The sequence below is a fragment of the Pinus tabuliformis genome, chromosome 8, assembly GCF_031772625.1.
Source record: "Pinus tabuliformis cultivar Carrire ecotype Pingquan chromosome 8, CPIR1, whole genome shotgun sequence".
Classification (NCBI taxonomy): Eukaryota; Viridiplantae; Streptophyta; class Pinopsida; order Pinales; family Pinaceae; genus Pinus; species Pinus tabuliformis.
The window spans coordinates 729,003,927-729,076,015 of NC_142294.1; positions in this window are offsets into that span (position 1 = coordinate 729,003,927).

Genomic DNA, 72,089 nt, shown 5'->3' on the forward strand with positions numbered 1-72,089 from the left:
CAATGAAGCATTCAAGAAAGGGTTCCCTAACCATGGACTGAGAGCCTCATTATCTCTATTTTTAAAAGTGGGGGTACAAATAACCCCTCTAATTATCAGACAATTATGATCAACCCTCTCTTAGCCAAGTTATATGGTATTATTTTGGAAAAGAAGTTGAGCATATGGCTTGAAAGTGAAGGTAAGTGGGCTAAAGGCCAAGCGGGTTTTAGAAGGCATCACTCAACAATAGATCACCTCGTAACACTTAGGATCATTGTGGAGGAATGTCGTAATGATAAATCCGATCCCTTTTGTTGCTTTGTGGACTTCAAAAAGGCTTTCGATACGGTTCCTAGAAACAATCTTTGGAATAGATTAGAAGAGCTAAAGATTCCTTTCAACTTGAGTGCTGCCGCTATAAGGCTATATGAGAATGTAATTGCCAAGCTAAAAAGAAAAGAGGGGTGGTCGAAAGATATTATATGTAATATCGGAGTTAAACAAGGTTGTCCCCTCTCCCCTACCCTATTTGGAATTTACATGGACAAGCTTGAAGGTTATTTAGAGAAAGCAAGATGTGCTGGCACGATCTTAGCTGGGATAGTCATCATCCTTCTTCTTTATGCTGACGATATTGTTCTTCTCGCAAGGTGCCCATCTGGTCTTGATAAGCAACTTAGGCTTCTTAAGGATTTATGCTCTACCATGGGTATCACTGTTAACACTGACAAAACAAAAATTATGATTATCAAATCCAAGAAGGACACTTACGCTAATTTTATGTATGACAATAATAACTTGGAGGAAGTGCATTCTTATAAGTACCTAGGAATTGATATTCATCATAAGCTCAACTGGAACTATAGCATTGAGAAAAGGATTAATGGGGGTGGAAAGCTTATTTTGGTCTTGAAAATAATTGTAAAACGGAAAACCTCGTAATGTGGGATAAAAATAAGTTCCTCTTTAAAACTTTAGTCACTCTTGTTATCTTATATGGATGTGAGGTCTGGGGTTGCAGCATCTCTAGAGAATCCTAGAGAAATATTGAGCAAATCCAGAAGCATTTTATAACGTATAACCTGAAAATTAAAAGCAATACACCCTATCCTATTCTCCTTATATAAGTAGGTCTTTCCCCTATCGAGAGCCTAGCTATGACTAGGCTTCTGGTGTACAAGCACAAACTCAATCATATAGGGGATCATAGACTTCCTAATCTAGCTTTAAATTCCATCCAAAACCACCTAAGGCTCAAGCGGGGGTGGTATAAAGACATGATGGCCTGGTTAAGCCATTGGGAGATCAACGAGAATGATGCATTGCAAAACATTAATAACATTAAAAATATTGTTACTTCTAAGTTCAAAGAAAAAATGTGTTGTGAAAAAGATTTAGCAGCTAAAAGAAAAATAAGTTATTATAAGAAGGTCATCAACCCCAAGCTAGAAGATCAAAAGTATCTCTCTATTTTAACTAGCTCAAAGAAGAAAATTAATATAGCGAAGATTAGAACGAACTCTCATGAGCTCCATAGTGAAACAAGTCGTTGGGCAGCTCCTAAAACACCATGGATGGAAAGGATTTTCCATCTCTGTGAGAATAGGAACATCGAGGATGAAAACCACTTTCTCTTAGACTGCCCCACATACAACCTCATTAGATCTCAGTTTCATAATCTCTATCGCAATATTGACCTTCCTAGCCTCTTACGATGTCAAAATTATAGTGAGCTCAGGAGGCTCCTCTCCAAGCTTTTTGAGCATAGGAATAAAATCTTAAATCAAACTAAATAATTTGTTTCTTTAGGTCCGATAGACCAAAGTTTGGTCTCAGTGGACGTTAACCATCATCATCATCATCATCATATAATATGTGTTTTTATTTTATTTTTTTATGTTTTTTTAATATAATTGTAATTTTTTTTAATGATTTTGTTTTTAATTTTATGTTTAATTTTATTTTTAACAATTGTTTTTGTTATTTTTACTTAAAATTTTATCTGGATATTTTTTTTGGAAAAGAAACTTTAAATGTCATCATTGTTAGATATAAAATTCAATAAAGTACATATTTTTTTTCCAAAGAAAAAATCGAACTTTTTATAACCAAATAAAAAGTTACATAGTATATGCTGAGGCATTCAGTATTTTGTATGGTTTGAAAAACATAGAGCTCCATAGGATGTGACTACTAGTCCTGTCCAAAACCATGAGAAAAAAAACCACTGATCTGAAAACATGGACCTCCTCATATCGAGGAAAACAACCCCAGTCTCCAGCTCAAGATAAATAGTATATAACAGTTTTAAAACTAAGTCTGACTGACCCCATGAGAGGATGAAAACAATGCAACCACTTCATGGGTCTCCTCATTTATATCAAGGAAAACAACCCAAATAGGAAGTGGAGCATAAGTCAACCTTCTGAAACCAGTTTATTAAAAAAGTGACAAAAAAGAGATAAATATCATAATAGCAGCTGAAAACAAATTCAGGCTGTGCAAAAGCCTGAAGAGTCCATGGAGTAAAACGGCTATGAATATGGTGGCTGATCTGACACACGGATCTCTCCCTGGTTTTCCTCCGCTATTCTCCAACTGCCCATATCTTGTTGCAGACCCTCTTTAGAAAGCCTATCTGCTGTAACATTGTGATCCCTGTAGATGTGGAAAAGAGAAAAAACATTAAAGGAGTGCTTTAACTATTTTGTCTCTTATAATAAAGGTAATAAGATATAGTTTTGACATCTACTTTTCCCATTGAACCATTTAATAACATTCAGAGAATCCCTGAAGATCTGAATTGTGAAGATGTTCCTATGAATAAGCTAGCATAAAAGCAGTTTTAGAGCAGACAACTCTGCGAAATTATTTGTACCAGTTCCTATGCCCACAGAGGCCTTAAGACACCAATTTTGATTTAAGTGAATTACCAGCCCTACTCCTGCTCTGTTGTTCTGGGATGCCCCATCGAAATATGCCCATGGAATGCCTTCCTTAATTTGTTCATCAATAACTTGTCTGGGCATATTCTCTATATCAGGCTCAGGGATATTTGTATATATCGAAGTACATTGAATTGCAATAGCCTCAACAGGTGTGTCCTTATCCAAAAAAATGCTCCTATTTCTGGCTATCCAAATGCCCCATGCTATGATGAGGGGTAAATTCCACAAGTTCCCTTCTGGATAAAGGTGCCACCATTTTTGCCAATCATCTGAAAATGTTTCCCCTTCCCAGAGTACATTCTTTTGGATGAGCTTCCCAACCTCCAACCACACTTTTTTAACAACCGGAAACTCTATAAATAGATTCCTTATTGTTTCAGAATCATTTTTTCATAGCGAGCATCTCCCCTATCCTGACTTAAATCTGGCTTGAAGGATATCCCATGTTGGAACCTTTCACTTAAGAATGCACCAAAAGAAAACTCTTGCTTTAGCAGGCTTCCACAGGTGTTTGGCCCACCATTTCGGATTCCCCCATCCTTTCTTTGACATAAGGAATTTATATCCAAATTTTGGGGAGTAGGACCCAGATTCTGCATGGGCCCACACCAGCTGATTCAGTATATCTTTCAATCTCACATTAGACCTGGAGAGTTCTTGGGTAAAAGTCTTCTTGTCCTCCCACCATTGGGGCAACAGATCCAATTCCTCCCTTGATAGCCATGCTTGTCCCCAAATAGTTGAGTGACCTTGTTTCTCAATATGATTGAGGTAATAAACTCCTTTAGAGTCAAGATGCCTGATGAGGTCCGAGGATAATGAAAAATTTTCATTACATCCTACCCATGGGTCTTTCCCTATTCGAAGGTTCTCCCTGTTTCCAACCTGCCAAGACAAACCTTGCTCAATGATCTTGAAAGCATCCAATGTAGCCTTCCATAAAACAGAGACATTCCCTTTTTTCTTAATTGGTCTTCTTATCCAGTCTTCTAAAGGGACAGGGTTAATGTATTTCCTTTTCACCACCTTTTTCCATAGGTTCCTCATATTAATTATTCCCCAACCTAATTTTGCTGTTAATGAAGGTCCAAAAGTTGTGATATCTTTTATCCCCCATCATCCCCATTCCCTTGGCCTTGCCACCTTCTCCCATGCTACCCAAGGTAGGATTGATTCCTCCTTTGATCCTGTCCAGAAAAATCTAGTACAAATCCTTCTTATCTTCTCCAGAATGCCTTTAGGAACCCATGTTAAGGCTGCCCAATAGAGCAATATTGCTAGGAGGATAGATTTGATAAGGGTCAACCTTCCGGCCCTTGAAAGCCACTTGAAACTCCAATGAGTAATTCTGGCTTCTATTTTTGCTATTAGCCAGTTCCATTCCTGTTTCTGATAAGCATTTGGCTTCAACCAAAACCCCAGATATTTGAATGGATCATCGAGTTTATGAACATCAAAGGGTAATACTGTTGAAATTTGGGTCGTCTCCTGCCTGTTAAAACCTTCCAAAATCAGCTGTGATTTCCATTGGTTCACTTGCATTCTTGTGGCTTTCATGAAAAGATATAAAATCCTCTTGAGTTCCTTTATTTCATTTATGTTCCCATTGCTGAAGAGTAAAATGTCATCTACAAAAAGTAGATGAGAAATAAACATATTGATCGCCACTTCTAGTCCTATTATAGCTCCATCCCTTTTTCCTTCTGTACTAATTGGCTCAAACCTTCAACAACTAGAAGAAAGAGCAGGGGCGAAAGATGGAATCCCTGTCTCAAGCCTCTTTGCCCTGTGAAAAAAGGGGAAGCTGCTCGATTAATCAATACCACAAAGCTAACACTTGTGATGCATCCCATGATCTAGTTAATAAAACCGACTTTGAAACCCAGATGTGTTGATAACATCCGGATGTAGGTCCAACTTATTCTATCATAAGCTTTTGATAGATCTATTTTAATGACTGCCCCTTTCCTTTTCATCTGTTTGACGCTATGGATTGTTTCCTGTGCAACCCCGATGGCCTCATGGATCTGTCTGCCATCCAAAAACCCAAACTGTTCATTTGATATACATCTTGACAAAATGGGCTTCACTTGGATCACTATCACTTTTGCAATGATTTTGTAAATGCAATTACAAAGTGAGATTGGCTTGAAGTCTTCAAAGGAACCCGGATATTCTTTTTTTGGGATTAGTGCTATAAAGGTTGAGTTGAAAGGGGGGTAAATAACACCTTTCCTCCTGGATTCTTCAACTACCTCCGTCAATTCCTGTCCAATTTGATCGAAAAAGTGTTGGAATAGTTCAATTGTCCACCCATCCAGGCCTAGACTCTTGTCCTTTGCCATTGATTTAATGATACTCTCGACCTCCTCCTTAGTGACTTCTCCCATCAGCTCCTCCGATTCTTCCTCCTCCACATAGGGAGGAAAATATTGGGCTGTTCTGATAACTTCTACCAGCGTAACTTCACCTTGATCTGTGAACATCTTTTGAAAGTGGCTTCTCCCCAGGTGAGATAGAGTTTCAAATGAGTTTGCTTCTCTACCTTCTTCATCCTTTAGCTTCAAGATGGTATTCGAGTTCTTCCTTCCTTTGGCATAATTGTGGAAAATTTTTGTATTTTCATCTCCTGCCTTCAGCCAAACAGCTCTACTTTTCAACCTCCATTCCTCCTCTCTTGCTAGCAGTATTTTACTTCGTTGACCTTCCAACAATAAGATTCTGTCCTTTTTCTCCTGGGTTTCGTAGCCATCTGATTCAGGACTTTCCAATTCTTGGAGTTCAAGACCAATTTTATTTAGATCTTCATTCTGCTTTTGTTTCCTAGCCTTTGACCACTCCATTGTTTCCTTCTTCAATCTCTTAAGATTTTCCATGAATAGAAAACCCTTTTCTTCAGTGGAGTTTATGCTTGGGGATCTCAAGATTTCTCTAAAAAGCTTATTGAAAGAGTCCTCCTGCAACCATGAGGAGTTGAATTTAAAAGGGGCTGTTGGCTTTTTTGGAGGCTTGGAAAGCTCGAGAAGAATTGGAAGATGATCCAAATTTCCTCCCTCTCCTACCCATTAACGGAAGGCAGGGATCCTTGATGCTACATCCTCACAAAGGAGGAATTGATCCAATCTTTTTGCAATTCTGGCTTCCTCGGTTCGTGGATTCCTCCATGTGGGCCTTAGTTTCAACAAGTTGATATCCATCAAATTATGAGTGTTAAGCAGATTAAGGAAAAAAATATAAAAGTGAGTCTTCTCTAGCTGTTGGACCCCAAGTTTCAGCAGTTCTAATAGAGAAATTGAGGTCACCACCTACCATCAGGTTTCGATTCCTCATCACTGATTTAGAGAATAAAGAATTCCAAAACGAAGCTCTCCCTTGACATGGACCATAAATATTGACTATCACCAGGGGTACACCTAGTTCGGAGGATAGGACTTCCATACCCAAAACATGCTTCATCCCCCAAATATTCCTCAATTTCAAACATCCTTCCCTGATGCCCATGGCTATGCCTCCCGAGTGTCCTAGGGAATCCAAAACCTAAAAGTTCCACCCTAGGAGAAGAGAGTTTAATAATTTCGATACTTCTTCACCCCTGCCTAAAGTTTCTTGCAACATAAGGACATCAGGGTTGTATCGATGGGCGATTTCTTTAAGAACTAGTTTTTTAGGTTTACTAGCTAAACCCCTACAATTCCAGGAGAGAAATATCATTTTACAACCTCCATACAGGGTTTCACTTCTCTAAGAACCCCAGAAATAGACGTTTGTTTCCCGTCAGCCACATCCATCTTAGCTTTCAGCTGAGCTTTTGACAAATCAGATTTCCTACCTCTTGTTTTCCACTTGTTACTCAAGGACAAATCCATTCCTAAACCCCCTATTGGTTCTGAAGGAGGTAGTTTTTTGTCATGAGAACAGAGGTTATAATGATTTGAACCTGGAAGGGGACCTCTCCTATCTCCCTCCCTCGCAATCGGAAGCCCCTCATAGTTCAGATCTAACTTGGGGATGGATGTTATGATGCTATCAACATGAGAAAATTTAGGAGATATAGGACAATTACTAATTTGAGCACAAGAAAGAAAACTAGCATCCTTTCTTGATAAAGATGGATAAATGGATGGAATACTTGAGTCCAGTCACATACCCTTTGTGTCTTCATAGAGGGGTGCTGCAGGTGCTTCTAGGGTATCCTGAACATACTTCTTGGGCTCTTGCGACGATGTAGGAGTGGCCTCCTGAACTGGGATCTCCTGTTGAACTGGATCCTCTATCTTCTCCTCCTGACGCATGTCCAGTCCCATGGAATCTGGCTCTTGTTCCTTCTCTAATTGTGAGGTCCTTTCCTTCTCCGCTTCCAAGGGATCCACCTCGGCCTTCCGCCTACGTCAGTATCCCAGAGGGCAGTCCCTTGCCAAATGACTATAAACATGGCATCTGTGGCATCTAAATGGCAGATGTTCATAGTCCAGAGGTTGATCATAAATGAAGTCTTTGTATTGAATTTTTATATTTTCCACAAGTCCTTCCCTAGGATTTAATCTCACCAGTATTCGAGCCATTGCCTTGTCCCTCGTTTGAATGAAGGACATGTCTGTTTCCAAGTAGGTGTCGAGATGGTTCCCGATGGATTTGAAGACTGATTCCATCCAAAGGAAAGGTGGTAGCCCAGGCACGTGCACCCAAACAGGAATGTCCTCCACCTTCTCTCGCTGTGCATCGAACAGAGGAGTCCAGCGCTTGAACATAACTGGGTGGCTGCCGAAAGCCCAGTTCTTCCCCAGAACCCAATCCGCTGCCTCTTTCTTTTCAAATTTTACCATGAACCATCCTTTCGCCAAGGATGTTACCTGGAAACCCTTATCTAGAGCCGAATGCCATTGTTGCAAGGCCCAATTTTGGATAAATTGAGTGGATTTTTTCTTTCCCCTTACTGTACCCACTAGGGTAAGCTCAGCCACTTCCATGGCATCTTCTATCTGAACGTCCATACCTAAGACTAGGTTTTTTGTAGGTTCTTTCTTCTTTATGAACTTCTACTTTTTCCCTTTTTCCCCCTGTCTGCCTCTTGCCTGACCCCTCCTCCCTGATTCGGGTATCTGCTACACCATTTGTTATTCCTTCCTACTGTGAAATAGAAATCTTCTCTGTGCCAGAGGTAAGGGTTTCTCGTTCTTCTCTTTCTGCTATTATCCCGCTTCCTAAACCTCCCACTATCCCTTCTTAACTCCCCAAGATCCATAAAGTTTCGGGAAAAACCACTCCACCTTCATTTTCACGAGCCTCCTTCTTGAGGGCCAAACCCCAACCAGGCCCTAAATCCACCTTCCCATAATGCAATATAAGTTTTGATAGGTCCCGGCCTAAAAGGATTTTTCTAGCATCCAACAACTGCTCCGTCTCTTTAGACCCTAGATCTACTTTAAAACCACAACCTGGGCTATTCCCCAACAATTTCTGCAGACCACAACTATAAACAATGTCCTCAAGACCTCCAGAGAGAAAATGTTCAAGCGGGATAGATTTCTCAGTACTTACCTGTTGAGTCTGTTGAGATTCCACTTGTTTGAAATCTACCGCCTGGGTTTTGGTTTCTTGCGGTGAAGAAAACGTTGTTACTCTCTAGTTGCTCAGAAAAGCCAGTCCCAGACTTTCCTCCAGAAGACCTATCGTTTTCCTATGATTCCATGTCACCTCCGAACCTGATTTAGAGTTCCCAGGGCGTCTAACTGGCCCGATGTATCATTCAAGGTTCTATGCAGTAATATCCACCCCCCATACCGACAGAATGTCTTCTGGCTCGGGATCGAGATCGACGGCTTCTCTAGGTTTGACCATGATTAAACAAATAACAACAGGTAAACACAAAAAACCTGTCCGCAAACGGTTTGTTCCCCCCCCCCCCCCCCCCTTCATTGTCAAGGTGCAGCTGTGAGAAATTCGGGGACAGTGACAGCAAGGAGGTTACCGTGAAACAAACCCTCGACAGACTTTCGGTAGCCATTTTCAGTGGGGGATCATCTCCAGCCCACATTCCTAGGTACCCTGCCTACGAACCTTCCAGCTGTCCCCGTCTGTTGCCGCTTCTTGCCACCTGCGTACCTGCTCTCACTGTTGTCCGCCTCCCGTACGCTTGCCTGTTAGTGTCGCAGTCTCCTATCCCTCCACCTGCAGAGCCCTAGGCCCTCGGCCCTACCATCCTTGGCCAAGCCCTAGCTCCCTCGACCAAACCCTAGCTCCCCACCGCTTAGAATCAAGTACATATTTTTTTAATTATATCTATATGCAAAATGTTTATTGTTTGTCGAGTGTTTAAAATTATTATTTCTTTTTGTGACAATTATTTTATGTGTTTTGAAGTATTAATTAATGATATATAAATATATAAAATTTCATAACCTCAAAATATTAATGTTATTAGTTTTTAAAACCTTGAAAAAGAAATTAAAATTTTCATTATAAAAAAATTATTGCAAAGAAAAAAAACACATGTTTGGAAAACCATTAAAAAACAAATATATTAGGATTAAAAACAAGAAGATGAATAAAACAACTTGAAAAATGGTTAAATAATAATCATTTAAAAAAAATTGTATACTTAGGCCATAAAGAAAAATTAAAGTGTTAAAAATATTTCTTAAAAAAAATGTTGATGCTTTTCAAAATCTGCATGAAAATCACCAACATTTAAAAAAAAAGATCCACACTTAATACATTAAAATTTTAAAGTGTTAAATATAAGCCCTCTAAAAAAAGGGGTTGATGTTGCATAAACACTTTTCAAAATCAACATGAAAATCGCTAACATTTAAAAAAAATGTTCATACTTGATACATAAAAAAATTTGAAGTGTAAAAAATATGCTAAGAAAAAAAGTGTATTCTGAATCAACACTTTTCAAAATCAGATGATCTTTTACTACCTCAAAAACGCTGGTGTTCGGTACAGTTCCCATTTCAAAGTTTATAATGTTAATAATTGACAACAAAGGATTCATGACATATATCTATGGCTTGAAAGGGGTGAGGTGCCTGGGTGGTAGATTCAGGGGCCTCATTTCATGCCACACCTGATAGGAAACATTTTCATGATTATGTTTAGGGATATTTTGGACAGGTTCGATTGGGTGATGATTAACCCTGTAAAATCATTGGAATGGGTACAATTTTCGTAAAATAGCAGAAGGGAAATCAATGGCTATTGAAGTAGGTAAGGCATGTTCTAGATCTGAAGAAAAATATAATTTCAATAGGGCAGTTGGGAAGGGAAGGCTATGTGACTACTTTCACAGATAAAACCTGGAAGGTCACTAAAGGAGCCTTGGTAATAGAAAAAGGAGAAAAGGTTGGTACATTGTATTTATGCAATGGTATTTCTAATTCTGTTAATGCTTTAACCTCTATAGGAGAAGATACAACATTGTGGCATCATAGGCTTGGGCACATGAGTCAGAAGGGGATGCAGATTATTCACTCAAGAAATTTGTTGCCAGGTTTCAAGCATGTTGATTTAAAATTATGTGAGAATTGTGTTTATGGAAAACAGAAGCGAGTCAGATTCCTCAGAGTTGGGAAAGAAAAGAAGAACGAAAAATTATAACTTGTGCATACAGATGTATGGGGACTAGATCAGGTATCATCTCTTGGTGGCTCCCATTATTATGTTACTTTTATTTATGATGCAACCAGAAAAACCTAGATTTATTGTATTCGAAATAAATCTGATGCATTTGATACTTTCAAGAAATGGAAAGCTTTGGTTGAAAATGAGACAGGAAAAAGGTTGAAGTGTCTTTGCTCCCACATCTGCACATTTATCATAAGTTGAGTCTTAGTTTATACTTTTATAAAAATCATAAAACTTGAAAAAAATCCAGAAAACAAGTTTTTACTTGCATCATTCCACTATTTGCCTAGTGGTAGAGGTAGATATGGATCCCACCTGAAATCTGTGCCAGCATAAGTGTAGTCATCTACCACAAGTAGTTTGCGTTCAAGCTAAATGAATAATTATGGTGGATAATGCATATATTGACCCATGCCTCCTCGAGGCATGAGCTGGCTCCATCTCACGAGTCTTGGATCTCAGGGGGTAGGATGTGGTACTTATTCCCACTAATACCAGAAGATGGGTACTCGCTCCAAAAATGGTCACCAGTATAGAACCAAACTTGAATTTTTTCAGGTGTCCATGCTTACCCTTGGTTAGCTGTCACTTCATGTTTTCCAAAAGGCCTCCAAACCAGTTGAAGGTGGTGGGGGTCAAACTTGCAATAGCATACTAGAACTGAGACTTTGAAGCCTCATGTAAGGCTTACGTACCAGATACTCGTGCCATGGTGAACAAAATTGTTCTCAAGATGAGGTTGTTGGTGATTTTTGTTATCTTCACCTTACCTCCATTGGTTATTTCGACACCAAGACAATATCTATGGACTAGATCCCTGGTACTCTCACCTCCTTGGCAAGACCCAAAGAGTTGAGCTACTTCTCCTCGATGGGATAATCCCGTGATGAAATGGATGTCCATCTCCTCAAGTTCCAATTCTTGCATTTTTATGATTAAAATCTCTCGATCTACATCCAAAAGGTTGATCAGATAGGGCAGCAAATCCATCTGAGCCCTTAACCCTGTGGTCCTTAAGAATTGTAGCAGTCCATAATCCCTCAGAGAATTTATGCATGCCGGATCCTGAGCTGCTTGGAAATCTTCGGCCTCATGGCCTCTTTCTTTCCACCCCAAGACCATATTGTCTTGCAAAACAACATTTAAACACTTATTATTGTTTTTTATATGGATCAAAATCAACATTTTTTGCTTAAAGAAGTGAGGTGGACAATGTATATTAGGTATGAAATAAGGAGTGCGATTAATTGCGTTGAGCTACTTGATGGGTGGGCTGGTCCCCACCACTATGTTAATGTGGGCTCACCTTATTTGATATTGGGTTCCAAAGGTGCTGTGCCAAAACCATCTTGCAGAGGGATTGATATCTAGTTTTGAAAACCACGGTGGAAAGTTGGATGTCTTAGTGGGTTCAAGTTGGTTATTCGAATGTTAGTAAGATGTATTGAAGGATTATCAATGTTTTTTTTGGATTGTCGATGTGTAAGCGATGGCCAGCCACATTAATTTCATAACAAAACTTGTAATGTCAAGTAAATTTGGGATTCTATGTATATTAATAGTAACTAGTAAATTTTATAGGTTTAGAATGACTACTAAACACCAGAATGAGGTTTTCATTAATATGTTAGCCCAAATATGTAACAAATACCCATCCACCTAATACCCCGTACGAAGGGTGGATGAAGATGTTGTTATCATTAACCTGACCTCCAATGTCTTGTTATGGAATGGGGCTTAAAAATTTTGTCATTTTTCAAATTCCTCAAAGCTTAAAATAAACATTGACATTGCATCTTGCTCATCAAGATATTTCCGATCATATAAAACTTTCCTTGATCTAACTCTCGGATCAAAAGATATGACCATTTAAAGGTTTGACCAATAACCAAGATCTTCCATGTCGCACCCATGTGGTGCACCTGTGGTACTCCACCCCATTTCTATATCATCCCCAAATGGGTCCACATCAATGCACTTCTCGTAACACATGCCATCATGGTATGAGCCACATCACCCTAGCTAGGGCCCACCTCACTGACCCCTTAGCTTGTTTGGCAAACATTTACCATTACAAGAAATTCAGTCTAGACCCCCTGCCATATAACGCATACCACTTACCAGCTTGAGGTCTCGATACCCTGAGGCCCCAAGACGAATAACTCTTCATGTCAAATGCTAGACTTCTATTCCCATCTTAGTTTGTAAACAACCTGAGCCCCATGCATTGAATGTTGTCGTCCTAATGCTTGAGACCTCAAGACATCAACTTTACCATTACATGATGGATAATTTTTTGGTCAACCTTGGTCATCAGTATTGGACCTAACCCTCACATGCACACGCCATGACCACACCAAGTTCTGTGTTGGCTTGATGGGGCCTGACCCAAGTTCAATGTTATCTGCACCAACCAAGAAAACCCTAATTGCTGGCCCTTTCGGCAACAACCTGCATAGCATAGTCTGCAGTCTCACTCGAATTAGTATTGGGGGATGCTAGAACCAGGTTTCTGCATTGAGAGGCCTGTGTGATGGTTTCCTGAAGTCTCTATGGCTTAGATCTACCTTCGTGCAGCTCTAATCCTTTCAAACATGTAATTACTACAGATATATCTAAACAACTTCCAGATCTTTGTGAAGGTACATAATTGTACTTATCATGCCTAAAGATTACAGATATACCACTTTCGCACAGTAAACAAGCATTAATTCATATAAAATATATCACAGAGCGAAGATACATGAACTTAGCAGAAGTAAATAATAAGACATAGATGCATCAATTTCAACCCAAAATAGTCTTTATTAAGTATAAGTGTTCAATTATAGACTTCTTATCCCTGTGCACTCAGTGGCAGGGGCTCGCACACTCAGCTGCAGGAGACTTCCCCTTTTGCCTAAGTATAAGAAACAAACTTTTCCTACCTTAGCACCTTGCCCTTACAATGATTCTTCACTATATGATATCTTCTTAGATTCATTATGACTCAACTATATATAGCATTTTCTTTATAATACCATGGTCCATGGACCATGGCCAGGTCTCAAAAAAACTCTATCACCTACCCAACTAAGGTACTAAATCCCCTTTGAGTTCTACTAGCTTCATGCTCTGCTTCCCCATTTCATCGTAGAATTTACATTCACTACAAAAATATATTACAAAATTTGCTCCAAATTGACTCAAAAGTTGACCTAATTGACCCTAGGGACCCCTTCCCGATAGGTCCCTAACACAAATTGGGTGACTCGCCCTTGAGTCACTCAGTTGGTGCAACAATCTTGGCTTGGAGTTCACTGAACTCCACCTTCAAAACTTGCAAGTCAGTAGTACCTTGCACTGCGACATGATGCACTTCCTCGAACAACTTTTTTGTTGTAGGAACTTCCACCACAAGGCCCATTACCTGTTCTATTTGCTGACTTGTCTTCAATTTTTCCTGTACTGACAGAGTAAGCTGGCTTGCTTCCTCTATGCATGGATGCATCATGGCCTTCAAGATGGCATATTTTCTCTGAAGATCCTCAATTTGTACTTGTATTTGATTCCCCTTGGTTAAGTGAGCAAAGTGCTAGACTGGTGCCAAAATGCGTGCAGTCACCCTAAGTTCATCGAATTGTTGTTGCTTCTCCTAGATATCTATTCCAATTTTCAGCAGAGTTGGGTCCTCCTGTAGAGTCGTCCATAGTTCCATTGCCTATTCAAAAATATCAGTGCAGCCTTTAACCGATGTATCTAACATTGTTATTCCCTCTTTGATGGTTGCTCTGTGCTGCTTCTAGACCTCTGGCAGAGTGGTTGGCTGTAATTTCAACTGTAGCTTCGATATCTGCATCTATAAGTTAAATCCGACTTAGCTGACTTCCTCCTTTGATTCTGAAAGGATTTCTCTTCTCCTCGCCACCACCTCCTTCCTCCTCAAACCCTTCCTTGACCGTAGTATGTTGAGAAGCAAACTTGTCAACTTCCACGGTGGTCTTCTTCGCGACACACTCCCTTTCAGCAGTTGCCTTAGCAGTAACTTCCTTCTTTTTCTGTGCGGCTTTTTGTCGGGCTTCTACCTACTCAACTTCTTTCTTTTTCTATGCTTTTTTCATCTGTGCAGAGGAGCTCTCTCCACCCTTGCTTGTTCCCGTGTCGAGATCTATGGGCTACAACCACTCCCCTAACCATTTCCCCATAGTTTCCTTCACATCGACCTCATTGACTAGGTACGATAACTTGTACAAGACCTTTTTGGATCTCGTCGTGCATGGATAAACATGTTGTGAAAATCTGCCTTCAATTCCCATATGCCTCCAACTTCTCAAACAGGGTTGGTGACAGCCTTGACCTCTGGCTGATCACCGTGCAGAGGTCCATATCAACCAACACCAAGAATATCTTCATTTCCATGACCCTCTCCAAATCCATTGTTTCCCAGAGAGAATTGAACTTCACGGCCTCTGGTAAATCGAAATCATGTGGAGGGAGCTAACTATCTTTTAACAGCCTCCACGTAACTAGGGAAATTAACAATAATAGCCGGGCATAGTGGAATGCCTTACCATTGTCCTGTTCGTCACAACAATTCAACAAAAACTCTTTGCACAGATATTGTTCCCAGTTGTACTACACCCCCTTCACGCATTCTGCAGCCAATGAAATGAGTGGTGCCGACATCTCATTCATGCAACACTTTCTCATGACCTTGCAAGCCAAAATTTGGGTAGAAAACTACACCGCCTTGTCAGTGATGGAACAGCGAGAGTATCCACGCGACTTCTTCACTAAGCCAAACTCGCTCTTCATTCTTTCTGCAAGTAGCTTTTATTTATTCTTGCCTCCAAACTCCTTGGTTGGATCCACCCCTTGGTAGTGCAACATTGTGATGCGGTGGGTCAATATATCTATGATGGGGATGGGATCTCCCAACCAGAGACACCCATCATGAACCAATGTGATTAATTGGTGTGCACACACCATGTTGATAATCATTCTGCTGAAATGTGGTACCCATATCATATTTAGTAATCCGCCTTTCTCAACCCCCGTGATACACTTCATAGGCTCCAGTCGTGTGACTCTTGTCTCTTCATAATAGATCTTGGGCAAATAATTGTTTGGCGCCAACTACAGAAAATTTTTGTGATCAGCTAGATCCCAATCTTCCATTTTAAGTGCAAGAATGCACCCTAAGAGCCTACCATCAAATGCCACCTTTTGTGGCAACAATGGCATAAATACCATAAACTTGCCAGAATCGGGATCTTTTGGGACCTTCGCTTTGCCTTTCCACGGAGGGATATACTTCGGGAGCCTAGTGATAGGCTCACCCTCCTGCTCAATATCCAACTCTTCAACCCCTTTGTGAAGCTCCTCTTCATAAAGATCCAGGGGTCCATGTGGCTATTTGGATTTTTCTATCTTCCCTTTTTGCCGAATTTCCATAGGGTTCTTCCTCGGTGACTGCCTCACCAGAACAGACTGTGGTTCCTTTTTTTTTACCGTAGCAGAAGATGATTTAGGCCTAGGCGACCTCGGCGCCATAGGTACAGATGGTGTGACTTACATCGTCGACGTGATTTCGGGGGTTATGGATTCAAAGATAATGACTTTAGAACTCATGAATTTTGAGGGGTTAATGGTTGTCATGTTGTCTACAAAGACCTTTTGAAAGGTTTCAGATATTTTAGCTATCCCTAGTCGCTTAAAAATCTCTTCCCAGTATTCTCGGTTCATAGACATACAATAATTTTTCTGGCAGAAATTTATCTGAAAGAAAAGTGTTGTAATGCAAGCCAGCATGCCAGATTTATAGGTGATTTCAAATTCAAATATGACCATTCCCTCCAATTTTTTATCATAAATGCATCTTTGGTGGTATATTTCCAAAATATGTGCCATAAATGCAACCTACCCACTCCTCCTAATAGGATTTTCACCATCCAATCAACTACAGTGTACCTAACATCTATTTGTGGACTCTGCTGTGTGGCACCATCCTTCATGGCATAGCCCTCCTGGCACATCTCCCTCTGGCGCACTTCCTGCTTCCATCGCACGGCCTCCTTACTTCATTTTTTCACCTTTTGGGCACTGTAGTTTATAGTCTTGTACCTCCTTACAACTACCTGGAGTACTAAGATTGTCCCGTCATCATATAATCATTATGCAAGGGCATTATCCCCTTGATACAATTTCAATTGACTTCCATTGAATTTTCCCAGAAATAATTCCCCATTCAGCTTTACGAGCTGAACTACGCCACCATCTATAATTTGCTTGACTACATAGGGTCCCAGCCAATGCATTTGAAAATTCCTAGGAAATTTTGTAAATTTTCTATTGTAAAGTAGGACCAAGTCATTCACCTTGAAGGTGCGCAGCTTAATATGTCGATCATGCCAGGCCTTCTCGCGCTCCTTTTGCACCTGTTGGTGAAAACCTGCTAGAAATTGGTCTTATTATAATTCCAACAACTGCATGAAACGTTCCTCCATAGTCTCGCAATCCGCCATATCAGTCAATGTTACAATCTTTAGACTCAGAACAATAGACTCCATGGGCATCATAGCCTCTATCCCATAGACCAACCAGAACAGAGTCTGTCATGTCAACATTTTTCATGTCATCCTATATGCCCATAGGACCACTGGTATGCATACATCCCAATCGTTCCTCTTACAGATATTTGTCAATGTGTTCTCCACAATTTTATTGAATTCTTTGACCGTACCATTTTCTTGAGGATGATAGGGCATACTCTTTTGATGATATTCCTGGAGTTCTTTGAGCATCACAGAAATAGTTTCATTTAGAAAATTCATACCCCTATCACTCATAAATATCTTAGGACACCTAAACCTTGCCAAGACATATTCAAACAGGAACTTCGCAGTTGTAGCAACACTACAGTATTTCACCAGTTGTGCTTTCGGTCATCTTGTCAAATACTTAGATGCAGTAATAGTATACCGCGCACCCGTCTTTTCCCTGGTGGCTATATCAAGCCTGCAAATTCAACCACTGATTTATCAAAGACTTGTAATGAAATCTGAGGATTTAAGGGCAGTTTGTCCATTTGCGATGGCTTCCCCATCCTTTGACAAGCATCACATTCCATACAATATGCCTTAGAATCCTTATGCATTGTTGGCCACCATAATCTTATGTGCAAAATATTTTGTTTGGTTTCTCTGCCTGCACAGTGTCCTCTCGCTATTCTTCCATGTGCTTCGGCAAGGATGCTAGTTCGTTCAAACTCTGGAACATATCGGTGTACTATTTCCTTAGTTCACATCTTATACAAGTGTCCCACAATCACAGAATAGTCAGCCGCGTGAACCACTAATTCATTTTTCTTCTAGTTAGAAGATCCTTCCGAGGTTGTGCCAGTAGTAAAAACCTGGATTATATCAGCGAAATGATCATCTATGACACACACCACAAAGAGCTATGCATTCGGCAACCCATCTTCTAGACTAGTAGGTTCTTCACTTGTCTTGATCCTGGATAGATGATCTAGTCCCACGTTTAATCATCCAAGCTTCACAATTACCTCAAAATCATATTCCTGAAAAATCAACAACCACCTACAGATATCCCCCCCCCCCCCAACATAGCCTTATTGACCAGGTACTTGCGAGCAAAGTGATCTGTGTATATTTTGAAATGCACGCCTAATGGGTAATGTAAGAATTTCTACAGTGCGCAAACCATTGCCAGTCCTTCATGCTTTGTAGTTGAATAATTCTTCCTGTATTTTAACAATTTTCTTCTTGCGAAGTCTATAGGATGGTTAATTTTGTCTTCTCCTGGCTGGGTCAATACCTCACCCAATGCAATACAGGAGGCATCCATATGTACAAGAAATTATTTCTTCCAGTCTGGAAACACCAGATTGGGCGCAATCACCATATTTTCCTTTAACACATCCAGACTGTGTTGGCACTCCTCATCCCAGCAGAAAGTTGAGTCCTTCATCAGTAATTTCTCCATCGGTGCAGTTATCTATGCATAAGATTTGATAAACTTTCTATAGTAGCTAGTGTGCGCTAGCATTGCGCACAACTGCTTTGCATTCTTTAGAGCTTCTAAATTGAAAATCATAGTTATCTTCACAAGGTCTACCATTAATGCTTTCTTGTAGACTACATGGCCAAGAAACATCCCATAAGGCACACAAAATATACATTTCTTCATATTCAAGAAAATCTAGTATCTCTGACAAGTATCCAACATAAGGCGCAAACTTGTAATGTGGTGCTTTACCAATCCAAACAAAGTCCAGTCATTAAAATACACTTCTAAGAATTTATGGATGAACTCTTTAAATGCTGCAATTACAACCCTTGAGAAGATCGTGGGCGCATTCTTCAGTCCGAATGGCATTACTGTGTACTGGAAGCATCCCCACTTTGTTGTGAAGGTAATCTTGCTACGATCTTCTGGTGCGATATTAATCTTATGGTACCTTGAGAACCCATCAGTGAATGAATAAGCTTCCTTCCCTCCAACATTCTCCAAAATCTCATCTGTAAATGGGGTTGGAAATGGGTCATGAACGCACGCATTGTTAAGCTTTCTCAGATCCATGCATATCCTAATTTCACCTTGCTGCTTCTTTTCTTGGAAATCCATAGGGCTTACCCAATTAGAGTCTTCTACTGGCTCTATGATTCCAGTTTCCATGATTTTGTCTAACTATTTATGCACCTTCTCCTTATACTTAGGATTTAGATGGTAAGGTATTTGTTTCATGGGCTTCAAATCGGGCTTTAAGGTGATCTTCATTACTCCCAAATTCCCTACTATTCCTTGTAGGTCCGAGAACTTGGTGGGAAACAAGTCCTAGTATTCGCGTAGCAGTTCCTCCACTTTATCAACTGTATCTTCGTCCCAATAATCACCTATATTTGCAAACTTAGGCTACGCATTAGACCCAATGTTTACTTACCTAGTCTTCAATGGTTCTGTTATATCAGGGTTCGTTGCTTTGGGTCCTTCAACCTCATGTTTTCCTTCGGTCTTTGGAATGTTGATCTTTCGTGGATCCTCTTCTTCTTCTTCTACAGTCACATTGTAGCATTCCAACGCATGACGCAACTGTGTATTCCAGTTTGGTTGACACCATTCTATTGGCTCTTTAGGTGTTTTAAGGACAACGACCTTAATTTCCTGGAGTGCTTCATCAACACATTCAAATCCATCCTCAAAGCTAAAATTTAACAAGAAACTTTCCCTCAAGATATCCCATTCTGTCGTCCCATGGCGTAGCTCCGTTTCCAAGTACCAATTCATTGGAATATTATCTAAGCTGTGACAGAAGATATTCACCCATTCTGGTTGTGGCTCTTCTCCCCAAGCTTTAGTCCATCGCGCCAAATGTTTGCATGGATCATCCTTTCCACTATTTTTTTAAGTCATATGGGTATTAGCGTATCCAAACCTCAACTTTATCATTCACTTGTATTCCATCTAGTTAGTGAAGGTATCCTTTTGCGTACCCCACCAATGGGCAGGCGTAGTGTGTAGTGCTTGATCCATTGCCTAGAATCGATGTTCCTTGGTCACCTCCCTTTCAAACTTATCCAAAAAGAAATTAACATCATTTAAGTCATCATAATGTGGGAGATTCCTTACCTTCATTACTACGCATCGCATTTATTTTTTCATTATATTGCAATGTATCGTAGATACTTCATGCAATCTATTCTGCCAGCGTTTGAGCTCTTCATCTGAATCTGAGGTACAAGAGCTATCTCTATCCCATGAAATTCGCCCATCTATAGTAGGATTAATGCAATCTTCATATTTCATAGTAATCTTGTATATTTGATTCACGTCATCGTCCTCCACGTAGTCACGGACCAGTTCCATGTAGCGCGCTCCCTCTACAGGATCTAGTGGTAAAATAACCCACAACGCCTTCCTTTCAAATTTCATCCTTCACTTCTTCAAGTTAATTACAACATCCATGTCGAAGGCATAATAAATCCCTAATAGCATAGGGTAAGGATTGGTGTCATCCACTATTTTAATTACTTCAAAATCGGCCAGAGCACTTCCTCCTTAAATGTCAACTGTTACCCCATACAGGCACTCGATAGGAATGATCTTTTGCTAATTGTCCATGCGTAGTTGTATAGGAGACCATTGTAGTGCAGGTCTCCCCATCCTCTCCCATGTCTTCTTAGGTAGTACGTTCGCATCAGAACCCAAATCCAGGATGAGTTGATCCATTTCATACTCCCCGATCTACGCAGTCAGCCTCATCTCACACCCTGTCTGCTTGTTATGTTTACCCAATTTCCTCATAGTGCGCTACTCGGGATGAGTCTTGATTTTACCTATACAATTATCAATTAGCTCCTAGAGCCCTTTTATTGCCTTCTTATCCCCCAATAGCTTCATACAAGTTTTCAGAAAGGCAGCCAGTAGTGAGGGATCCACGTCTTGTAATTCACTATTTCCCACCAATTTTTCTTGACTCCTTGACGTAGAATCTTCAGTAAAATTATTCTTGGCCTCCATAAAAGTTTCTCTAGTCCAGTTGAGATCGAATCCAACTTTCCTTTCGGCAACCTTACGCACCCATCCTTCGGCTTCTAGCTTATTTCCCTTATCTTCCCCTATGGCCATACCATTGCGTGTTACGATATTGATGCTATGATCCTCTTTGTGAGGCTCTACCCTCATCATATGTATGTTTTTCATAGGTTGTTGCGTATTTTTATCTTGCATATTAACAATCAACACTGGGAAATATTCTATCACATGATCAAACTATCTGCAATATTGAAAAGATGGATGCATTGGGTTCTGACAGTCACACGAAAAATGTCCATGTTCACCACAGTTATAAAAAATAACTTTTCCGCGGCATCTGCCAGCCCCTCCTTCCCTTCCTCTTCCATGGCCTTGAAATCCTCCGTGCGTTGTACTTGTGCCCTAATCCTGAGGCTGATTTTCTGCTTGCATTTGATATGTAGGGGTCCGCTCCATCATCAATTCATAGCTTTGGCAGTTTCACTCATCATGTCCAACTGATTTATAGAAAGCACAAAACAATTGTTGTGATGTTTGAACAAACTTTTGCAAGAGGTGACAATTATCCGTCGTGTGCTTCCCAACTATCTAACAGATAGCACACCATAATGGTACTCCCGTGGTTGGTCACATAATTTTTTTAGGCCTAAGAGGCAGAGGACCTCCTCAAATCAAGTAATTCTAAAAAAAAAGGTAGTGATCCTTATCATGTGCCTTGTCTTTGCATTTTATACACCAGAATTTAGTGCGTATCTTTGGTTGGGCTTCCTTCCATATCTTTAAGATCTACAACTCCATGTGTAGACTTTCCAGCTACAATTGAATCTGTTGCACTCCTACATTCTTATCCTATATTGGTGAGGCTTCCAAGCTCACCACGATATCCACAGACTCCGCTTGCATTCCTATTTTTTGCTACGATAATGGTAATCTTAGATATCGTAGGAGGGACACGATGTACCAGTCCCTATGCCGAGAATCTGTGATTGACATGTTAGCCTGCCAGATCAGGCACTTTAACCTCTGATCAAAGTTCCACATGGACTCATTTACCATTTTCTATATCTCCTTAAACTTTGTTGCAGACAGTGCCTGAGACTTAGGCTTCTTAAACTCATTGTTCAACGCTTGTTGAGTCTCTGCCAACGTCGCGCTAGGTCTATCTTGACATAATTTAATATACCAAATCAGTACCCTATCCTATAGCACTCTGACTGACTGCTCTTTCTTTATATTATCATCAGTAATTTGTTGTGTTGTCCACATAACATTTGCAACAAACCATAATTGTTTGGGGTTTATGCTTCCTACCCCTTTAAAAATCGACATCTTCGTTGCACTCGCCATGTTGAATCATTGCTGCGGAGGTCAAGGTGGAGGGGAAGGTGTAGGTGTGTGCGGTAGAGGTGGAGTGGATGGGTGAGGTATCCTCGGAATACCATGACTTACTATCTGCAGCGTGCTTTGCGGTGTACTCATAATAGTTCCTTCATCGTCACTGGAAGAGGATCCTAACAACAGATTGTATTTAGAGCCTGATTCTTCATTCCTTCTGAAGGGCTTTCTACTTCATGTAGTCCCAAATATAAAGGTAATGGAATAAACCCTTTCTCACACAACAACATCTTAATCCAAGTTTTAAGAGATTTTAAATACTTACCTCATGGTCCCTTGAAGAGCCTGTGCTTTGATTCGCTATAGATGATGGTCATATCAATCACGAGCTCAGTGAAGAATTCTCCTAAGATACAATCAATCTAGTGATCAATAGCTTGCGTGATGTTATTTTCTAATTCTTCTAGGTGCTTCACCAAATCTGGATTCCACACAATAGCGTCATCAAGCCTCCATGTACCCTGACCATCTGCTAATATAGACAACCATTCGTACAATTTGCAAGGGAAGAAATAGAAAAGGGCTTCGGGTTCATCTATGTACAAGTATCTATTCAACCATTGTTCCTTGGATAAGTGCGGGTTTCAGTTCTCCTGAGCTGCAAACGCGTGCAACTTCTGATTGAGCCACTTCTTGATTTCTTTCTTAGTAGGGAACCACATATTCGACATCACACATTCCTCAGACAGATCTCGGTCCCAGCAATGGAACCATTTGTTGGCTTGATGGGGCCTGAACCAAGTTCAATGTTATGTGCGCCAACCAACCAAACCCTATCTATTGGACCTTTCAGCAACAACTTGCATAGCGCAAGTTGCAGTCTCACCCGAAGTAGTAGTGGGGGATGCTAGAACCAGGTTTCTCCATCCAGATGCCTGTGTGATGGTTTCCTAAAGTCTCTATGGCTTAGATATACCTTCATGCATCTCTAATCCTTTCGAACATGTAGCTACTACAAATCTATCTAAATTAATTCTAGATCTTCGCAAAGGTACTTAATTGTACTTATCATGCCTAAAGATTACAGATCTACCACTTTCGTGTAGTAAACAAGCATTAATTCATATAAAATATATCATAGAGCGAAGGTACATGAACTTAGCAGAAGTAAATAATAAGACACAGATGCATCAATTTCAGCCCAAAATAGTCTTTATTAGGTATAAGTGTTCAACTAAAAACTTCTTATCCCTGCACACTCTGTTGTAGGGGCCCGCACAGTCAGCTTGCGGACTTACCAAGGTCTCCGTGCACTCAGCTGCAATAGCTTTCCCCTTTCACCTAAGTACAAGAAATAGACTTTTCCTGCCTTAGCACCTTTCCCTTACAATGATTCTTCATTGTATGATATTTTCTTAGACTCTCTCTAACTCAACTATATATAGAATTTTCTTTACAATACCATGGTCCACAGACCATGGATAGGTCTTAAAACAAATCTATCACCTACCAACTAAGGGGCTAAATCCCCTTTGACTTCTACTAGCTTCGCGCTTCGCCTCCACATTTCGCAGCGACTTTACATTCGCTACAAACAGATATTACAAAATTTCCTCCAAGTTGACTCAAAACTTGACTTAAGTGACCCTCGGGATCCCTTCGCAATAGTTCGAGACCTTGGGATGACGTCATCCCGAGAAAAGAATTTTACCATTGATTGCCAAGGACATTTCTGTCTCCCTTAGTTGTGAACCTTGACCTTTCTCCTCGTGCATACGTCATGCCACCCGAAGATCTGAGACCCCAAGATGATGTCACACTAATGTTAGCTCAAGATGGCATCATGCTGAAATCACTTCGTTCACGAGTCCTCTCAGGCTTGGGTCCTATCGCCTTTTGAATCTTATGCAAAATTCAACTTTCCTTTATAGATAATTTTGGCATTCTCCCTAGCCCCAAGGCCTCCATATGAAGGCTATGGTAGTTTAGGGAAACCAATGGTCTAGATTGAAATGAGGTTCTGCCCATCAGGGTTCCACTCCAGCCCTCTGCACATTGTGTGTGTGCGTGTTTGTGTGTCTATATACACACACACACATAACTGTAATACAACAAAATGTATGCCCTCTGCATGCAACCTCATATATAGAGCCTATCATTACACTATCATTTTAGAGGTATGAATTTATCATACGGTATAGATTCAACCATTTTTGATACCAGGTATTTAGATTAAATTTAAGCTCAGATATTGCACACATAAGTTAGCCACTTCATTTATCACATAAGAATTAAGCCATCCCACATTGACATGCAATAAATTGACATTCCTAATTATTTATATAGGGAATCACATTCCTCATTATTACATAGGCAATAAAACATTCCTCAACAATCACTCAAGAAATCAACATTCCATATTATTCATACATAAAATAAATATTCCTCAACATTAACATAAACATTTTAACAATAAAATAAACATATACATAATAGTCAATGCACAGTAACTTAAGTAAGCACTTATCTTATGAGAGAAGTTTGGCAACTGATATTGGGACTTCAACTCTCCACTCAACCTTAGATTGGCTTGCACTACAACCTTTCTTGCATCCAATCACCGCCAAGAAAAATTTTAGAGCTTGAGAAAGAGAGCTTAATGGAATTAACCAATGCTACCAACTGAAACAAGGAATCCAAAGGTTAATCCACCTCCACCCACCAACTAATCAAGGGAATCTACAAACTACACTATCTCCACCCTTCAACCAAAACAGGGAATCCAAAGACTACACCACCTCCATCCACCAACTAATACAAGAAGTCAAGCTAAAACATGGAATCCAAAGGCTATACCACCTCCACCCACTAGCTAATACAATAAATCAAGTTGAAAAAGGGAATCTAAAGGCTATACCACCTCCACCCACCATCTAGTCAAGGGAATATGGTGGCTACACCACATCCACCCTTAGCGAATTGCTCTTAGTGGCTCCACCCTAAAACAGGAATCCAAAGCCCACTGAGAACAAAAGGAACCTAGACCACCAATAATTTGAGTGGCTCCACCCTAAACCAGGAATCTAGATCATATTAAAGTGATTGTTAGGCCTACAAACCAAGAAAAGGAAGGCTCCAAGGATACTCCTTGACCAAGAATTCAAAGATCATATTCTCCATCCAAACTGAGAATTCAGAGACGTTTTCCCTTCACCTGATATATTCCTAACTAGCTGTTCCAATGATCAATTAAATAATTCTTCTTTTTTCTTTATATTGTCTAGGCAATGGTGTGCAATCCCTCTCATCCTGAATATTCCTCAGCTCATAATATTTCTTCAAATGATCCTCCCTTTTGCTTTCATATCTTATTTTGTTCTTTCATTCTCACCACCTTCCATTACCATGTTTGAAACCAGATAATCTTAATCATGGTCATGTGTTCTCACCATGGAAAGTTTCCTCCCCCTCATTCTTAGTACTCCAATGGTTATGTGTCTAATTCCTTCTACATGATCCACAAGGCAAGGCAGAGGAGTGTTAGGCTTGTCCTCCACTCAAGGAGCCCCATACTCCACCTCATACCTACCATCCCCACCATTAATACTCAGTCATGTCAAATTAATTAAAATAGTTAGGGATATAGTGGTCATTAAGAACTCAACCACCCATTCTGAATTCCCAAGATCTGAAATATGTGTCCCAAATATCAACTAGTTAGTTGCAATAATATAATTATATTATTTACAATAGGGGGATAAATAAAAATGGTTGTCACAAACCCCACCCCATTAGAGGAAGATCGTCCTTGATGTTCTATAATTGAACACTTTTACAAACATGATTTAAACCAAACATATAACCACTATGATCTTTATATACACAACTATGTACAATCATTTAAAAAATTATTTACATTTCAAAACTGACAAAGACAAATAGATATGCTTCCCACACATGATCAACCATCTCCCATGTGGCTTCCTCGGGTCCAAGGTGCCTCCACTTCATCTTGACTTGTTCGATTACTCAATTATGGAGCACGAGTTGCCTTCAATATAGGATGCATAGAGGTTGTGGTTGGAACTCTTCCTTTGGTTCTAACTATAACACTAACCAATCAATCACATGATTAACATACTGTACCTACTTTTTGGGTAAATAAACATGAAAAACATTATAAACTTGTTGACAGTGCTGGAAATCCATTAACCAAGGGGGCCTCCCTAATGTGAAGTCCCAATTATGCCTCATGCCATCTGGTGTAGGAGCCCCATCTAGACTATTGACATGGCTACCATAACTCTAAGGTTTTCCTTGGATGCAATGAATAACATAAGAGAGTATGCACATGAACTTTGAAATCAACAAGAAAGTTGACCCAGTGAAACACCAATTGTAATGTGTAAATGGAGGCTTTCATGAGAGGGAAGTAAGAGTGAGTCTCTATAAGGAAAGTAATAGTACTATCCTAAGAGAGGAACACAAGAGTAATGAAATATTCGTTAGTTATATAGTGAAATAGTTCACATAGACACAACAGAAGTTAAAGAAAATACAACACACACTCAACAAGATAAGTACCAAGCCAATGAAATGGTTCAATTTCCTTAGTACATATGAAAAAAAGATATACCGGAAACATCTAAATAATAGTCTTACAATATTCACGATACATGCATGAAAATGTGTTGGCTCAGTGAGCTTCTAATTATTAGGTGAAAGATCCAAGTACACAGTTACAATGGTGAGACACTAGCTCCAATAGTGGAACATTAAGTGACTCCTTGCTTCTCCAAAGAATGATCTTCTCTCCTACGCAAATCTAGAAAAGTCAAGGCTATCTCTCCAAATTATAAGTTTCCAAAAGCCCTTTTCTTGAGTTATGAGGTTTATTTCATAACAGCAGGAATGACCTTTCATATCACCTATGACTCTTGAGTTACCATCATGAATTTTGGACTTCTGATGTGACCTTTGGACTTCTATATGAATTTTGGAATTTTCCTCAAGACTCTTTTGTCCATATATGACTATATGACTTTTCATATTCCAAATGCCAAACTAGGAGGTAACTCCTCAAAAAAAATCATGAAATTCATTTAGGTTGTTCATTATTATATACAAGAGGGAGAGACTGTTCATTTCATCTCCCAGTGACTTTTCATATTTTCTATTATTTATTTACATTAATCACAATTGTTCACCCAATCCCTATGATTAGGTGTCAACATTCCCCTCCTTAATCTGAAGGGATGTTGGTGAGTCCAAGCATCGTTCTGAATCATTCAATCTTTTCTCTTCCAAGTGCTTTGGTGAAGATGTTTGCAATTTTCTCATTAGTGGAACAATGGTGAAGATTGATTGTTTTGGCCTCAACATGATGTCGAATAAGATGATATTTAGTATTGATGTGATTCATTCGATCATGAAACTTTGGGTTCTTGGCCAACTTTATTTCCAAGGTATTGTCAATCATGAGTGGAGTCGATTGTACTTGTTTTACCTGCAAATCTTTAAGAATTTTCCTGAGCCACACAATTTCTTTTGTTGCGTTAGTTGCTGCCACATATTCTGTGTCTATTGTGGAATCTGGTGGAACTGATTGTTTGTGTGATCTCTAGGAGACAACTCCTGATCCAAGACTCATAGCATAACCTGAAGTAGATACCCCAGTTTCTTTGTCTCCATCAAAGTCTGAATCAGAGTATCCAATCAAGCTAAAGTCGCCCACCTGTGTATACTTGATTCCAAAGTCTTGAGTTCCCTTCAAGTACCTTAGAACTCTTTTTGCAGTAGACCAATGTCCCTCACAAGGCTTTTTCATAAACCTGGAGAGGATTCCAACAGCAAATGAAATGTCTGGTCTGGTAGTAGTTAGGTAATTGAGACTTCCTACAAGCTGTCTATACTTTGTTGCATCCTCAAATTCTTTTCCTTCAATGGATGTGAGCTTTAAGTTTTGTTCCATTGGAGTAGTCAGAGGATTGCATTCAGTCATGCCAAACCTATTCAACAGATCTCCAATGTACTTCTTTTGAGAAAGGAATATGGACTTTGGATGTTGAGTTACTTCAATACCAAGATAGTAATGAACATAGCCCAAATCAGTCATTTCAAAACCTTTCTTCAATTCCTTCTTTATGGATGCAATGTAGCTTTCATTGTTCCCTGTCATCAAAAGATCATCTACATATACAACAAGATATACAACTGTTTTCCAACTTTCTTGACCAACAAAGTTGCATCATAAAGATCATAATGTTTGAAATTGAGTTTCAGAAGATGCTCAGTTAGTTTTTCATACCAGGCTCGTGGTGCTTGTTTGAGGCCATACAAGGATTTCACAAGTTTTCATACTTTATGTTCATGTCCTTTCATAGCAAATCCTTCAGGATGGGACATAAAAACATTCTCTTTTAGATCTCCATTCAAGAAAGCAGTTTTTACATCCATTTGATGGACTTTCCAGCCTTTATGAGCTGCTAGGGCAAAGAGTGTCTGGATGGTAGCCCATTTTGCTATGGGGGAAAAAGTATCCTCATAATCAACCCCTTCCTTCTATGCAAAACCTTTTGCCACAAGCCTGGATTTGTGCTTGTCAATTGAGCCATCAACTTTATACTTGTTCTTGTAGACCCACTTGCAGCCAATTGGTTTGGTTCCTAATGGAGGATCAACCAGCTTCCAAGTGCCATTCTTTATCATGGCATCATACTCCTTTTGCATTGCTTCTTTCAATTCATCATGAGAAGCAACTTATTTGAAGGAAGTTGGTTCAAAATCTATAGAAAAATTCAATTCACAATCATAAGAAACATCCATATCAACAGGTGAATCAGAGTCATCTACATCACCTCCATTTTGCTGGTCTGAATTCCTAGTTCCTGTCATTCCAACCTCATCAGGATTAACACTTTCAAGTGTCTTTGTCAGCCACTTTGGGGGACCTTTCTTAGATGGTCCAGGCTACTCCGTTGATTGAGTTGGGCCTGAATCAAGATTGAGTCTCCTAATTCTATCAATCACATCACTTAAAGTATCATTCGTTGTTGGAGTTTCATGCAGGGGAGAGAGTGCTTCAGAAGAAGATTCCACGGGTTAATCTAGTATAGGAATCCCCCCTTCAAGATGTGAAATCTAATTATCAAATTCTTGAAATTATTTTACATTTGTGAATCTATCCAAGTGATCAAGCTGCCGCTCAACAACATTGTCAGTTTTGGATGATTCAAGAAAGATTACATCTCTAGATACAACAAAATTTTTATTGACTTCATCATAGAGATGGTATGTTTTGGAGGTGTTTGAATACCCCAGGAAGTTACAATTACAACTTCTTGCACCAAGTTTGTTTCTATGTACCTTTGGTATCAAGGCATAACAAGTGGAACCAAAGACCCTGAGATGCTTTACCGAAGGAATATTCCCATACCACATTTCATAGGGAGTCTTGTTTTTGATAGCATTAGATGGACATCTATTCTTTATATATACAACACATAGAACTGCATCAACCCAAAACATTATTTTTACATTTTTGAAGAACAACATGGAGCATACCATATTTAAAGGGGGATTATAAGGCACAGCTGTTTGATGTTTGATCCCATGTTGGAAAAGATAGTTTTCAAATTCATTTGAAGTGTATTATGTTCCATTATCAGTGCGAATAGAGCCAATATGAGATTGTGCATCATTTTCAATCCATGTATGAAAGTTCTTGAATGTTTGAAAAGCATCAGATTTGTTCTTCAATAAATAAACCCAACACATTCTGGTGTAGTCATCAATAAGTGTCATCATATATTTATTTCCATTTGTAGAAGGAACAGGCATTGGACCACATAAATTTGAATGAATGAGTTCAAGTTTTCTATGTGCCCTTGAGTGTGAATCATGAAAGGACTGTTCGCTATGCTTTCCTAAAATGCAAGCATCACATTGCTTAAGCTTCCTAGGAATTGTACGCAAACCAATAACACCATTTTTCTTCAACAAGCGGAGGCTCTCATAGTTCAAATTTCCAAATCTAGCATGCCATAATAAACTTGATGGAAGTGTACCTTCTTCATAATGAGAATTGTATGAGAAATGTTGTGCATGAGCAGAGGTACCCTGCAGCTTGAGAAGCCTTTCTTCTTCTATCCCTGTCATGACAAGTGAGTGGTTAGATGATTTTATCACCTCAAGCTTGCCATCAAACATATGAATGGAGTGACCTTGCTGGCAGATGTGGACCAAGGACATCAAGTTTCTCTTTAGCTGTGGGAGATATAGAACATGATGTAGAAGAAAGTCTGGAAGACCAGGCAATTTAAGCCTGATTGTGCCAAGCCCCGATGGCTTGAGTTTTGATTGGTCTGCAAAGTATATTGCTGCATCAACATTGTCAGTAAATTCTTCAAAAAATATTTTCTATGAGTCATGTGGCAAGTTGCTCCTAAATCAAGCAACCAATCACTTTTCCAAGAAGCAAGTGAAGCATTAAGTAAGTCTTCATTTACTCCAATATTACATTGTGCCACAACATAATGAGTGGATTCAGGTGCTTTACCTTTGTCTGTGTCATTAGTTTTACCTTTGGGTTGGTTTCTTTGCTGCTCAATTTTGTCCCAAGGTAACTTGCATGTGGAGGCATCATGTGATCCATTTCTTTTGCAGTGTATGCAGTGCAAATCTGACTTTTCTCCTTGAGAGTGTCTACCCCCCCTGCCTCTGAAATATCTTCCTCTTCCTCTTTGACCACCTCTTCCTCTGGAAGAATCTTGGGAAAGATTATTTTCTTTATGAGCAAGGCACACAACCTCTTCAGAAGATTCAGGGGTTGTCTTCTTTCCAAAAGCTTTCTCTCTTTCAGCAAATTTTTTCACAAGGGAGTCAAAGGTAATATCTTTGAGATTTCCATTTGCTTGCAATGACTCAAGATAATTGGAGTAAGTAGGATAAAGTGCCTTGAGAAAAGAGATAATAGGAATATCCAATTCAACCTTAGTGGCTTTGATATCATGCATTATAGATTTTACTTCGGATGTAAGAGCAAGAGGATCATTATTTTGTAATTCAAGAGTGAAGAGTTTAATCATGAGTTGAACAAGTTCAAGTGAAGAGTGTAAGTCATAGAGTTCCTTCAGTTTTTGTAAGGCTTCAAAAGCATTTGAAAATGGAGAAATATGGTGACTCACCTCTTCACTTATTGATGTTTCAATCAATGCATAGCCAAATGGCGAACTCCTTGTCTGAGGTAGGAGTTTCTGGCTCTTTGTCTCCGTCTCCAACACACACTCCTTTCCACAACTCATTGAAAATGAGGGTGTGTTTTATTTTCCTGGACCACTTAGGATAGTTCTCCTTGCCAGTGAGAACTACTCCCACAATAGATATGATTGAATGCATTGTAAAATTTGTGTACTGTGGGAAACAATACTTGTGCTGCAAAATTTTACTCCTAAAAAAATCTGATTCTGATATATGAAGACAAAGGTTTTTATGTGAGGGAGGGAAGCCCAATGGTTATGACTTTCGGGAGACTTTATACCACATTAAACTAGACAATGTTAAAATAAGGAATATATGGGGCAGCGTAAATATATGCAGACAAAGTATGTGGATAACATTATTATGACAACGTTCTGTGTTGCAACGTTTGGAAGCTGAGAAGTGAGGAGCAACGCTATGGGAGGATGGGTGATCATTCAGACAGTGTTGAGTGTTGACCTGCAGCGTCTGGATTGGAGCGGTGGATGAGGTTGTTATACAAGTGGAGGTCGATTATGTATGGTATAACCTCGGGAGTTGAATACACAGTTACAGTCTTCAAAAAAAAGAAAGGTGTATGAACTTATCAACTCCAACGAATTATGTCATACTGTTCACAGAAAAATTATGGCATACCATTCACATTTGCATCCTCTGATGCAACCTACAAACCACCACACTAAGGGCTGACTTGTTGTTGTCGTTGAGATCTTAAAATGACAGGTTCCTCTGGAAACAAGTGACTATGGACAGATATTAAACGGTCGAGAAGTTGAGGCCTGAGTCGACCATACAAGAGAATGCGATTTGTATCACCACCCATGGGGTCATAAGGAATTACATTAGCTATGCCACTAATATTTTACAGGAAAGCGAGGCACTAGCAATGCCAAGAGTTTTTACCCCAACTCACTCCACAACATCTCCAGGAAGCAACTAACTCCAATCGACTCATTCAATGCACCATTCGACGCACCAATCGACTCCTTCAATAGTAAGATTACTGTTGAATATGAAATGCAATAACGCACTTCAACAATGAATGATATTTTGCAGGGATTTGACAGAGATGTCAGCCTGCAAAAAATGCAGAACATAGGCAGAATAGGGAGTTACAAAGCAGAGGGAAGCCAAAAATGGTGCTGGCTATGATACCATGTCAAACTAGGAGGTAACTTCTAAAAAAAAATCATGAAATTCATTCAGGCTGTTCATTATTATATACGGGAGGGAGAGATTGTTCATTTCATCTCTCTGTGACTCTTCATCTTTTCTATTATTTATTTACATTAATTACAGTTGTTCACCCAATCCCTATGATTAGGTGTCAATACCAAATATGACTCTTGGACTTCCAAGTATTACATTTTATCCTTTCCCTTTGATAATTACATAATTACATCCAAAAATGATGTGGCAAGACACATGAAAACACATGACATTATAATGGCACTGGTACAAGTCACAACTTGACAATGATGAAATGGACTCCATGATGAAGTGGAAATGCCAAGTTGTTCCTCCTAATGCTTTGTCTTCAATATTCATGACAAGTCTATACAGTAATTCATCTTCATGAAAGATATGCTTTTTTCTTCTTCTTTACCCTCAAAGGGGCTGAAAATAGGGAGTCTTCATTATGATCTTGATCTTCCAACTAATGTTGCAATCTAGCGTCCCTTCATCTTCTTTTTCAATGATCAACTTGCCTTTATCACTTCATAAGTCTCTTTTAGCATTGTCTTCTTCTCCTTATCTTTGATCATCATCCTATCATGTCGAGATATAGTAATTTCACCTAAAAATCACTCATGACAAGATGACGTCAGTCTAAAAAATCCTAGTCTAGAAAGCTTCATGAAAATCATTAATTGAGTTGGAATTGGGAACTAGATAGGGAAGAAGACTCAAGGATTTCATAGTACACAACTTCAGAGGCTAGGAGTGAGGTATTGATGCTTGTGACTGTGTAATTCACAACACTTGAGGCCCAAGAGACAAGACTATATATTTGAGGGTCATAGTGAGGTAGGCTTTCCCATTATAACTGTGCATTGCATAGTGAAAGAGAGAGAGATAGGGTCAAAGGATTGTGCGTTTCATAGTTCAAGAAGGCATGCAGATAGAATACTACTTGCAACTACGTAATGCATAGAAGGAGACTCGATGAGAGGTAAGATTGCGCAGTTATGGAGGCCAGAAGCTGAAAATTGAGAATTTTGACTACATAATTGTTATACGGAATTTATACCTGTTAGCGCTTGAAATTTCACCTCAGGCTGAGAATGGTAAACCTCAAGGCAACATCAAACCATTTAGCCTCGTGGCTAGCCCTACGGGGCAGGAGAAGGCTCTCTCCGGTCTATCTCGGTAAAATCTTCAATAGGTGAGATGACCAATAAGGTAGCACTGATATTAGGCTAGTAAACTGATCAAAGAGTTTGATTTGGGGTTTTTGGGTTTTTTGGTGGCAAATTGAGGAGAGGGCAATTTTGGGTGTGGGGATTGGACACAGTCTCTGCAGGGGGTTCTTTGGGGTGAGGTAGGAGACAATATTGATGCTTTTGATTTGAGGTGGATGGTCAGGAATGAAAGGTGAGGAGCTAAAGAGAGCAAACAATAACTTTGAATTCTCTTTAGACAGAAGAAAACATTGAAATTAAACAAACTTAAAAGCAGAGCATGGCAGGCATGAATTCTTACTTTAACACTTCATTTGTTTAGTGTGCAGAAATAAAAGAAAGGAAATGAATCACATAACAAGTTTACAAGTACATTGAGAAACACACCATCAACACATGAGTCCACAAGAATCCCAAAGAGGACTGCAAAACCCTGGTATTCCTTAGCCAAAAATTGCAGAGATACAGTGAATAATACAATGATAGCTTCTCCCTCAAGAGTCCAACCATGAAAATGAGCAAGAAATTACATAATATAGATGATCTAACCTCTTTCCCTGCCTCCATGGGTCGATCTCACTATCCTAGGAGCTGTTTCAACCACTTCTAAACTAAGCACTACAAACTAGGCAGTCAAAACAACTTGCCTCTATAAGCTAGGAAACCAATTCATTCATTTAATATTTACCCTTTTCATGAATGAATCTTCTAGAAGTGTTACATAAGAGTAAAAGTGTCTTAAAAGTACAATAATTACATCAATGATAATCATAATTCACCCCAAAAAGTCAAACTGGGTCAAACTGCGTTTTTCTGAGCTGTACAGTGAATTTTGGAAAAATCTGCCTGACGGGTCGTGCGCCCCTGCCTGACGGGTCGCGCGCCTTTGGAGCCACTTTTGGGGCCCTTGCAGGTGTCCAAATTGAGCAAACGTAGGCTTGTTGGAAAGGTCTATGAGTCTACTTTCCAACCCAACTGGAATTTCTGAATTTAGAGTTCATTTGCCTTGTCAAAAATCAAATCTCCCAAGACTGCTTTCTGCAATTCAAAAAAGTGGCAGAAAGTCAATTTTTACTAGTTTTTTTACTTTCGGGAGGCCCAAAACTTCACCAAATCTCAAGTCCATCCATGAGCATGTGTAACTTTGCATGAAAAATCTGGAAATGCTGAGTTTTTGTCAAAAGGAGTTGCCATGATGAAGGGTCGCGCGGGGGGTGAGACCCGTTAATGGGAAAAACTTGCAAATTGCCTGAAAATGCCAAAATTCACCCAAAATTCTCAAAAATTTTTGGGATTTGTGCTGTGGCTAGGCTATTTAGTGCCTTGATCCTTGAGTGAAGCCTTAGCCAAGATACAAAGGGGATTGGGCCTCTTTCTCCGTTTTAGTGCCTCGGTCAACCGCCTTTGAAACATCTTCATCTTTGCCTTGCACACATGCATTCTTGCCCAGTAATGGTTCTTCATGTTCCTCAACAATTTCTTCTCTTGGTTGGCCTTAGCCAACAGCCTCTCCAAGTGTGCATTTACCTGGATGAGCATGGACTCTCGTTCAGCAGGCAATGGATCACCGGGTCTTCTTCGGTTCAAGATTCGGTCACTACGAATCCTCCACAGCTCATCAAGTGCTTTCTCATCCTCCAACTGTTTGTTGCGCTGCTCCAGGTATGAGATTGTCCATTGTGCACCTTCTAGTCTCTTTTGCAATACCTCATTTTCAGCTCTAAGGTGCTGAATGACCTCCTTTGCCTCTTGGCTCGGAGAAATGGCCTCAAGATCAACAAGCTCAATATCTGGAACTCCTGATGGCCCCTCATCAATCTTGGGCTGCTTGCCCCTCTGTGCTGCCTGTGCTGCTGAAGAGAGCGAGGCCCCTTCCACCTGATGTGGAGATAACACTCGCTGAGCTGATGATGAAGGCGAGACCCCTTCCACATGCTGTGGAGAAAGTACTCGCCGAGCTGCTGCAAATAAGGCCCTCGGGCCTTTTTGATAGGTAACCAGAGGTGAGGAGCTGACATGTCTAGTGACAAGGATGTCATGCTGCTGGGATAGTCCTCCCTCCTCGTGAACAACCTCAGGATGTGGCGTGGGTGGTGCTGTGAAAAACTCACGAGAGATGAACTCCTCCCATGAGATGCCCTGCTGAGCCAACTGATGCAATACTATAAGCTGAATCAAACCATAATGGTACAGGCTCCTATACTGCTGTGTCAGGCTCTTCCTCTGCAACATGGGCACCATCCTCTGAATGTTCTGATAGAAGAAAACAGGGATGTTCATCATCCTCACTCGGGTGAAGTGCATGAAGAGGCGAATATGATATGAATATACCTGTGAAAATCTGCCCTCACAGGTAAAATAATGCATGATGAGCCTCATCATGGGAGCATACTCGCTCCTGAGAAACCTGAATGGAAACACACATGCCAAATGTCTCATGAATGGTGGCCGGACAAAAGGCTCAAAGTGAACATTATCCAGCACCTTGCACTTATTCCACACCTCCCCAACATTAGGTATCCCTGTGGCATGTGAGATCACCTCGGGTGTCAATGTAAAGTTCACCCCTACAAGGTTGACATGTCCATCATGCAAGTGTAAAACAAATAGGCGAGCCAACTCTCTGTGGTGTTGAATCCGAGAGATCCTCTCACAAAACTCATAGCAAGACATATACTGGAAACATGTGACTGCCATAGGACAAGCCTGTAACTCTGCTAAAGAGGTGGGCTCCTCTCGCTTATGATGTCCACCCTTACCACCCTTATGAGGCCTTCTCTGTACCTCAATCTCTGAAGCTGATGATTGGTCATCACTTTGCTCATAGGTTTTGGTTTCTGACATTGTTTAAAGAGGAAAGTGGACAAACTGTGCTGCTGTTTCTACCTGTAAAAAGCTGATTTATATGTTGTTTCAAGGGGACAAGGAACATGAGGGAAATGTTAGGGGAGGGACATTTTTACAAGGAAAATGGGAATACATGTATATAACAGGGAATTTAGGGAAAAAACACTGCAAACATCACTGCACATGCATCATCAAATTCATGTGTTTACATGGGTATTATGAGGGGTAGGGTTTAGGGCTTGATTTTTTATTTTTTTAGGGAAAAGGGGTAGGGTTTATTTTCTTTACAAATTTAAAAGGGAAATTTATATGGACATACAGGGAAAATGAAATGGGAATGAGGAAAAATGAATACAAGGGAAAAAACCATTGAAACAGCAACAAACCCTAGCAAATTTTTACAAATTTACATACAGCCATATGGAGCGTTCTCTTGCACAATTTGATCATTAAAAACACAATCATGATGACCTTCAAACATAACCAGCAATCATTTCCAAGTTTGGAGAACCTACCTCAAGCAATTTGATGATTTGGCGGGTGCTTGAACAAATTTGCAAAGGGTTTGGAAGGGAGGTCGCTGACGGGTCGCGCGCCTCACCCAACGGGTCGCGCGGGCCTGACGGGTCGCGCCCGTTATAAAAATACACTGCAGGAACCCTTCTGACGGGTCGCGCTCCTCTGACGGGTCGCGCGCCTGGCCTGACGGGTCGCGCGCCTGTCAATCGCCCGAATTCGCTCAACTTTCACTCCTTTCACTCAATCACTCGCCCAACTCTCTTGCAACTGTCTTGGATGCACAATGAGAGTAAAAGGAGGGAGATTTGGTCTTTATAGGTTTCATTTGAATAAATTTCATGCTCAAACCCACTTTCTAATGTTTCTCTTTGACACTTTATAAAACTGACTTTTTGGTTTCCTTTGTCCTGAAATTGACTCATTTAGTGCTTTGGCTTGATTCTTTTTGCAGGGAGATCATCTGAGGGATCTTGGCAAGGGGACCAGGGTTGCATACTGTCCACTGAAGTCTTTTGAAATTTCATCACTTTTTACAAAAATTTGAAAAATGACCTTGGCTTTAAAAACAGAGTTTTTAAATCCAAGGTGAAAATTAACTGTACAAGATAAAAAATTTCGAAGAAACATCTTTACAAACATCCCTCTGGCTTGCTGAACACTTATTGACCTTTAGAAACATGACCTTGTAGACATACTTGACCAAAACCCTAGACCTAGGAATTTGACCTCAAGACAAGACAAGACAAGCTTGAAAGAGCTTAATGACTGAAATGACCTGATCCAGCAATGCCAAGAGGGGTATAAACACACCAGCTCCTCCATCAGGGTTATGGCATGCCTAATGGGATGCAAAAATTGACACTGATGAGACACCTACTTATGTAAATGCAAAGAGTTTTGATCGCTGATGGAGGGCTCAAGACCGACTCTAACAATACCTACGGATAAGTACATCTTCCTTAAGTGGGTAGTTACAATTAGAAAAACAAAAGTAGAGATGTTTAACCTTTCCCTACAATAGACAGATAAGATAAAGGAACCTACTTATGATCCTTCACTTCCTTTGATCTCCTTTGAATTGCTCCCATCGCTCTTGCTCAAACTGAATTCCCTCAATTGCTACTTGCCAACAGAAATAGAAGATGAAAACAATCAAAGCATATGATAAATATACTATAAACAAATGGAATCGACAACATTTGAACATACATTCATCATAGGTATAGACAAAAGTATTGGAAAAGGAACAAACAACTTTATTGATTGGTAGAAGGAGAAGTTACACCCAATGTCGTTCAATCTCGTGTCACTCATCCAACTTAGTCCAAACCCTCATCACACCAATAGCACATCAATCTAGCAGCATAACATTACTTGAAAATGATTTCAAGTGTCAAAACCATAGTATTTCTCTATAATATCCAAGTTCTAGCCTCCTAATCACTATGATGAGTGGTCAATTTATAGGGAAATGAAAGTTGTTTTGTCATAAATTGGGCATTGAATGGGTTTCCATAATTGGATAGTCAGTTTCAATGGAGAAAGGGATGAGAGGATAGAGGGTTAATTTCTCCATATCCTATCCAAAAGTGAGCTCATAGGATGAGATAAGAGCTGGGCATCCTTCTAGAATGATCTAGAATCAAGGAATATTCCCAAAATCCTATGTCAATTTCACTCATCCTTCAGTGATTTCTCTAATTCTTGTTCAGTATCCTTTAGCTGCTCATTAAGTTTCAGAACTAAATCCATAAGTTCTTCTTCAGTTCTTTGTTGTATAACCTCAGTTGTTTGTGGGTGCTGTGAAGGTGGCAATTTCAGTTGCTTTCTCAAAGCGACGATGTCTTCATCCTTCTTTTTAATTAAGGCTTCTACAGCCTTCACATCTTTAGGATCATGACCCAACCCAATGATTAATTCTTCTAATGTTTTAATCCTATTGTCCTTAGCTTGTGAAGAGGCTTTCTCTGGCTGTAGTTGGGCAATTTTATTGTTTAGAGAATTTTCCAGTCTTTGAGCCATCATGGCCTTACTTGTCAGTGTAGAGTAGACCATATCTCCTGTCCGTTTGTGCAATTTAATCTGGTCTAGGGGATGGATGTCTTTTGCCAAAACTTCAAAATTAGTTTTGAAGTAATCTGCAACTGTTTAAGGCTATTGCACCTTGGGCTTGAAAAAACTCATAATCATTTTTCCTTCTTTGATGTCATAGGCTGATATCAATCTGTTCTAGTTTGTAGGAGCCATTTTCAAATATTTATTGTAAACTTGGACCCTTAATGGCTCATTTTTGGCTTTGATTTCTTTGAACTTTTTCTTAATATCTAGATTTTCGTTTCCTGGAGGCCTGAAGGATGACACCTCTGCACTCTGCTATCTTTCCAACTCATGTCTTTGTGAGACAGAAGGTGTTTCTCCTACCGGGAAAGTCTGATGACTATCAACACCTTCTTTTCTTTGACTATCAGTATTTTCTTCATAGAATTCTTCTTCTGAAAGAGGATTTAGCCTGTGCCTCTTAGCACTGGGTTGTTCAAAGGGTCCACTAGCAGGGGTAGCTAATTCCCTGTCTCTCTTTTTAGTTCTCTCCTCATTTAGAGGAGTCTACAAGATGGGTGGTTCTACCACATTGACTTGAGTTGGAGGAATCTGGATGTTTGCCTGCTCTTTGGGTGCTTCAGGCCGTTTAGACATTATATATTTTTCAGTAGCCTGTGTACTAGTCTCTATTTCTTTACCCTTGGAGGTCCCTGTGACTAGTGTATTGGTATGCTGTGAGTGCCTTTCAGAGGTCTCAACTGCTGAGGCACTTATTCCTGATGCTGATCTTTGAGAACTATCATAATGTACCTGCCCAAAAGAATCTAATTCAAGAGACTTTTCAAGATATCTCATTACATTTTCTATATTCACCTGTTCACTGTCAGCAGCTACTAAGGTCCCCTCTCTCCATTCATCCATGTTGGCAAACTTTTCAATTTCTGGGATCCTATGATGAATATAGGGAGACAACCAATTCTTCATTATTCTATCACATATAAAGCCATGAGGGTCATATGGGGCCCAACCAAAGCTTTTTTTATAATCTAAGGTAGTTTTCTAGAATTCTTTCTGCTACCTCCCCTGCTTCTCTACTGTTGTAGATGAAAGGGCATATTTGATGTTTGATCCTGAGTTGTGCTTTCTTTTTGGCTTTGGTAAAATGGATCAAATCTGCATTACACATCTGCCTATAGTATTCCAATGCAAACAGTCGCATTGGAATGCACTTTGGTAATTTAAAGGGGGAAAGCTCACAACCATATATCCTGAATTTTGTGAAGTTCTGATATAGATACCAATCTTCTACTTTGTACTGTTTAGAAAGTTGAAGGGTATTTCTAATATCACCACTGATCCTGGGAGGGGAAACCCCTATCAATAAAGTAGTTTCTGGATGAACGGATAGGTCAATGAATTCATTATAGGAGTAAGGGGTTTCAAAGGAATCATGGAAGACTGCAGACCAGAAGATTACAGACCTTGGATTTCTTTTGGTGTCAAGTTTCACGACAGGGAATGGGAAATTGTCTAATTGATAAAAAGAGCATAAGTGGTGGGCTCTAGTATTGCAACAATAATTCTGAAACTCCTAGGGCTCCCTTCTTTACTTTTATCAACCCGGTAGTTCGTAACAAACTTGGAAGTGACGGTGCTGTATGCACAAGTACTAGCTCTTACTACAGGCTGTCACTTGATCAGCTGGCACAAGTCCAATAGGAGCTTAAGCCAACTTCTATTAGCTCTTAGAAGAAGCTTTTAACTATTATGGACGAAAGCTAACTCAAAAGAGGCTAGTCTACTTGTAGAAAGAAGCTGAAAGCTGAAAGGAAATGCAAAACCTAGCAAACCCTAGTTTTACCGACTAACCCTATTGGTGCGAGAAAAGAGATGAAAGTGGTGAAAATGTATGCCATTGACTCTTGGAAAAGTAAAATGCATGTGACTAAGCTACTTCTAAAGTAAAATCTAGAAAAAACATCTTTTTGTATTTTTGATTAAGTTGGCAGAATTATTATGCATGTGCTTTAACTGTTTTTGACGGTGCAGAGGTTGATTGGCGAAAGGAAATGGAGTGGGCACTTGCAGAAGGTTGAGAAGGTGAGAACAGGGCCTAAGGGGTCCCTAGCACCCTTCCAGAGAGTTTCATAGTGATCAGATCTAGAAAAACTACTCACGTGAACTTCTACAGGAAGTCTGTAGGGGTTCTACAGGATGTTCTACAGGAAGAGCCGAGAGAGGATTTTGGAGGGTTGATGGTGGAAAAACAGTGGGAAAGTGGAAATGGAGGTTGGATAAGGATGTTAAGGGGTCTAGGACCTAGCGAATGAGGTTAAGGAGTGATTAAGGTGATTGGATTTGTTCAAGGATGGAGGGAGCAATGATGCACAAGAATGTAGAAATTAGGGCAAAGTGGGGAAATGTACAAATGAAGGGAAGGAGTCTTGGATTAGGGGTTGGAGTAGGTGGTATTATGGAGGAAGCATAGACAGGGAGGTGTTATAGATGCTCTGCACACTATTTTCCAAAACTGATCAACAAAGACTAGAAAAACCAAAGATCTAGCTATTTTGACCTAATTTGACCTAAAAACCAGAAACATGATGAACAAAAGTTTATTGGCAGAAAATCATGCAAGATAACTAGGGAAGATAAGTAGGAACAGACTATAAACATGCAAATACAATTGGTATCAACTTCCCTAACTGAAACTCTAACGCTAGCAATTGCATGAAGAGGCAAAAACAATGTTTTTGTGGCAGCAAGTATGCCTTGGTCTCAGCTCATGGTCCCAAGGAGGGAGAGATGAGATCAAGGATTGCTTGGTGGCATTTTTGCAGGTCTTTTCCTTTACCAAACTATCAAATCAACCTGAATCATGAAAATCTATTTCAACCATCAAAAACGACCTAAGTAACAAAGCAAGATTTTAATCTAAATAGCAAAAAATATTCTATGAATGTAGCAAAAACACATAAAAGTACACAAAGGAGTTACTGGCACTTGGGTTGGGCCCAACCCCAAGAGATATAGCCTCCTAAGAAAGAACAGAGCTAGTGCAAAGCTGGATTCATCTTTATTGATCAAAAAAATAATAGTTACGTCCCAAAAACTGTCTACAAGAAAAAGCTCGAAAATGTGCCGCAATGCAGAGCTAACCTACTGACTAAAATCTAACTAACATTTGACTAACTCCTGACTAACCAAACTGAGGCCCTAGGCCTTTTTATTTATACAAATTGAGGACCCCAATAGTCCTCTTAAACTTTGGGAACTTGGCTGCCAAAACTTGCAGTTAACAACAACTTTACTAGCCCTGCTTGGCTACCCTTGTGATCGTTGATGTGGTGGCCCTTGAACTCCGAGCTGCTGGGGGAGAATTCAACTTAAGGGCTCATAAATGAAGGGGACACCTTCCTACAAATCCTCTCCCTTGTTCTTCCACGAATTTGGCTGCCAAGTGCTCATTAAACCTTTGATTTTGTCTCAATAATTGACCAAAAATCTTTATAAAGCACACATTAGACTTTTTGGCATAATAACTAACCAAATTCACTCTATTAGCATAAATATAATAAAAAACATGCAATGAAATAATGAGAATTGTGGATTAAGTCGAATTAGGAGGCTAAATGAGCCCATATAATTATCCATTTCTGGGGCTCATCATCACCCCCTTACTGAAAGTGTTGCTCATCCTCTGAGAAACTAATCTATCTCTTCATCTTTGATGGCCCTGGTGGCCTCCCTATCATCCCAAGCTTCTGATGTGGTCTACTCATGTGTGCCATAAAATTCTGCCTTCTTGCTCATGTCCTTCCACTGTTACTCCTATTCTGCTTGTTTGAATTCTTGTGCTTTTCCTGGCCTTTAAATACATGGAGGCCTGCCTTTTATTATTTTTCCTTTTTTTGTTTTGTAGGTGTGCTTAATGCAGAAATCACAGCTGCTACCTCCCTTACCAATATCTCAGGTGATTTCTCCTCTTGCTATTGTTTTTCCTTGCTTCCTATAGAAATCCTTGTGTCAACTGTTTCTGTGTGTGTTGCTGAGATCTCAGGGTGTGTCTTTTCCTTTTGCTTTTGTGTGTCTACTTTGGTTGTGGCAACCTTCATTTGGGATTTTTTGGCCTTCTCTGTCTTACTCTGCATCCTCTTTTCCCTTGGTGTTTTTGCTATTGGTTCTTCCTCTATTTTAGGTTCAGCAATCTGGCCCATTTCCCCTTTTTCTTTCTATTCTTTCTGTGCTTGAATGTCCTGTGTTCCTTCACCATTGGTTTTCTCACCTTCTTCAGTGTGTTTTCCCTCCTCATTGCTGGATGGGGTGATGGTTTCGTCCAAAATTCTAATATTTTCACCCTTGGACATGTTTCTGAAGATTTCCCAAGATATGGGAATAGTGTAGGTGTGCAAAGCATCTTCCACCAATAGTTTGATGAGCCCATGATGGGCCAATTGATCTGGGATTCCTTCATTTAACTTTGTACCGCATTCAATTAGTGATTGAAGAAGAAAATAGGGGATGCTCAGTTTCTTGGCTGGAAGCAAGGCAATCTCGTGCCTTATTTCACACAGCAACCTGAAATGATAACCATAGATGATGCTAAACCTCCCTTCAGACGTGATGTACTTCATAATTTGGAAACTGAATTCACTCCAGAGAGTGCTCTTTTTATGTTTTAATCAGAAAAGGAAATGCTTAGGCAACCAAACAGTCAATCTGAAATAGAGGATAGCTGAATTTGGTTTCCCTTGAACCCAAGAAGGAATTTCTCTTATGTCCAATATCAACTAGCAACAATTCCCTTCTTTTAAGGTTGCTATCACCCAGAACTCAACTGTTTGCTTATGAAAGGAAGAATTTTGTTTTTACAGGCAGAGCACAAGGATCAAGTTCTCTTCTCAGCACACAGACAGATATGCAAATCCAAAATTTTTTTACACACACACAGGCTGGCCTCCATGGTTGCATATATTCCCTACAGCAAAATTTAAAAAGAAAACGTGGAGGAGATTTTTGATACAGGAAAACTGGGAAAACTCAGTGTAAGATGCAGGCAAATGTTTCACTTCCACTACATAGGTAGAATTTTCTTTTGATTTTCCAATGTGATGCCATTCAATTCACCATCTTGCATGAACATACCATGCATAGAGGATTTTTTTTGAGCCTACCTCATTTTGAGCTTGAAATTCACTGAAAATCTCGGGTTTTCTTTCTGTAGGGCTATTTTCTACCTTTCCTGTAGAAGCTTTCCTATAGAAGGCTCTCGTTTCCTATAGAACGAAATTGTGCTTCCTGTAGAATGCCGATAAGCAGGAGGGTTTTGAAAAATGGCCGAGAAAGACTGGTTCACTGCTATGGAGGTGGTATGGAGCTTGTTGCAGCTGCAGGGATGATGATAAAATGGAAACAACGGTGGTGAGAGTATTTCAAAGATGAGTTCGATTGGCTGCTTATGGAGACTTCCGTTGATGGAGGGTGAGCTGGCCAAGTGCACGTTGGCCCCATGCAAACCGTTGGTCCCCACTGCAGTGTTATTATGAACTGTATGTTCTCTACCTATAATCACTTCCATCAATTACGTTGGAGTTTAAACAGCCACCACTACCTGTTTTTAGTTTTCTTCCTGAGATGGCTGAGCACACATGTTGATTGCACCCACCGAGCACTATTGGAACTAGATGAGGGTGGCCAGTTAGCTGGCCATTAATCTTGTTTAATCACAACCATCTCATTGTTCATACAGTTCTTAAATTACATTCATGCAATAGAGGAATGGGTTTAGTCACGTACCTGGAAGTCGAATGCGTTTGTTGTGAGGTGCTATGGGCTTTCCTTCTGCTGCATGCCTTTGTTTCTGTGGATGCATGCTAGTTTGGTTGTTGATACGTGGCTATTTTTCTTGTGCAGGTATCCTCTGGCTAGATCTACGTTGCAGGAGTTTGCTTCCACCTTCAGATTTGCACCCTCATGCTGCTGATGCTAGATTTTTGCAGGACAACAACTTGTTTTGCCCATAGCTCCCAAACGATAGACCGGATTGACCTGAAACTTTCTGAGCATGTTTCTATCATCATTATGCACCTCCCATGGAAAAATTGTGATCAATGGATGCACAGATTTTGAGAAAAATTTGAAAATGGCTGAAGGTGATAGAGGTCAATTCCTCAGAAACCGTGCACTGGAATTGGCTGAAACTGCTTGGGTAGGTTACTATCACCTATATGCATCTCCCCATGAAACAGGTTTTGAAATGGATGCATGGATATGGAGAAAATGCAAAAATGGCTGAAGGTGATGGAGGCTGATTTCTTGGAAACCGTGCACTGGAATTGGCTGAAATTGCTCGGGCATGTTGCCATCATCCCTATACAACTCCCCATAAAATAGTTTTTTAAATGGATGCACAGTTTTCAAGTTAGGAAAAAAACAAATTTCTGCTCTATGTATTTTCGTATCAGAGCATTCTACAGTTTTTGCATAGTAAGGAAAAAATGAGCTTGGGCTGTAATGCAGACTTGGGTCTCGACTGATGAGGAATCTAGATGGAGGGTAACAGGTATGGTGAGTGAAAAACTGCTACTTGATTTGTCATTAAGGAGTTTTTACTAGCAGTATGAAGAAAACAAGATTTCTGTGTGTGACTGTCCATGAACATAAAAAAAATGAGTGCAATGGAGGTGTACGGAGATGGAAAAAGGTGACATATGGTGATGTATGGAAGAAATGATGTTTACATGCCTCATGGATAGATTCCCAACCTTCAGGTCCTCCTCAGAGATCAATTTTGGCTTGTTTGTAGGCTCTACAATATCTTCTTGCAGAAGACATAGAACTTCCTGTAGAAGACACATAACTTCCTGTAGAAGGTGAAATCTTAGTCTGAATGGGACCAAATCTTGGGAAAGGGTAGTGGTCATGGAGGAATGGATTGTGAGGGATGCTTGCAGCGTGGTGCTGACCTCTGTCTTTGTTTTGTGTGATACTCCTAACCTGCAATGTCCTTCCTGCAACCTGCAATTATTCAATGGAAATTAGGTTTATTTTTCTTTGTTTTTTCTTTTCTTTTTTGAAAACAACTAGGGCACCTCATGGAGTTTTTCACCCTAATTGCTTTCCCTAGGCGGCTCCAAGGGAGGTTTTCACCCAGGGATCTTATTATTTTTTCTTTTCTCTTCTTTCCAACCCATTGAACGCCTCATGGAGGTTTTCAATCAATGAGCCAATTTGAGGCGCCTCCGAGGAAGTTTTCACCTTAGATTTTTATTTTCCTCTTATTTTCATTTTTTTCTTTTTTCTTTTTTCCTACCCTACCCTACTTGAAAAATAAAATCATTTTCAAGTATAAGAATACTTCCAATGGAGCCATGTGCACATTGAGATGATAGACAAAATGATGTGGAGGCTTGAAATGCATGCTTTGACAGGTATCCATATTTTAGAAACCAAATGATTTGACTTTGAAGGGATCAAACATAGCTGAGGAAGAGAGTACTGCTACAACTTAGTGACCATCTGGAACCATATCTCAATATAGCTTTGATATCCTTGGTCCTTTTGCTGATCTGGATCATTCTTCATGTCACCTTCTATCATGACCTTCACATCTTCCTCTTTTTGCTGATTTTTCTCTTGACTACATGGAGGATTTGATGGTAACCATGAGGGAGCTCTCTTGATCTCTGATTCTGATGTCTTCTCTTCATCAAGTGCAGCCCATTGTGCTTTGATCTCCTCTTTTTCATCTTCTTCTACTCGATGTGGTCCTTCAATGATGTCAATATAATCTCTTTCTTGAAATACTCTTCCTGAGCTATGGTGAATATCATTGAGCTCAAAAGGATTTGTTTGGAAATGTTGTGCCTCTGCATTGTAATTGGGTTAAGCTACTCCAATGTGCGGGTTTGGAAATGGTGGTACAGGTAGTTGAGTGGGGGTGTATATTTGAGATGGATGTGGATGGGGTTGTGGTTGGGTAGGTGGTGGAGGCAAAGGAGCGGGAGGAGAGTTGGACTGGGGCCTCCACCCCTGATGAGGTGCATTCCACTGAGGTTGTGGCTAAGCATAAGAGTGAAACGAATGAACAATTAGAGGAGCATGGTATTGAGATGGATACGACCAAGGAGGGGGTGTGGACCAGGAAGGATGAACAGGGGAACCCCAAGAAGGCATGGAAGTGGCTTGATAGGGGTTGTAATAGGTCTGGGATGTCCCTTTCATTCCCTGCTAGTAAGTTTTGGGCCATCAGGCTAATGTTTCGGTGACATGAAAGTTTGATAGAGGCGATTGAGTTCATCTTGGGATAATTTAGTTGATTTCTCAAGTAAATCTCCCATGGAAAGGGGAGTCAGGGCTTGAATGGGATGAAATTGTAACATTTCATTAATTGACTCGACAATTATTGGAAAAAGAACTGTTCATCTCGGGGACATCACTTCTGGACTATTAGGGTCATAATTGGCATGGCAGTGATGAATTATTTCTGGGAAAACATGAATTGTGGGTAGAAAATACATAAGAAGGTTGGACTCCCACAGTCATAGGATATTAGAGCCATTTAAGTAGTTATCTCTGCTTTGGCAAAAATCTCTTAAGTGATTTTTGTGAGTGGTGAGATATTTTATCTCGAAGTCCATATCAGCCAAAGGCAAATAATATAAATCTCGGTGTGGAGCATTTAGGGGTGTAACGTTCAAATCCAAAGGGGTTTCCATGACTGGTTCTTGTGGATTCAGATGGAAACAATGATTTTCTATGTGAAAATAAGCAACACGGAAGCTTTAGGAGACTTAAGTGACGAAAAAATTGACTGAATTACTATGAATTTCGGAATTTTTGTCAATGAACAGTGAAAAAAGAAGTATTTGTAGGGTTTAGCTAGGATTTTTGATAAATAATTTTTTTGGGAAATGAATAATGAAATGCAGGTGTTGGGCGTGGCTGGTGGGTTTTAGTTGGCGTTGGCTGCAAGCTTTTAGAGTAGGTTGGTGACCAAAAGCTTGAATTGGTTGACCTCGATGTTTTTTTGCATGGGCGCATGTTTACAGTATGAAGCAGTGAAAGTGACCTTTTGTTTTATTTACAAAGTCAAAGGTTGGCGGGGTTTTGGATATTGGGCAGGCGACGTCAGCGACAAAAGATATGACGTTTTTGTCTTATGTGGAAGGGCGGTAAGCGGTTTCATATCGTACTGCTTTTGGGGAAAAGTGGTAATGGACCTTGAAACAGTGATTCCATAGATCATTTGACGCGTGGCTGAGGTGCTGGGAGAAAACTGCTTTGTGATTGCGCGCTAACGCGTGGTCATAAAGGGTCACGTGATATTGGTAATAGCCATTAGATATTGAGGACTTGATCAAATGGTTGATGCAAGAAGCGATATATTGGGTTTTAACAAAGGCGGGCCTGATAGATTTAAGAATTAATTTAATCATATCGGGAGCAGCGGGATTGGCTAATGAGGTTATCAATTAACAGTGAGGGCTAATTAATCCCGTTTTGAGTGGCGGGGGTTTAAGGTTCTTAATGAATTATAGATTAACTCATTAATCCTCTTTTAAACACGAATTTACGGTTGTATTCAACTGGGGTGGGATATATAATATTTCAGGAATATTTAATATATTAAATAATACGGGAAAGGGGAAATACTATAAGGGATTTATGCAATATAAGTTAAAAGTTAATATGACAATAAAATGAAAGCACTAAGTATAAAAACATTTGACATATGTAGTTAAACTTAGGCTTAGGATGACAAAGGGGTTTATATGAGAAATATTTGCAATTTTCCTAAGTAAAATAGGATTTTACTTAGGAAAATAAATTATGAAGGTGAATGAGTGATCTTATGAATAGTTTAAGTACTTTATGCTTTATAAACTATTGGGCTGAGGGTCTGGTCCCTCCAAAAGTTAGAGAAATGCTATGAGCCCCTCTAATTTAGCAAATGCCTTAGTACTTGGGGGAAATTAGTAAGAATTTAGGGAAAAATGAAGGGGGAAGTTAAGTATTTGACCTTACTTTGCTTGAAATGCTTTGTAATGTCTACCTTTTACTTTTGATGAAAGTAAAAATTAACACATTTAGAGTCATTATTCATCACATGTAATTCTGCAATATCATCTACCTACCTTATCTACTTTAACCTACCATTTTTTCTTCTTTATTTGGGTGCACTTAGACTGACAAAACCTTATCAAATCTTTTCTTTTCTTTTACATGTAGATATCTATCTAAATCTATCCTTATTACATTCAAGGGCTCAGATTAAACTGTTGAGCTCCTTTTATTCACTCTACCTATCTATTTATCTGCCAAGATTAAACAATTTGGTCAGATTTTATTCTCTATCTCTAAAACATAAAATTCAAATATGAACTAGCCAAGCTTAAGCCGTTTGACTGTTCATCAATTGTGGCATAGGTTAACATGTTGTACACAATTTTTTATTGTACAACAGTAAGTACAAGAGTAAAAAGTAGTGGTATTTAGACTTGCACACTTTCCCTGGTCTTTCTTTTGACGGGGTTCATTTTTCTTCACTTTTTTGACCTTTTGTTATTCTTTTCACGCTTTGATTTTTCTTTTACAGTATACCCTCTTTACATTTTTTAAAGTTTTTGATTTTTTTTTTTTTTGGAAATATGGAAAACCTTTGCAACAAGTAAAGGTATGAACATATTGCATAGCTCAACAAGTCAATCATGATATATGACACCTATTGGTATAGGAGCATAACACTGGCTCCCCTTGGGGATGGATTTTCCTGGTGGAAAGTCAAGAAAAGAAGGTCAGATGGCCTTCGAATGACTTTGACTGAGCTATGGAATCTTCTTTTTCTCGTTGCTTTATTGTATGTATGATAGTGACACTTTTGAAGCTTAGGGCCTTCTCTTCGGGCTTCAACTCCAATAAGTCAATATCTAATCAAAATTGTAACAATATGAAGGATATAGTATGTACATGTTAAACAATTAGGATACATTAATAAGTAGGATCAAAGTAATGTTTCACCATCCGACCATTAGCTGGTCCTTCCTCTGTTTCTGTGCCATCCAAGTTTTTCAGATAATATGTATTGTTTCCTTGTAAGGCATAGATAATATAAGGTCCTTTCCATAGGAAGTCAAACTTCCCATGTTTCCCCTTTTCCTCTCTCCTAGAATCCCATCTTAGCACTTTGTCTCCAAGGTAGAAATCATCTGCCTTGCTTCTTTTTATCAAATATCTTCTTAAGCTTCTCCTGTAACACTTGGGATCTTTAAAACACTTGCTCTCTGGTCTGCTGTAGATTGATGGTATGGTTTATCCTCCTTTGAATATCATTAGGTTCCACTTGAGCTTCTTGAAGTAATTTCATTACAGGAACTCCTAATGATGAAGGGAATACAACCTCCATGCCATAGAATAACTCATAAGGACTAGTACCAATCGATTTTTTGGTGGTAAGTATGTTTGCCCATAATGCATTTGTTAATTTCTTGTGCCAATTTTTCTTGTTATCCTCCAATAATTTTTTAATGATGTTAATGAGGCTCTTGTTGGAAGACTCAGCTAGTCCTTTCCCTTGAAGGTAATAGGCTGTGGAATGGCCTAAGGTGATGTGGTACTTGTTACAGAAACTTATCATCTTCTTGGATTTGGAGGCAGCAGCATTATCAATTATAATTTTATCAGGATAGCCAAAACTAGGCAATATGTTGGTTTCTAAGAATCCTATGATCACTGTGTCATTGGCCTGTCTAGAGGGGATGGCCTCTATCCATTTAGTGAAATACTCGGTGGCAGTGAGAATCCATTTGTGTTGGCCAAAAAAGGGAGGATTGATTTCTCCAATGAAGTCGAGGCCCCATTGTTGGAAGGGTTTTTCAATGGAAATTGGTTTAAGGGGTAAAGGTAACAATTTTCTCTTGCCTTCAAAAATTTGACATTTATGGCAAGCAGTAACAAATTTCTTTACATCAGTGAACAAGGTTGGCCAATAGAATCCAGCCCTTAGGATCTTGTTTGCAGTTGATTTCTAGTAAAGTTGTCCACCACAGTTTCCTGCATGAAATTCTTGGAGAGTCTTGTCAGCTTCTTCTTTTAATAAACAGTTCAACAAAATTCCTTCATGATTTTTCCAAAAAAGAGCATTATCTAAAATACAAAACTTTGAAGCTTTCATTTTTAAAAACCTTTCCTTTATTCTGGATAACCTTGGAGGAGCCTGTAGGTTTAATAACACATAAATGACATCAACATACCAAGGTGAATCTAAGAGGGCCCGACTGATTTGTGGAGTCGCCGTCTCTTGTTCGTTATCCAGTTCATTTATGTCCAGGGCTTGATAATTTGTTTCTGTCATGAGTTTGGCCAATTCCTGTACTTTTATTAGCTTTGTAGGTTTTATTTCAATATCATATTCCAATATGGTAGCAACCCATTTACCTCTTGCCCTTATTTCCATCCTGGGTTAAGATGTCTTTGACGACAGCATTTGGTACATAGGCTATCATATGAGAGTATAATATATAGACTCTGAAGTCTTTAATGGCTTTTACAAGTGCAAAGGCTTGTTTCTTCATGATTTTGTATTTTAACGATGCATCTCTGAGTGTTTTACTAAAAAAGGCTATGGGTTTCTCACATCCTTGATCATCCTTGTGTAATAAAACAATTGCTATAGTGTGTTCTGATGCGAATGAATATTATGAAGTCTCTATCAAATTGTGGACAGGTAAGGACCGATGTTCTAGTTAAAGCCATTTTAATTTTTTCAAATGCTTGTTTGGCTTCTACTACTGTCCATTTGATACTTGAATCCTTTTTTAACATATCATTAAGCAATCTAATTAGTTCAACTAAATTAGATATGAATCTTCTCAAAAAAATTATTTTTCCTAAGAAAGCTTGAAGTTCTGATATTTCCCAGATGAGGTATCTGCAAAATAACTTCTATTCTAGCAGGATCAATTCGAATGCCATCTTTGGAAATGATATGGCCCAGGAGTTTACCTTCCTCTAGACCAAACAAGGACTTCTTTGGATTTAAAGAGATACCGTATTTTCTGGATTTTAGGAATACTTGTCTGAGATGGTCCAAATGATGTTGATCTGATTTAGAAAAAATAGTTAAGTCATCCAGATATATAACAAGAAAATCATGAATTTCTTTTGCAAATTCTATGTCCATTGCTCTCTGGAAGGTTTCTCCTGCATTTTTAAGTCCGAATGACATTTTAATGTACATGAATGTCCCCCATGGTGTTTTAAAAGAAGTTTTTTCCTGGTCGTTAGGATGAACCAGAATTTGGTTATACCTTGAGAATCCATCTAAAAGTGAAATCCCAGAAGCACCTACTACCCTTTGCAAAATATTATCCATCTTAGGTAACGGGTAATTTTCCTTCAGAGAAACCTTATTCACATTTCTTAAATCAACACATAATCTAATTTCCCCAGTTTTCTTCCTAGTAGGTACTAGATTAGACACCCACTCTAAAAACCTAATAGGGGCAATTATCCCTGCTTCATACATACGTTTAATTTCTTTTTCAATCAATGGTAGCAATATAGGGTTAATTCTTCTGAGTTTTTGTTTGAATGGTTTCTGATTTTCTTTCAAAGGTATTGTATGTTGAATTATAGAGGTGTCATATGATTTCAAGTCTTCATAGCTCCAAGAAAAGACATCCTGGAATTCTCTCATTAGTTCAACATATTTTAATTTTTTGTCAAGAGGCAAAGATTTGGATAGCTTTATCATTTTTGGATTTTCTTCTGTTCCTAAGTTATATTCTTCAGTGTCTGCTTTTAGTGGTTCCATCTTAGGTTTCTTTGAAATATCATTAGAATCAAAGATATCTTCTAAAGGATTTAGTCCTTTAGGCAGGTGATTGTATTTTAAATCAATGACTTCTGATTCTCCTTCAATAATCTCATCAATATCCATTTGTTTAAAGTCCTGCATTTCTTTGTTGGTGAAATTTGTGGGATGAAGCATTTGAATTGTACTTTCTTCTGAAATGTCTATTTCTACCTCATTTGTTTGATCAAATTCAATAGTTGTATCTACATCTATGTGACTGTTAGAAAATTCTTCATCTAAAGTCAAGAAATTATTTATCTGCTCATCACTATCAAACACTTGTCAGTTCTTTAGATTATCAGGTATGGCTGGTCTATGTCTAATCTCAGCTGTAAACTGATGATTAGGTTCAAATGGTAATTTGTAGGTGCTGGCAAACATTGCGAGACTATGGGCTTGCATGTTGTGTTTTCTTGGGATTTTAGCAAGCTGAGTTTCCAGGAACATATTAAGAATCTCTATAACTGTTCCTCTGTAGTATCTCAATTTGGGATCGTTAGTTAGATACTTCCCTTTGATCTGTTGAATGATTAAATCATAATCTCCTGTGACAAATAATCTAATTGCTCCTAATCTTTTGACAAGTTTAAGACCTAGCAGGAGAGCTTCATACTCTACCATATTATTGGTGCACTTAAATTCTAACCTATAGGCATGGCCTTCAGCATGGTCATTTTCAAGATTGTACACCCAAACTCCTGCTCCTGCTCCTAATTTATTGACTGAATTCTAAGTGCCAAAGAATTTCATGTTCGTAGTTGGTATCAGGAGTATCAGGAATTTTTTTAACTGTGAGATCCATTCTTTCACTTTCTTCTGGTTTCCCTTCAGTATCTGATATTTCATTATTCTCAGAGATTTCCTAGATTTGAACACTAGATTTTTCTTTTTTAATTTCTTTTGGTTCTGCTGCTAAAACTTCTAATTCATTGGAGGGATCAATTTCAACATTGTAAAGAATGAATGAATCCATATCAGAGTGTACTGAGTAGATTGGGAAATTTTGGAGTTTCTCCTGACTGCTTACTACATATTTCGTTAAAGTTTCTCTGTATAGTTTCTTAGGTTGGCCAAAAACTGAGATAATAGCATAGGACATGTCCAATTGAGGAGATCTCTTAAGCTTTGCACCCGAGGATCTTGACAATAACATGCCATATTTTGGTGGAATATCTGCTACTACTATGTCCATTAAGATTGTCTTTGTAGGGTATTAAACCAGTGAAACACACAAGTCTTTTATTAATCCTAAACATCTCACCTGACTTGAATCGAAGGAAAAGAGGTCTTTGTATGGCCTATCGATGTCTAGGTCTATTTTTTCCATTATAGACTTGGGCATTAGGTTGTGAGATGCCCCAGAATCAAACATGGCATTATGAAGTATTTTGTCATGTATGTTTAAACTTACATAGAAAGGAGGAATTCCTCCATCTAAGGGTTTTCCATTTACTTTAGGGCCAAAGATTAATTCAGAGTGGTCATCAAAAACATTTATTGAGTCTTCATTTCCAGTGATTTTGAGTGATCTATTGATTTGGCTTTGGTAGGCATCATGTTTAGCTAACTCTGACAATGGAAGAGCTATTTTTAGTTTGCCTACTTCAATCTCTAGATTAAAAGGTTTTTCAATCTGAGCTCTTGTATTTCGAACAGTGGGATTCTCTTTATCTTCTATATTTTCTTTATTTTTTTCCTTCTCAGGAGTGGGGTTATGAGCTGAAGTTGTTTCCAAATCAACTTCTAGAGGTTCTTCCACATTTCCTTTGGGAGGAGGAGGAGTAGAGAGTTTTCTATTATTAGGTTGATTATTTGAAACATCTTCAATTATTGGATTAGTAGGATTAGGATCTAATCTGGAAAGAATATATACAGGTGTAGTATTCGTCTTACCTTTGACGGGCTGTTTTGTAGCTTTCTATTTGTTGGTTTCAGGGACATCAATTCTTCTACTCCTCAGATTATATTGCTTGTAGACTTCATAAATGGTTGTATCATATCCCTCCCTAAAGTCAAATGACTCACCTGACTGAGTTTGGAATTGTTTAAGAATATGAGCTTCTTGATCCTCTTGGGTCAAGAAAACTTGTTGTTCATTATTGAGTCCCATCAAGTTTATTTGAGTATCTTATATTGGTACATCAGAATTTGAGGCTTTAGCATAATTTTCCTGGAGTGGGGGCCTAATGTTTTGGTCAGGACCAGTCTTTCCAGTGTTTTGGTTTTGATTTTTCCTAAAATTTGGATTTCTTCCAGTATTGGTTGGTTGACCATCCCAAGGGGCTTTCCTTTCAATTGTTTCTACTTTATCTCCTAGCCTATCCATCCCATTAATGATATCATCCAGTTTCTGTTCAAAGGCTGAGGGTTATTCTTTCAATGGTATTCTCCTTTCACTCCTGGCCTTGGCTCATTTAGATATCAGGTTGGCTTCAACACTGACAGTTATACTTTGCATATATTCTAAAGTACGAGGAGCTCTTTCCCTAAGCTGGTAGGCCATGTTAGAATCAAATCCATGAGGGATTTTGATTAATGCTAAATCGGGAGGAGGTCTAAGGTTTTGAGGAATAACATTGTAAACATTATTGAACCTAGTGCAGTAGTCTTGCACAGTTTCTTGTGTTCCTCTCTGTTAGCGCTTGAGATTTCACCCTAGGCTGAGGAAGGTAAACCTTCAAGGCTACATCAAACCATTTCACCTCGTAGCTAGCCCTACGAGGTATGAGAAGGCTCTCTCGGGTCAGATTTGATAGATCTTATAATATAATTAGGCTGACCAAATAGAAATAAAGATTTTAGGCTAGTAAATTGATAGGGGGTTTGATTTGATGATTTGTGGGGTTTTTTAATGGAATGACGGGGCTTTTCTGGGCTGCATGGGCAAAATCACAGCTTCAAATAGAAAAATATAATGACTACACAGGTTATCAACTGAGGCAAGGTAGGCATGCAATTTAACACCAAATCTGGTTTCAAATGGGATGGCAAGACTGGTGAGGAGCTAAGGAGGGCAGACAATAACTCTGAATCCTCCTTAAATAGTAGAAAACATCGAATGCGAACAAACTTATAGGAGGAGCATATAATACTATGAATTCCTACCTAATCACTTCATTTGTTCAGCTTGAAAGGGTCATGAAATGAAATGGAACATAACTGATTACATATGAGACAAAGGGAAAAACTTATGCTAAATCAACATACAACATGAATCTCAGCAAACAGAGCTTTGAAATTCCATTAAATTCTCTGCAGAAAACTGTACAATACAAAGCTCTCTGCTTCTCCAGCAGCTCCCAGCGCTCAGAAAAAACTCTCCCTCCTTCCCTCTCTCACTCTAAACTTTTTATTACAAAATCATTATTTTTATAAACTATTCTAAAACAAAATAACAGATCAACCCACAATCTGGGCGCTGTTTGAAACTGAAATTACAAAACAATTCGAACAGAGGAAAGTCTTCTATTCTAAAACAGTACCATGTCCCTAAAAATCTTCTGATTGACTAATAAAAACATCAATGCTGGAGCGCATCTCGTTTTGGTTTCTGCGGTCTTGAAATAGGAAATCTGTTGCGGTTGTTGTCTTGGTGACATGAATGAGGATCGGACTTAGTGCCTTGGCGTGGTCCCCTATTTTACATTTGTCATTTGAATAAATTTTTTTTTAATGCAAATGCTTTTATAATCCATCTTTGGTGTCATTGGATGCTATGTAATCCGTTCAAATCTCCTTACTATGCGCATCTGTATGGGTGGGAGAGCGCTATCTGGCACAGGAAGAGCGCTATCTGGCACTCATCTTTGATGAACTTTGCCAGGCGCTGATACATACGCAAATGATGCTCCGTGGCCGGTCCACATAGCTTGAATTCTAAACTGTTATATGCACCCTCATGGCGTTGACATTAGTTGATATACGAATCCTTGTTTTCCCTGATCTACATTCCCCAATTATGCGATCTCTGTCCTCCGCTTTGAGATGACCTTGAATGGAAGTGCACTGGATGAGTTTGATTTTTCCAAGTTATCTCCTGCATTCTGTATAAAGTGTTCCCCGCAGCCACCAAGACGGCACCAATATGTATCTGTCAGTAGCACATTTGAAAAGTTTAAATTGCCATGAGCAATTCCTTTATTATGAATATGTGTCAACGCTGAGAGTATTTGATATGCAACAAATCGGACAAGGCAATCATTCTTTAATGCCCCAGGGCTAAAATGTAAAATATCTTCTAGTGTATAAGGAGCTTTCGGAAATGCAAGGAACATATATTCAGAATTTCTAAGCATGCCTATCATGGGAACTACATTGGGATGCCTGATAGGTAGAGAGGAACCAGTTTCTTGACAACTTAAAGGCATACCAACTGCATTCATAAATTCCAATGCATATGGATCCTGGTTTTTATCTTCAAGAAATAGGTTAACTGATTTCAATATTTTTTCCTCCACAGAATCAGAATTCAGGTTCAATAAAATACATTCTAACGATGCATAAGATGCAGTTCCAACATTCACACTTGGTGTCAATGTAATCATGTCTTCTAAGAAGAAAAATTGGAAACTTTTACCATCTTCTGAATACTCTAAAAAAGTTACATACTGATTCTTTCAGGGACTTGTTATCTATGGTAGAAATTTCTAATGTTCCATTACTATTCCTCAAGTGGCAGCTCAAATTTGCTTTTAACGAATCATATGCTTGCTTATCTGATTCAGATTCCCCCCCTGTATCTGGCACCGACACTTGGAAGCTCCTACAGAAGACTTTCTCGACATCACCATCAAATTGCAGGAGTTGCTGCAAGCCCTTCAAAAGACCTGGGTCCACCTCTGCAAGATCCTGCACTGTTGGTACTTTTCCTAGAAGTTTCTTGTACACAACCCTTGGAAAACGTAACTCCAAAATATGACCATTATAGATAGCTAAGCCAAGAAGAATTCCAACCAATTCAAATTCCACAAAGGCATCCCATGGAGGAGAGTTGAACCAGAATAACCGTGTATCCTCATTGTAATAAAACATGCTATACTTTGGGTCGAAAATATCTCTCACGAGTAATTGGAAAAACTCCTTTTGTACACCACCTTCATCAATCCCTTCTTCTCCTATAAATTGAACCTTTAATGGCTTCTTAAGATCTTCGGCCTGGAGCTGAATCTCTAATATAGTTTCCCTAATTAGATTTTCTCTTTTCACCCTAAGCACCAAGTAAGGGCAGGTTCTCTTGAGCAAAAGAGAACGTAGTAAGGCTTCTTGAAACTCATTGCGCATCTGAATATTTGATTCCCACTGCATAATTTTACTTTTACTATTTGTATCATAAACAAATGGATAGTTGCAGAATGAGAAGGAAGAGCTATCCATCCATCTTTTAAAGTCTTCCAAGATGAACTCTTCATTGTTGACTGCATCATTGTAAAAGGAGCTGTGATCAACAAACTCAGATTTCTCATTTACTTTGTAGAGCAACTGAAGGATTTACACTCCTTCAACTTTGTCGCTTCCAGGGTTTTCGTAAACCAGAAAAGTGATGAACTATTGGACAGTCGTTGTGAGTCGTTCAAACTGCTCTTTGTTGTAGCTTTGCAAAGCCAAGAGGAGATTTGCCTTGACATTTGCAGGTTGGCCTAAGATTAACTTACATAGCTTCTGAAGAATGCCATAATACACAGAACAACTGAAAAACCTATTCTCCAACAATGTGATAATATTTCGAAGGACAACGGAGTTACCCAAAGCCCAACAACCTTTATCTAGAGATAACAAGGACTCAATTGATTCCATGATTGCTGCATCCACGTCTTTACTCTCCAGTTCCTTTGCTGAGCTGTAAACTTTTTCCAACAAAGCCATGTCTACTCCTGCTACTGAAGCCACCAATCCCTTTTCAGGAAGAAAACTGATGCTCAATGCATCTACTGATGAAAAAATAGATTTGAGCTTAACCACTAGGCTTTCAACTCTTGCTGACCCCTTTGCCATCTCAAACTCTTCCATCAGATCTGATGGATCAAGGGATTTTGCAACTGCACTTTTAGAAGCCTGCTTCGTAGCTATTCCAATCACTTTCTTATACACTTTTCCAATCACATTTGAATCAGATTTCTGACCATCCATATCCCATCTTTCAAAATACCACCATGAATTTGTGCAATTGATACTGCTGCAATTGGTATTTTCTCCACATAGATTTTTTCCTCGGATTGCTAATCATATTCTGAATTGTGCTTGTGCAGGGATAGGGGCTTTGAAGTCGCTGCTAGTTTGAAGAGATGAAAATAAAATTCCATAATCTGAAAAGCAACATTTAATGATTTCTTCTTCAAAACCCTGTTTTGAAGAAGAATCAATCTCTGATATAAGACAGAGTCTAACATTGGCTCCACTTGGGATGGCAGCTGCAGCGTCCTGGAGGTGCCAAGAACCGCAGAACTTTGGGAGAGCAGACCAGTGCTTTATTCATTGGGCAATGGAGTCATCTTTCCAACAAATCAACACAGCTGAAGACTTATTTTCACACTGAAACTTAACTCAATCAAACTAAAAGCCAACTGAAACAAGATGCTGCCCTTATGGCTGCTTATTTATGTACAAAACCTACTCTAATCTGCTGTACAAACAATAGATCAGGTAATGCTAAAATGCCATATTAACCATTCAATTAAACCTGACGATGAAGCCGCTTGAGAATGCTGCCACGAAGTCACAGATGCAGTTGTTGGCAGCCCTTCATGCACATACTGAGCCCGGTCACGGAAAAGACAGCCTGATCTGTCCATCAGAGTGAAAAATATGTCCATATATGCCGCAATAGGATCACGGACACCGGCCTCTGTTGGCTGCCCCAACTCTGCAATACATACTTCCAGCTGCACATTGTCAATGTATACCTCTATAGGCAAATCTGTTATTGCTTGTTTCGATGGAGGAAGGATTTCCAAGAACTTTTTAGGGTCTTGGAAATCATAAGACTGAATCTTCTCATCGAGACACTGAATCTCATTTTCAACTCTTTCAACAACTAACTCATAAAATCTAGTTTTGCCTTCAAGATGAAGCTTCGGAGATTTCACACATTGAAGGAAAATACTGAAAAATTCTTCATTAATTTCAATACCTGCTAACATCTCTCTAACTCCATCTAGAACTTCACAAAGTGCAGGGTCTGCCACATACCCTACCATTGCATGAACATATCAACAGGCACTGGAATGTCTGGATCGAGTTGGAGCCGCCAGGTGAATGATTCAGCCTTTCAAGTGTCTGATCGTGTCCACTATCAACAATCAAATCTGAACTTGATATATGTACTGGGGTAAAGTGTCAATGAAGCGCTATGTTCACAAATCCCACGGAGATAGACTGAAGCAGCGTTTATCTACTTGCGCTGATGTAAAACAAGAGCGTTTTCGAAGGCTTCTGGCGTAACTTCAGGCTCCGTCTAAGACTTATGAAACAAACACATCAATCAACAGAAGAGTTTGTTCTCCCCAGTATGGTCGCCAATATGTTAGCGCTTGAGATTTCACCCTAGGCTGAGGAAGGTAAACCTTCAAGGCTACATCAAACCATTTCACCTCGTAGCTAGCCCTACGAGGTATGAGAAGGCTCTCTCGGGTCAGATTTGATAGATCTTATAATATAATTAGGCTGACCAAATAGAAATAAAGATTTTAGGCTAGTAAATTGATAGGGGGTTTGATTTGATGATTTGTGGGGTTTTTTAATGGAATGACGGGGCTTTTCTGGGCTGCATGGGCAAAATCACAGCTTCAAACAGAAAAATATAATGACTACACAGGTTATCAACTGAGGCAAGGTAGGCATGCAATTTAACACCAAATCTGGTTTCAAATGGGATGGCAAGACTGGTGAGGAGCTAAGGAGGGCAGACAATAACTCTGAATCCTCCTTAAACAGTAGAAAACATCGAATGCGAACAAACTTATAGGAGGAGCATATAATACTATGAATTCCTACCTAATCACTTCATTTGTTCAGCTTGAAAGGGTCATGAAATGAAATGGAACATAACTGATTACATATGAGACAAAGGGAAAAACTTATGCTAAATCAACATACCACATGAATCTCAGCAAACAGAGCTTTGAAATTCCATTAAATTCTCTGCAGAAAACTGTACAATACAAAGCTCTCTGCTTCTCCAGCAGCTCCCAGCGCTCAGAAAAAACTCTCCCTCCTTCCCTCTCTCACTCTAAACTTTTTATTACAAAATCATTATTTTTATAAACTATTCTAAAACAAAATAACAGATCAACCCACAATCTGGGCGCTGTTTGAAACTGAAATTACAAAACAATTCGAACAGAGGAAAGTCTTCTATTCTAAAACAGTACCATGTCCCTAAAAATCTTCTGATTGACTAATAAAAACATCAATGCTGGAGCGCATCTCATTTTGGTTTCTGCGGTCTTGAAATAGGAAATCTGTTGCGGTTGTTGTCTTGGTGACATGAATGAGGATCGGACTTAGTGCCTTGGTGTGGTCCCCTATTTTACATTTGTCATTTGAATAAATTTTTTTTTAATGCAAAAGCTTTTATAATCCATCTTTGGTGTCATTGGATGCTATGTAATCCGTTCAAATCTCCTTACTATGCGCATCTGTATGGGTGGGAGAGCGCTATCTGGCACAGGAAGAGCGCTATCTGGCACTCATCTTTGATGAACTTTGCCAGCCGCTGATACATACGCAAATGATGCTCCGTGGCCGGTCCACATAGCTTGAATTCTAAACTGTTATATGCACCCTCATGGCGTTGACATTAGTTGATATACGAATCCTTGTTTTCCCTGATCTACATTCCCCAATTATGCGATCTCTGTCCTTCGCTTTGAGATGACCTTGAATGGAAGTGCACTGGATGAGTTTGATTTTTCCAAGTTATCTCTTGCATTCTGTATAAAGTGTTCCCCGCAGCCACCAAGACGGCACCAATATGTATCTGTCAGTAGCACATTTGAAAAGTTTAAATTGCCATGAGCAATTCCTTTATTATGAATATGTGTCAACGCTGAGAGTATTTGATATGCAACAAATCGGACAAGGCAATCATTCTTTAATGCCCCAGGGCTAAAATGTAAAATATCTTCTAGTGTATAAGGAGCTTTTGGAAATGCAAGGAACATATATTCAGAATTTCTAAGCATGCCTATCATGGGAACTACATTGGGATGCCTGATAGGTAGAGAGGAACCAGTTTCTTGCAACTTAAAGGCATACCAACTACATTCATAAATTCCAATGCATATGGATCCTGGTTTTTATCTTCAAGAAATAGGTTAACTGATTTCAATATTTTTTCCTCCACAGAATCAGAATTCAGGTTCAATAAAATACATTCTAACGATGCATAAGATGCAGTTCCAACATTCACACTTGGTGTCAATGTAATCATGTCTTCTAAGAAGAAAAATTGGAAACTTTTACCATCTTCTGAATACTCTAAAAAGGTTACATACTGATTCTTTCAGGGACTTGTTATCTATGGTAGAAATTTCTAATGTTCCATTACTATTCCTCAAGTGGCAGCTCAAATTTGCTTTTAACGAATCATATGCTTGCTTATCTGATTCAGATTCCCCCCCTGTATCTGGCACTGACACTTGGAAGCTCCTACAGAAGACTTTCTCGACATCACCATCAAATTGCAGGAGTTTCTGCAAGCCCTTCAAAAGACCTGGGTCCACCTCTGCAAGATCCTGCACTGTTGGTACTTTTCCTAGAAGTTTCTTGTACACAACCCTTGGAAAACGTAACTCCAAAATATGACCATTATAGATAGCTAAGCCAAGAAGAATTCCAACCAATTCAAATTCCACAAAGGCATCCCATGGAGGAGAGTTGAACCAGAATAACCGTGTATCCTCATTGTAATAAAACATGCCATACTTTGGGTCGAAAATATCTCTCACGAGTAATTGGAAAAACTCCTTTTGTACACCACCTTCATCAATCCCTTCTTCTCCTATAAATTGAACCTTTAATGGCTTCTTAAGATCCTCGGCCTGGAGCTGAATCTCTAATATAGTTTCCCTAATTAGATTTTCTCTTTTCACCCTAAGCACCAAGTAAGGGCAGGTTCTCTTGAGCAAAAGAGAACGTAGTAAGGCTTCTTGAAACTCATTGCGCATCTGAATATTTGATTCCCACTGCATAATTTTACTTTTGCTATTTGTATCATAAACAAATGGATAGTTGCAGAATGAGAAGGAAGAGCTATCCATCCATCTTTTAAAGTCTTCCAAGATGAACTCTTCATTGTTGACTGCATCATTGTAAAAGGAGCTGTGATCAACAAACTCAGATTTCTCATTTACTTTGTAGAGCAACTGAAGGATCTGCACTCCTTCAACTTTGTCGTTTCCAGGGTTTTCGTAAACCAGAAAAGTGATGAACTGTTGGACAGTCGTTGTGAGTCATTCAAACTGCTCTTTGTTGTAGCTTTGCAAAGCCAAGAGGAGATTTGCCTTGACATTTGCAGGTTGGCCTAAGATTAACTTCCATAGCTTCTGAAGAATGCCATAATACACAGAACAACTGAAAAACCTATTCTCCAACAATGTGATAATATTTCGAAGGACAACGGAGTTACCCAAAGCCCAACAACCTTTATCTAGAGATAACAAGGACTCAATTGATTCCATGATTGCTGCATCCACGTCTTTACTCTCCAGTTCCTTTGCTGAGCTGTAAACTTTTTCCAACAAAGCCATGTCTACTCCTGCTACTGAAGCCACCAATCCCTTTTCAGGAAGAAAACTGATGCTCAATGCATCTACTGATGAAAAAATAGATTTGAGCTTAACCACTAGGCTTTCAACTCTTGCTGACCCCTTTGCCATCTCAAACTCTTCCATCAGATCTGATGGATCAAGGGATTTTGCAACTACACTTTTAGAAGCCTGCTTCATAGCTATTCCAATCACTTTCTTATACACTTTTCCAATCACATTTGAATCAGATTTCTGACCATCCATATCCCATCTTTCAAAATACCACCATGAATTTGTGCAATTGATACTGCTGCAATTGGTATTTTCTCCACATAGATTTTTGCCTCGGATTGCTAATGATATTCTGAATTGTGCTTGTGCAGGGATAGGGGCTTTGAAGTCGCTGCTAGTTTGAAGAGCTGAAAATAAAATTCCATAATCTGAAAAGCAACATTTAATGATTTCTTCTTCAAAACCCTGTTTTGAAGAAGAATCAATCTCTGATATAAGACAGAGTCTAACACTCTCTTCAGGTTTTCATATTCTGATAAGATTTGGAGAGGATCTTTCTTTTTTTCCCATCTGTTTAAGAATTTCCTATAAAAAATTTCTAGGTCATTTATACTGTTTGCAGGTAGGGCTCTAAACCAGATTCTGACTTCTCTAGTCAAAATTTGAACAAATATTCTCATTCTTACATCATCAGCATCTATTTCACATATTTCAAAGTAATCGGTCATTCTTTTGGTATGTTTTTGTGCAGTGTAAGTACCAGAACCATCGAATGGAGTGATTTTACTTTGGTAGTCTTGGGGCATAGCCCCTAAATTGGTTGGTAATAGCAAGGGATTATATTTGTTTGCCATTGTAGAAAGTAGTGATGAAACAACAGCTGGAGTTGGGATAACGATAGGTGTTGGAGTGGTAGATGGAGGGGTAGAAGGGGTGGTTTTAGGTTGAGATGTTTGAGGAAATGGTGATGAACTTAGGGAGGCAGTAGTAATTGTAGAGGGATAAGGTGTTCTTTCAGAAGTAAGCTCAAATTGTATTGAACTTTGCAAATGTCTGTCAATTGAAGAAATGACAGCTTGAAATTATAACTCTTCAATAAATACTGGGTTTGGAACCAAGCGGACCAACTGAGAGTCAGAAAATGTTACAAACAAAGAGGTCTCAAATTTCTCATCAAAGGGTTCGTCCTCAAGGTAAATCCACCTTACAGGGTAGGATATTGATTTGTAGAAGGGCGGAGAACTAGCAGTACTTTCTTGGCTTTCATGTCTCCTAAGAATTCTGGGAATCGGATTGGGATTCTCAAACACAAGTGGTGGATTTGGATCAGGATTAGCTCTGGTGTAACGAGTCCTTTCTAAAGCCAGATTTCTAGGGGTTTTTTTGGTTTTTCTTTAAATGGGATTAACAACACAACTTCAATAGTTTCTTTAAGAGTTTTTTAGATATCAGATTTGAACTTTTTTAAAGACTTATTGGACAAGAGGAACTAGTCGAATGTTTAGAAACCAAACGTTCAATCCATAAACTAGACTGGAGATAGACTGAAGCAGCATTCATCTAATATGCAATTGCAAGGCAAGAGCAGTTCAAAGGCTACCTGGCTAACTTCAAGCTCCGTCTGTAGTTTATAAAATAAACAATAGTAACAAACAAACTATTCGTTCCCCAGTGGATTCACCACTATGTTAGCACTCATATTTTCCTAGAAGTTGTTGGGAAGAGGAAAGGGGTCTGAGGTAACCACAAACCAACTTTTAGGTACAGAATCTAGCCAATCTGTACCCAGAGAGGGCTCTCTCTTTAAGTTTTAGCTTTGTTTTGAAAGATATTAGGCGAGTTATGAGAGTTTAGGGGTTTTGATTGTGTTTGCTGGTGAAGTTCAATAGCAAAGGGATAGGACTGAATAATTTAGGCCATTGGACTAGTGGAGTCAAAGAGGATGGCTCAACTAGATTTGGTTTCTCAAAAAGGGATGGTTTCACAGGGCAATATAGCTAAACAGGAAGCAAATAGAGACTAAAAAAAATGGAATGGACTCAAAAGGGATGAAGGGCAATTAACGATTCTTCAACATATTTTAAGAGAGGGAACTTGGATGATTATCAATAAAGAGCAATTAAGAATTCTTTACTAAATAATAAAAAATGAGTAAACTAGGAAATAGGAGCAATTAAGAATTCATTGCTTATGCTAGTTAGAAGAAAATATTAAGAATAAAAACTATTGAAAACATATTGCACTTAAGCACTTTCTGAATTATTCTTCTTCGTTCACTATTCAGATATGGAACACAGTTGATAATAATAAACCATAAAATATTAACACATGAGATATATAATACTTATTGATTTGGTGTTTGACACATGAATCCTGTGAAAATTCCTTTGCATTAATTCTTCATCCAGCCAGCCATACAAAATTTGTCCAACAACACTTTATTCCAAAGTAATCAGTTTTACAGCAATGTCTAAGAATCCACCCACAATACTCCAATTGAGGGAGTATTTATACAAAAAAACTTACAAAAAATATCTCATAACAAAGTGAGATATATTTTAGGATGAATATCAATAAGTTACAAGAAAAATAGAGACAGATGGTCTCGTAGATAGAAGAAAAGGCAAACTGATGTCTTGCTATTCCTATTCTGGTGAATTTGCTAGAGGCAGGCCGTATAATTGGGCTTGCTACTACCATTTTTGTAATTCTGTGCTGGCTACCCTATTTTCACTGATACTATTTACCTGCTCTGATACTCTTTGACCTGTTTTATCTCTATTTATCCTCCATACCATTACTAACTGTAGTAAATAACCAAAATTTACCTTTTACAAAGGATAATTTACAAAATTTCTAACATTTCTTCCCACCATTTTGGTTGTGGTATTCTTGGTTTTTGAAGTTTTCTCAGGGTCTCATCTATTTCGGTGTACCTGAAAAAGGTAGGCTGAATTGGAAACAAGTGCTTTATTTCATGCTCAACATAGAATAGATTCTCTAGACTGTCCTAGAGAACCCTGCCTGTAGGCAATGCTTTTGATGTTGATGTACTTGTTGATGAACTTCCCTGGTTGCCTGCATACTGATTCAATTTATCCACATAGTCTATATGCCTCATTAACTTGTCATTAATAACTAAAGGACTAGGCAACCCTTTACTTTGCAAAATATCAAATTTCTCCATAAAAGCATTTATTTCTTCCTGCATGTCATGGCATCTTCTTTCTAAATTTTGCATCAGAGTCCTTTTAGTTAAAACCCTTTTGACTTCCAAAATTTTCCCTGTTCTGTCTTCAATGCCCAGTTCTTCAAGCTAGTACTTATTCTTGGTATTCAAAAAATTTATGAGCCTGCTGGCTTCCTCAAGCATCTTTCCTAACTCTGCTCTTGTCCTTTGAATCTCTTCTCGAGCTACCTTCACTAAATAAATTTGTTCAAAAATTATTTGGATTGATGGCCAAACATCATTTATTGACTGAGTGATGTTGGCCCAAAGGATTTTTCTAATTTCTATCAAGTGTCTATTAAATGTGAGATCCTTTTCTAATGATTTTACCTTTTGTTCTAATCCTTTAATTTCCCTTGTCTTTTCTGCAACATTTATCTTTGAGAGATCATACTTTTGCTCCAAGGTAGAAAATTGTTCTTTTACCTTTTACAGCTCTGTAACTTGGAGCTTTAATTCCTCCATTGATTTTATTAATTCATCTGGGATAAGACCTGAAATTCTTGCTTGTGTTGTACCTGTTGTTGTTGTTGCTGTTACTGCCTCTACTGTGACCACTGGAACATTAGGTGCCAGAGCTATTCCAAGGGTAGAAGGGACTGCAGTGGAAACTACTGGAATCACATTGTGAGGCTGAGAGGTCAACTCTCCCTGCTTGTCCTTTAGTGATTTCTCTAATTCTTGTTCAGTCTCCTTTAGTTGCTCATTAAGTTTTAGAACTAAATCCATCAGTTCTTCTTTAGTTTTTTTTTGTATAACCTCAGTTGTTTATGGGTGTCGTGAAGGTAGCAGTTTCAGTTGCTTTCTCAAAGCGGCGATGTCTTCATCATTATTTTTAATTAAGGCTTCTACATCCTTCACATCTTTAGGATCATGACCCAACCCAATGATTAATTCTTCTAATGTTTTAATCATGTTGTCCTTAGCCTGTGAAGAGGCTTTCTCCAGCTGTAGTTGGGCAGTTGTATTGTTTAGAGAATTTTCCAGCCTTTGAGCCATCATGGCCTTACTTGTCAGTGTAGAGTAGACCATCTCTCCTGTCTGTTTGTGCAATTCAATCTGGTCCAGGGGATGGATGTCTTTTGCCATAACTTCAAAATTAGTTTTGAAGTAATCTGCAGCTGTTTGAGGCTGTTGCACCTTGGGCTTGAAAAAACTCATAATCATTTTTCCTTCTTTGATGTCATAGGCTGACATCAATCTGTTCTGGTTTGTAGGAGCCATTTTCAAATATTGATTGTAAACTTGGATCCTTAATGGCTTATTTTTGGCTTTGATTTCTTTGAACCTTTTCTTAATATCTATATTTTTGTTTCTTGGAGGCCTGAAGGATGACACCTCTTCACTCTGTTGTCTTTCCAACTCATGTCTTTGTGAGCCAGAAGGTGTTTCTCCTACTGGGAAAGTCTGATGACTATCAACACCTTCTTTTCTTTGGCTATCAATATTTTCTTCATAGAATTATTCTTTTGAAAGAGGATTCAGCCTGTGCCTCTTAGCACCGGGCTGTTCAGAGGGTCCACTGGTACGGGTAGCTAATTCCCTGTCTCTGTTTTTAGTTCTCTCCTCATTTAGAGGAGTCTGCAAGATGGGTGGTTCTACCACATTGACTTGAGTTGGAGGAATCTGGATGTTTGCCTACTCTTTGGGTGCTTCAGGCTGTTTACACATTATATATTTTTCAATAGCCTGTGTACTGGTCTTTGTTTCTTTACCCTTGGAGGTCCCTATGGTTGGTGTATTGTTCTACTGTGAGTGTGTTTCAGAGGTCCCAGCTGCTGAGGTACTTATTCCTGATGTTGATCTCTGAGAACTATCATAATGTGCATGCCCAAAAGAATCTAAGTCAAGAGTATTTTCAAAATATCTCATTACATTTTCTATATTCACCTGTTCACTGTCAACAGCTACTAAGGTCCCCTCTCTCCATTCATCCATGTTGGCAAACTGTTCAATTTCTGGGATCCTATGATGCATATAGGGAGACAACCTATTCTTCATTCTTCTATCATAGATAAAGCCATGAGGGTCATACGGGGCCCAACCAAAGCTTTCTTGTAATCTAAGCTAGTTTTCTAGAATTCTTTCTGCTGCCTCCCCTACTTCTTTATTGTTGCAGATGAAAGGGCCTATTTGGTGTTTGATCCTGAGTTGTGCTTTCTTTTTGGCTTTGGTAAAATGGATCAAATCTGCATTACACATCTGCCTATAGAATTCCAATGCAAACAGTCGCATTGGAACGTACTTTGGTAATTTAAAGGGGGCAAGCTTACAACCATATATCCTAACTTTTGTGAAGTTCTGATATAGATACCAATCTCCTACTTTGTACTATTTAGAAAGTTGAAGGGTCTTTCTAATATCACCACTGATCCTGGGAGGGGAAACCCCTATCAGTAAAGTAGTTGTTGGATGAATGAATAGGTCAATGAATTCATTATAGGAGTAAGGGGTTTCAAAGGAATCATGGAAGATTGCAGACCAGAAGATTACAGACCTTGGATTTCCTTTGGTGTCAAGTTTTTGGACAGGGAATGGGAAACTGTCTGATTGATAAAAGAGCATAAAATGGTATATAAAGGTGGTATATCTGAAAACTCTCTCATTTGCCAGTCTCATGAACTGGTCGTGAATCTTGTTAGCAATGTAAGAGGCAAAGTCATATTTGATAGCAGGGGGTTGTCCAGGAGTAAAAATTGACAACATTACTAGGGTTAACTCATCAACAAATTCACTAGTATTGAAACCCATTATTGATGATATCATGTCAATTATGAGTTGTCCCATATCTGTAAAGAAAGTTTGCATGTAAGGAGGTGGGCCATCAGGCTAATGTTTCGGTAACATGAAAGTTTGACAGAGGCGATTGAGTTCATCTTGGGATAATTTAGTTGATTTCTCAAGTAAATCTCCCATGGAAAGAGGAGTCAGGGCTTGACTGGGATGAAATTGTAACATTTCATTAATTGACTTGACAGTTATTGGAAAAAGAACTGTTTGGCTCGGGGACATGATTGCTTAGCAATTAGGGTCATAATTGGCATGTCAGTGATGAATTATTTCTGGGAAAACATGAACTGTGGGTAGAAAATACATAGGAAGGTTGGACTCCCACAGTCCTAGGATATCAGAGACATTTAGGTAGTTATCTCTGCTTTGGAAAAAGACTCTTAAGTGATTTTTGTCAGTGGTGAGATCTTTTATCTTTATGTCCTTATCAGCCAAAGGCAGATAATCTAAATCTCGTATGGAGCATTTAGGGGTGTAATGTTCAAAGCCAAAGGGGTTTCCATGTCTGGTTCTTGTGGATTCAGACAGAAACAATGTTGTTGTATGTGAAAATAGGCAACACGGAAGCTTTATGAGACTTAAGTGACGAAAATATTGACTGAATTACTATGAATTTTGAAATTTTTGTCAATGAACAGTGAAAAAAGATGTATTTGTAGGGTTTAGTTTGGATTTTTGATAAATACCTTTTTTGGGAAATGAATAATGAAATGCAAGTGCTGGGCGCGACTGGTGGGTTTTAGTGGGCATTGGTTGCAAGTTTTTAGAGCAGGTTGGTGACCGGAAGCTTGAATTGGTTGACCTCGACATTCTTTTGCTGGGCACAGGTTTATAGTATGAAGCAGTGAAAGTGACCTTTTGTTTTATTTACAAAGTCAAAGGTTGGTAGGGTTTTGGATTTTGGGCGGGCAACGTCAGCGACAAAATATGTGACGTTTTAGTTGTATGCGGAAGGGTGGTAAGCGGTTTCATATCCCACCGATTTTAGAGAAAAGTGGTAATGGACCTTGAGACAGCGATTCCATAGATCATTTGACGCGTGGCGGAGGTGCTGGGAGAAAACCACTTTGTGACTGCGCGCTAATGTGCGATCACCAAGGGTCACGCGATATTGGTAATAGCCGTCAGATCTTGAGGACTTGATCGGAAAGTTGACGCAAGAAGTGATATGTGGGGTTTTAACAAAGGCTGGCCCGATAGATTTAAGAACTAATTTGATCATATCAGGAGCGCGGGATTGGCTAATGAGGTTATCAATTAACTGTGAGGGCTAATTAATCCCGTTTTGAGTGGCGGGGCATTAAGGTTCTTAATGATTTACAGATTAACTCATTAATCCTCTTTTAAACATGAATTTACGGTTTTATTCAACCGAGGCGGGATATATAATATTTCAGGGATATTTAATTTATTAAATAATACGGGAAAGGGGAAATATTATAAGGGATTTATACAATATAAGTTAAAAGTTAATATGACAATAAAACGAAAGCGCTAAGTATAAAAACATTTGACATGTGTAGTTAAACTTAGGCTTAGGATGAAAAGGGGGTTTATATGAGAAATATTTGCAATTTTCCTAAGTAAAATAGGATTTTACCCTCTTTACATTTTTTAAATTTTTGATTTTTTTTTTTTTGAAAATATGGAAAACCTTTGCAACAAGTAAAGGTATGAACATATTGCATAGCTCATCAAGTCAATCATGATATATGACACCTATTGGTATAGGAGCATAACAAGAGAGATCTGGTTCCAATGCCCCCAGTACATAATGCATAACATCATGGAATTGATCGTCAGTTGATGTAGGCATGGAACATGTTGCCACATAATTGACCCATGGCAGGGAATATGCCATTGGGACGAAAGGACCATTTAGGGAAGATGGTTGACTGGAAGCCATATTTGAACCGAGAAATGAAAGCTGGTCAACAATGAAAATTCTGCCTTCATGCGGGAAACACA